Source organism: Typha angustifolia, chromosome 7, assembly GCF_048772165.1.
Source record: "Typha angustifolia cultivar Huaian chromosome 7, ASM4877216v1, whole genome shotgun sequence".
NCBI lineage: Eukaryota > Viridiplantae > Streptophyta > Magnoliopsida > Poales > Typhaceae > Typha > Typha angustifolia.
Genome location: NC_133245.1, coordinates 6,141,807 through 6,213,895, shown reverse-complemented (window position 1 = coordinate 6,213,895; position 72,089 = coordinate 6,141,807). Strand labels below are relative to the sequence as shown.

General features: G+C 36.7%; 5 protein-coding genes across 5 annotated transcripts; 2 read left to right on the top strand and 3 right to left on the bottom strand.

Annotated features, from left to right (window-relative positions):
• Positions 1-6,391: 6,391 nt before the first annotated feature.
• On the top strand, positions 6,392-8,886 carry LOC140763577 (large ribosomal subunit protein uL2). The gene is made up of 2 exons (XM_073101829.1): positions 6,392-6,906; positions 8,346-8,886. The coding sequence occupies exons 1-2, from the start codon at positions 6,467-6,469 to the stop codon at positions 8,689-8,691; spliced, it is 786 nt and encodes a 261-aa protein (XP_072957930.1). The 5' UTR covers positions 6,392-6,466; the 3' UTR covers positions 8,692-8,886.
• Positions 8,887-11,891: 3,005 nt separating this feature from the next.
• LOC140762782 (uncharacterized) lies at positions 11,892-12,639 on the bottom strand. The gene has a single exon (XM_073100728.1). The coding sequence runs from the start codon at positions 12,455-12,457 to the stop codon at positions 12,068-12,070; it is 390 nt and encodes a 129-aa protein (XP_072956829.1). The 5' UTR covers positions 12,458-12,639; the 3' UTR covers positions 11,892-12,067.
• An 11,378-nt stretch (positions 12,640-24,017) lies between these two features.
• Positions 24,018-48,882, top strand: LOC140763957 (tRNA-dihydrouridine(47) synthase [NAD(P)(+)]-like). Its single transcript, XM_073102349.1, has 10 exons — positions 24,018-24,379; positions 26,406-26,522; positions 26,634-26,870; positions 29,343-29,616; positions 29,740-29,993; positions 37,143-37,415; positions 37,517-37,798; positions 38,199-38,319; positions 48,135-48,304; positions 48,392-48,882. The coding sequence occupies exons 1-10, from the start codon at positions 24,107-24,109 to the stop codon at positions 48,488-48,490; spliced, it is 2,100 nt and encodes a 699-aa protein (XP_072958450.1). The 5' UTR covers positions 24,018-24,106; the 3' UTR covers positions 48,491-48,882.
• Positions 48,883-51,693: 2,811 nt separating this feature from the next.
• LOC140761960 (peptidyl-prolyl cis-trans isomerase Pin1-like) lies at positions 51,694-56,351 on the bottom strand. Its single transcript, XM_073099522.1, has 2 exons — positions 56,043-56,351; positions 51,694-52,102 (listed from the first exon to the last, which is right to left on the bottom strand). The coding sequence occupies exons 1-2, from the start codon at positions 56,281-56,283 to the stop codon at positions 51,978-51,980; spliced, it is 366 nt and encodes a 121-aa protein (XP_072955623.1). The 5' UTR covers positions 56,284-56,351; the 3' UTR covers positions 51,694-51,977.
• A 9,230-nt stretch (positions 56,352-65,581) lies between these two features.
• Positions 65,582-71,569, bottom strand: LOC140762913 (AP-2 complex subunit sigma). The gene is made up of 6 exons (XM_073100896.1): positions 71,409-71,569; positions 71,190-71,288; positions 71,026-71,076; positions 68,263-68,436; positions 66,363-66,422; positions 65,582-65,862 (listed from the first exon to the last, which is right to left on the bottom strand). The coding sequence occupies exons 1-6, from the start codon at positions 71,409-71,411 to the stop codon at positions 65,821-65,823; spliced, it is 429 nt and encodes a 142-aa protein (XP_072956997.1). The 5' UTR covers positions 71,412-71,569; the 3' UTR covers positions 65,582-65,820.
• Between the last annotated feature and the right edge of the window lie 520 nt (positions 71,570-72,089).

Genomic DNA, 72,089 nt, shown 5'->3' with positions numbered 1-72,089 from the left:
GTCTCTCAAGTCGTGGCCTACAAGAAATTTTCCATTGTTTGCTACAAATGTGTCGGATAGGTCCCGGCTCTTGATGTACTACAAGATCATAGTGGTTGTGGCATACTAGTGAAAAAGGCTCTACTACAAGTTGGGGTTTCAGCTTGTAGCTTGAGGCAAGTTGTATTGTATTCAAGGATGGTCTTAACATCGATATTGGAACCATAGCATTTCGATCCATAAAACTATGTCGAAAAAAGGGACATTAGGTGTCGCCATTATGGTGATGTTATCTCTAATATTGTCGAAGGAGATCACTGGTTCATTTCAAGTTTTAGCTTGGGGCGAGTTGTATTGTATTCGGCGATGGTCTTAACATCGACGTTAGAACTGTAGCATTTCGATCCATAAAACTATGTCCAAAAGAAGGGGCATCAGGTGTCGCCCTTATGGTGGTATTATCTTTAATATTGTCGAAGGAGATTACTGGTTAGTCGTTGTTGTATAATCGGTAATGAATGTATGTAAGGTTACTGTTGAGATTACCAATGTTACTCATTTCATGTTCTTAATAGGTAAATTCATATGGGTGGGTAACAATAAACATGCATACACTAATGCGCACTCTACCAATCATGTTATCTTAGAAGAACAACGTAGTTATTGTTGATTATCTTTCCTTCCATGTTGCTTCCTCTGCCTTTCCCTCTCAAGTTGTTTCCTCTGCTAGGAATATCAATAAAATAGTAATATTTGATGGCATAACTACACTCCATATTGGAGAAAGCTCTTATCTCAGACATGCACCCTAAGCTGATAGCCTAACTTGATGGATGTTGACGGGCTCGAGGACCTTAACACTCCCTATGTCCCTTCGTCCAACAATTCACCTTTTGAGTCAACTACTCTTACCTCCTCTGAACACTATTCTGTCTCAATTTCCATACCCTCTTACTCTTACTTGCACTCTGTAATTAATATAACATCTCCTTAGTTAGTTACTTCCCCTAATCTACTCCTGGAGGGGAAGGGATATGGAGGGGTTTGCTCATTTACTCTCCTCCCCCCACATCTCTCTATTCTCCCTCCTCACCCCCTAATCCTGATGTTTGGCCAGAACATGATGAAATGGTGGCGCTTGCCACAAAAGTCCTTAATTCGCTCGAGACCGAACATATAATGCGATAATTGAGATCTCAAATTAGCTTAGAGCTAAAGTCTTTCCCTACCTATAACTATTTATTTTAACAAAAGCTTCAAAACCTCTATTTCTTAGTAAAGATGGTTGGAAAGTTTTGAAAGATGGTCATAAATCTCCTTGGTCTATTGACTCCCTTATAGATGAAATGCATAAAAATGTAACTATAAATTTTAACAAGTACAAAATTTTGGTGTATGATATTGGTTTTTGTAATCGTCGAGTTAATATATAAAATCTCCTAATCTACTTTTTAGAGAAAAACATAACATATACAGAAATATATTAGAGTTGCATATAATACCATACTTTTTAACAAAATTGTGGTTTACACCTACGCTTTCATTATTGCAAATCGATCACTATGATTTAATAAATATATGTAAAAGTCACAATATATTGGATTTAAACTAATACCTTGAAAATATTCCATTAGATAGAAATATATTATTGTTAAAGTAACTAAAATGTTATTATTTCTAAAATAACTAAAACACCCTTAGTATAACTTCCTTGAGTGTATTTTCATAATTTTTAGAATACACTTAACTTAAGCTAAAGATTTGATGAAGTTTAACTAATACGAGCGTCACAGGCACCTGCCACCACCCCCCGCGTCCTCTCTTCTCCTTCTTCTTCCCTTTCCCTTGCCGTGCACGCTACCCTGCTCCCACCGCCATTAAACCCCATCTTCCCCTCCTCGATCGCACCATTTCTCCACCTCACTACCTCTCTCCATCTCTTCTCGTGGGTTGCCGACGCCGGAGCCGCCGAGCTTGCCGACCAGCCCCCTTTTCGGTAAGCCCTCCTCCCTTTTCCCTTTTTCTTTCCCCTATTACTTCCCTCCTCAGCCTCGTGCTGTGCCGGCCCCGTTCTGTGTCGCCGCCGTCCCCGTGCTGCCGCCTGCACTGTCGGCCTCGTGCCGCGCCGCCAGCGTCGCAGCCCCTCGGGCTTTTCGCCCTCCCTTCGTCTCCTCCCTCGGAAGAGGAATACCGAGGGAGGGTGGGGGGTTGTTTAACCCCCCATACCCCCCTTTTTGTGGGCCGCGGTCTGACGTAGCCCACTGAGCCCTTGGTGGGCTGCGGTCAGACGCAACCCACTGAGCCCCTTTGGTGGGCTGTGGTTGGACCCCAGCCCACTTCGGCCAAACTTGTGGGCTGCAATCCAATTGCAGCCCACCTTGGCCCCTTGCCTATTGGGTTAGGTTTGAGCCTAATCCAATACCTTTAACCTAACCCCTTTTGGAACCATTTGGACCCTATAATCCCGTTTATCTTTTGCGATTCCTCAATTTAGTATCATGTGAATTTTAGGATAACATAACACTCGCCCTAGGAGACCCTTGACTCATGTAATTGCCAACCATAAATACGCTAATAAGATAATTAATTCTATTAGTTCGCTAATCTTACTTATGGCTTACTTGCGTGAATTAATAGGATTGACACCGCGTGAGGAGGATTTTGGGATTCCGGAGGAGCCGGCTAGCTGACGAGTTTGACCATAATGTGGAGACCCCCAGGCGAGTAGAGTTATACAAATCTAGAATAACATAATTACAGTCATTATACCTGTCATGACACTATAGGAAATGTCGGTATTAATGCATGCAGTTGGTACACCATGTTATATCTTTTGCATATGTAGTTATTTATAACCTGCTCATGATAATATTATGAGAATGTTAATGTAACATCAACATTAGTATGATAATGCTTTACATGTGTCCTGTATGGTATACCATTGCATAGATGTATGATTGCTGTGAATATAGAATGTAATGATCATGATGACTATAACCTGCTTTATACACTCATAAACACTGCACCACTTCCACCTATCATTAGTAGTCGAATTCTGACTAGGCAGTACCCCTACTCACTCAGCCCAAGGTTAATGGTAGAGTGTATCTTATATGACTATACTATTAGCGGCCTACACCTGAGGTCGGGAAGCCTGTGTGGCATTCAGGTAGTTATACTGCATAGTTAGGACTTGATTATGATGATAGAAGAACATGATTGTGAGGTGGGGATATAACTCTAGCGGTACCCGACGACGCAGGGTTAGGGCGTCTGTTGATGAGTCGAGGGCTCCTGATTTTCCCGCCGAGGGCGGTGATAATTTAGAGAGAGTGAGATATGGGCTTACGACCAGAGTCCTGAGTCTGATGGCCACAGACAACCGGTCATATGTAGTGTCGCCATACACGTGTAGGTGACATTACCGCTAGATGTGTATATATCCCCCCTCGATGTATGAGATGATGGATGATTGTTTCTTAAGAGTATTCACCCTGTGTGGTGAATAGCTCGGTGAGCGATGATAAGTATGGTTAATGCTTTGGTAGGCCTGAGATGACTAAACTGTTATTTTATTGCTATGCATAACATGTAAAACCTATGATTGAGATGTGTACGAATAAGAGATTGTATCAAGCTTATTATCTGTGTGAACTTATCATGATACGTTTAGGAACTAGCATGTTCCAGGATAGTGATTAGTAATCTTTATCAATTGCATTGACTTAGTAAATTGTGGTAAGCCATTTAAATAAACATATCGTTATCGTTAGCAAATATAGGCATACATTGGATATACACATGTGATGTCATTATTTTAGATTGTATGGATCCTACTCGTTGGGTTGTAAGCTCACCACTCGTGGCGATATTATTTCAGAGCTAGGGGACGCAGGTGCGGGTAGCGAGGAGTAGCTACTTTTCCTTTTCAGTACGTATGTTAGTTGTATTAAGCCCCTGCGAGGGTGTGATGATGACGTTGTATTTTTGGGCTTTAGCATAGTATTTTGGATGTATATTTGGAAGGCTTGTTTGGCCTGTGGAACTTGTATCCGGACTCTTTTAGTTAAGTTTATTTATGGTGAAATTGTGCTGTTGTGTGCCTTGTGAAATCCTTGTACTGACAAGTCATGTGATGCACCGCGTGGGAGGATGTACCCACGCGGTTTACACGTGTATTTGGAGGTTTGGGTGTTTCATGTAGACTATAATATTATTAAAAGATAGGGTGTTATATATAAATTTCTCCTTCGTCTGATTTCCCTAAACTACATAGAAATCACACAAATCCAAGTTGACTCGACCACGAACCAGTGTAACTTCGTTTTAGTCGACCGAACCCTAGCCCTCATCTTCACCTCCGCCTCCTTCGTGTTCCTCCTCTCCGTCCCCTCGCCCCAACCGCCGCCATGGGACATGTGATCCGAGCCCAGACATGCACCCTAAGCTGATAGCCTAACTTGATGGATGTCGGGCTCGAGGACTCCCTATGTACCTTCGTCCAACAATTCACATTTTGAGTCAACTACTCTTACCTCCTCTCCCAATTTCCATACCCTCTTACTCTTACTTGCCCTCTGTAATTAATATAATATCTCCTTAGTTAGTTACTTCCCCTAATCGAGATGGAGGGGTTTGCTCATTTACTCTCCTCCCCCACATCTCTCTATTCTCCCTCCTCACCCCTTAATCCTAATGTTGGGCCAGAACATGATGAAATGGTGGCGCTTGCCACAAAAGTCCTTAATTCGCTCGAGACCGAACATATAATGCGATAATTGAGATCTCAAATGAGCTTAGAGCTAAAGTCTTTCCCTACCTTTAACTATTTATTTTAACAAAAGCTTCAAAACCTCTATTTCTTAGTAAACATGGTTGGAACGTTTTGAAAGATAGTCATAAACCTCTATTGGTTTTTGTAATCGTCGAGTTAATATATAAAATCTCTTAATCTACTTTTTAGAGAAAAACATAATATATACAAAAATATATTAGAGTTGTATATAATACCATACTTTTTAACAAAATTATGGTTTACACCCTACGCTTTCATTATTGCAAATCGATCACTATGATTTAATAAATATATGTAAAAATCACAATATATTGGATTTAAACTAATACCTTGAAAATATTCCATTAGATAGAAATATATTATTATTAAAGTAACTAAAATGTTATTATTTCTAAAATAACTAAAACACCCTTAGTATAACTTCCTTGAGTGTATTTTCATAATTTTTAGAATACACTTGATTTGATGAAGTTTAACTAATAAATTTAACAACATGGTATTTTTTGCACATATATTCTAAATTAAAGGACTTGATATAAGATGTAGACTATAATATTATTAAAAGATAGGGTGTTATATATAAATTTCTCCTTCGTCTGATTTCCCTAAACGACATAGAAATCACACGAATCCAAGTTTACTCGACCATGAACCAGTGTAACTTCGTTTTAGTCAACCGATTCATCGATCAGATCAGACGGTTCAGATTAAACAACCATTAGCATATACCCTAGTTCCCTCACTTATAGAGGTGGCAAAACTTGAACCCGACACGATAACCCGACTGTTAATCGGGTTTGGGTTTAGATTAATCGGGTTCGAGTCATAAACGGGTCAACTCGCCTAACCCGATCATTAATTGGGTCGTATTCGGGTTTATGCCTCTGACTTGCTTGACCCGTTTAACCCGTTTAAGTAAACGGGTCGGGCGGGTCGGGTGGGTCGGGTGACCCGTTTAACCCGTTTAATTTTAATATTGTATGAATTATTAGGATTGTATTTGTGTAATACATCATTTATATATAATAAATCAGTAAATATTAAATTATATATATAATTTGTATTAAACGGGTTAAACGGGTCGTGTTAACGTGTCGAGTTAACACGACCTGTTTAAGTATACGGGTTAGACGGGTCGTGTTAACTTGACCCGTTTATTAAACGGGTTAGGCGGGTCGGGTGGGTCGGGTGACCCGTTTAACCCGTTTAATTTTAATATTGTATGAATTATTAGGATTGTATTTGTGTAATACATCATTTATATATAATAAATCAGTAAATATTAAATTATATATATAATTTGTATTAAACGGGTTAAACGGGTCGTGTTAACGTGTCGAGTTAACACGACCTGTTTAAGTATACGGGTTAGACGGGTCGTGTTAACTTGACCCGTTTATTAAACGGGTTAGGCGGGTCGTGTCTTATTACCCGTTTATCAATCGGGTCGTGTTCGTGTTTACTAAATGCAACCCGTTTATTAATCGGGTCGTGTTCGTGTCAAGGTAATGTTGACCCGACCCGAATCTGACCCGACCCGAACCCGCTTAACCAGACCCGTTTGCCACCCCTACTCACTCATCCTCACTATAAAAACCCACCCATAACCAGCAAACCCTAGCCCTCATCTTCACCTCCGCCTCCTTCGTGTTCCTCCTCTCCGTCCCCTCTCCCCTCGCCCCAACCGCCGCCATGGGACGGGTGATCCGAGCCCAGCGTAAGGGAGCTGGCTCCGTGTTTCGCTCCCACACCCACCACCGCAAGGGGCCCGCCCGCTTCCGCAGCCTCGACTTCGGCGAGCGCAACGGCTACATCAAGGGTGTCGTCACCGAAATCATTCACGACCCTGGTCGTGGGGCACCACTCGCACGTGTCACCTTCCGCCATCCCTTCCGCTACAAGCACCAGAAAGAGCTCTTCGTCGCCGCCGAGGGGATTTACACCGGGCAATTTTTGTACTGCGGCCGTAAGGCCAACCTCATGGTGGGCAATGTTCTTCCCTTGAGATCGATCCCGGAGGGAGCCGTCGTCTGCAACGTCGAACACCACGTGGGTGATCGCGGCGTGTTTGCGAGGGCGTCTGGGGATTACGCTATCGTTATTAGCCACAACCCGGATAATGGCACCAGCAGGTCGTAGATCTGAACTATCTAATTTTGTCTGATTTAAAGTTGCTTCATTTATGGATTATTTGATTTCTTGCTTCTTATTTTATTGGGTTTTGAGTGGATCTAGGTATTGGTTTGATGGTTGCTATGATTTGTTATGTGGGTAGTGAATGCCTATGGATTTTGTCTCAGGTTGTACGTAGTTATCGTTAATTATCTTTCCTTCCATAAATGATTTAGTGAGAGGGGTCGGTTTAAATGAATGGAATAAGAAGTGGCAACTCAATCATAAGCTTTGCAGTATCCCGTCAAAGGGGCATTTGCAAACTCTAGTATTGATGAATTAGTAATGTGTGCTAAACACAATGGTTGGTCTAAAAGTACAATTTTGATTTCGGATAATAATAATACTGAGTTTAGTACTATTGCTAAGATTGAAGTGTTTTATATTTCGGTGCTGACTAAATTGGAATTTCTAAATTATGAAATTTTACTTTCAAAATTATCAAATTTTATGGCCAAGCTCTGATATAAGAACTAGATTGGCGGGACTATTCCTCCTTATAGGAGACAAAAGTAAACAAAATCGAAAAATGATATAAAATTTACTTTCTAATTATCAAATCTCCAAAATAGAGGAATAAAACCATATGGAGGCTCTCTGTTTTTACATAGTACATTCCCTCCTATAAACCAAGGATTCTTAGATAGGCAGTTAAGTCAGACAGGCTGATTGTTTACACAAATAAGAGCAATGAGTGATAAAAAGAAGACAAGAAGGTGAAGATTCACCATAACAAGGACAAGAACCCCTCAAAAGGTTGACGATTTCCACCTGAAAAAAAACTAGGATATGTAAATCAATCAAACAATTCTTTTTTTCCTTTATTTCTTACCGTAACATCCTTGTTTCCTTTTTTATTTTCTCTTATAGATAACAAGAGAGCTTGTAAATTTTGTTCTCATATATTTGGCTCGGTCATAAATTTTATCTCATCAGGCAGCTTTTTAGGTGCGTCACTATTTTGATACTTATGTGCTTTAAATTTTGCCACATGATCTCTCTGATCATCTAATTGGTTAACTCCTATTTTATCTCTTAGATGCATGATCTTAATATTGATCTTAATATAAATTTTGTTGGATCACTAATTCAAGAGTAGTTGGCAAGATTTGCTTTGTTCCAATCTTGCATTTAGAGGGTTGTTTTGTGAGTTATATATGAGATATCCAGCAAATTTCATTCAGTTTGCTCAATAGTATTATGTAGCAGTTTTAATATAAGGACTCTTTTGCAAAGTATGTCGGGGTCAACAACTTCTTTTTGATAGAGATGTACGCTCTTCACTGAGCATAAGGTTTCTACCACGTCTTTTACTTGTAGGAGTTTAAAATCTATATTTCTTGGATATGTGGACAATCTCATCTTGAGCTTACTGTACTTCTTGCTGATCTGTTTCCAGGATTAAGCTTCCATCTGGTGCTAAGAAGATTGTTCCAAGTGGCTGCCGTGCAATGGTTGGCCAGGTTGCTGGTGGTGGTAGAACTGAGAAACCTCTTCTGAAGGCTGGCAATGCTTACCACAAGTACCGTGTGAAGAGAAACTGTTGGCCAAAGGTTCGGGGTGTTGCTATGAACCCTGTGGAACATCCCCATGGAGGAGGAAACCATCAACACATTGGGCATGCTTCCACTGTTCGTCGCGATGCACCTCCTGGCCAGAAGGTTGGTCTCATTGCTGCGAGGAGGACCGGTCGTCTCAGGGGACAGGCTGCCGCCACTGCTGCCAAAGCAGAGAAGGCCACTTAGACTACTCTCTAGATGTTTCTTTCGTTTTATTTTGGTATTGTTGAGGAGCTCCTTGGTAGGTTAAAGACTTCTTCAACCTTGGAAGAGATTTTATTTGTAATCTTAAGGAGATTATGGAGATTTTGTTTCTCTTGTTGCTCTTGTTTGGATTCTTGCAAAAACTTTCATTTGATATTAAACTGCTTTATTACAATATATTAGTAATGTCTACTTCTATAGTGGTTGCCCTGATACCTAGGTTGAGTTGCCTGACTATCTGATACATTTGGTATTATAGTTTTTGAAAGAGATTTCTATCTGCTTTTGTCTTCAAATTTTAGTTTTCTTGCTCTATTCGTGAATTCGCCACTATTTGATTCTTCTTTGTTTTAACATATATTATCACGTGGTAACTTAACTATGTTTGTTTGTTCGGGGGTGTTATTCTGTTGCTTGTATTGTTAATCTTCAATTAAGATGGATGAAGGGTGAGATTATGAAGGTCTCATTAGAAATCTAACAGGGTTTTGAGATGTCTTGGATTGTTATTTTTCTCATAGGAGAGAACTTTCATAGAGATGTTGGTGTAGTAATTTACTAGAAAATGGTGAAGTTTACGAAGCCTCGAATGATGTAGAGTGCTGTAGCTTTGGATTGGTAGAACCTGAAAGGTTAAATAGATGTACTGATTTAAGGTGAGATTAGCATGGGCTCTTGTCAGACTGCTATTGATAATGAAGTGCTTAACTACAACATTCCAAATAAATATTTAGTAATGTCTCTGATTCGAAAAACGTCGGACATTACTTGGATATCAAAATTATGAACTGCACGGATACAGCTAGAAGAATAAAATAGTTTGAAGATTTTTAATGTCTAATATAGTGTGAAATTTTTTGAGATGAAATAAGTATTAAATTAGCGTCTCATTCCTTTGAAGGAATCCAATTGACCAAATTGTTCTTCCTTTTGGAGAGGTATTTTTTTGAAATGCTTTCCTACTACAAGAATACCAAACAAGAGCGCTTGAATTTCATCTTAGATAGTTGGTATGACTATAACCTCTCTATCGATCTAATTGTTTAAAAAAAACACAATGCCAACCAACTCTAGTAGAGTTGATAGTTAATTATTTGATGATTTGGTGGTTTGATAATACGGTTAACTCGGAGGAACAGCTTGGCATCACAACGGCTTGAAGTAAGTCTAGCTAAAAGCTCGGTGAAGTTTAAGTGACTCTGTATCTAATGAGGGTTAGCCATTTGTCCAGTCTATATCTAACTTTTCAGCTCATAAATAATTTAAAAAATATATAATTATTAATAATATCATTGGAAGTCTTCCTAATTCTATCGAGAATGGTTTCTACTCATTGAAATCTCTTTTATGATGTGCTTATTGGTTACGAGCTTTTAGAAACTTTCTTTAAAATCTACCCCTCTTCTTCTCTCCATCTATACATATATATTTTTGAGTTCTTGGACCAATGGCTAGGCCTTCTCTCTATGTTCTTATTCAAGATATATCTTCCAGTCCTTCGACCAAAAGCTAGGCTTTCCTTTGCCAGTTCATCCTAGTCGAGAATATTGGGAAGATTAGATAATAATTCACATCAATGCTCAAATGTGACTAGTTACATGCTCGCATCCATAACGCACAATAAGGTTTGAACTATGTGTTGTACACTTATGCTTGATTTAGTCGAACTTTGGTTCAAATACAAGATTAAACCTATCTTAGTCATTGTTATTTTTACAAGCTAGATCCAATCAAGCTCAGCTTAAAAATACTATCGATTAAATAGAGTACTGTTTACTTATTTTAAATTGAGTGTATGTTTTATTTCTTTTCTTGCTATGGTTGGGTAAATCCTAAATTAAATTTTGGGATAGCTATCCATCCACCTACCCACAAAACTAAAAGCTCAAAAGTGCCATCTCCTTTGTATGTATAGAAAGAACGAGAGAGTGCCAGATCGTGGTAGAACCTAGAAGACACAAAGAGGATGCAGTAAAAGACAACAGCCCAGATGGCACCACAAGTGCAAGGAGCCTGACATGTAGCGTTTCCATGGCGACTGTCGCAAATTCGGACAAACAGCCCTGCAAATACTATTAGGCATTTAAGACGAAGGCCACTGCGTGAACATCGATAATCATTAGTGGGGATAGGTACCTGGCAAAAATATAACTGAAAAAATTAATAATAAAAGAGCGGCAAATATGTAGATTTTTTTTTAGCAATTCAGAATCTGATCATTGAGATTGACTCTTAAGCTGTACAACTTACGATCATAAATGGAGATGCACATTAGTCTGTGAAGAACATGGTCTGTAATAAATTTCATCAACTTATTCAGAAATATAGATATTACACACGTCTGTCTACAGAGAAGCTAATAGGGTGGTAAATTGAATTGCAAATCATAGTAGATTAAGTTCTACTAAGTTTTTATGAAGAAACTTAGACTATCCTGGATTCTTTTTAATTTTGTGTAAAAATGCCACTGAGACCACATACATGTGTGAAAGCACTCTGGAATTTCTTTTTTGATATTCACACCTAAGTTTCAAGGAATCTTTTAATTACAAGGGAAAAATAAACTAGTAAGGATTAATAAAAAGGGGACAAAGTTGAACCGGCAGAAGTGCTGCCGACGGGGAAAGGCACCAAAATGTCCCTAAATCCGCCAAAACCCCTCAAACCCTCCGCATCGAACTGCTGACCCGCCCCTTTACCGAAGTAATCAAGGAGTAGGGACGGGGCACGAAATCCCCACAGAAGAGAAGAGAGAGGAAAGCTGCAGCCAAGAGCAAGGAAGAAGAAGAGAGAACAAAAGAGAGGAGAGAAACCCTCTGCTAGGGGTTGAGGAGAGGAGTTGGTGGAAAGAACCCCTGGGTTTTTCTTTTCTTTTTTTCCTTCACCCATCACCGCCCAAAGAAAAAGCTACCTGACGAAGAGTTTTTAACTTCAACAAATGTCGACACAAATAACCTTTGACCAGGATTTATCACAATCCAATCAGCAATTGAAGAACACAATTGGAGGACCGAAATGGTGCGTCTTTCTGCCTCTCGCCTTTTATCAACTTCTTGATCTCACCTTCTACTTTTAAGCTATTAGGAGAAGAATTTAATCCTTTCTTTCTTCTCTCCTTTTTCCTCTACAATCTTTAGACCCTACAAAGTGTCCAATACCCATTAATTCTTTTTGCAGATCGATTGCTCAACAGAACTCAAAATTCTTTCATATATAAAGACTTCGTTACATATATAACATGCCGAATTACAACAACAACAACAAAAAAAGGAGAGAGAGAGAGAGAGAAAAAAGGAAACAACAACTGATCATGTCATGTAGAAATATTTACTAATTACCAACTTCTCGATCGAAAGGATCATGGCTTCCACATATCTTGGAAGGTAGGCTGGAAAGAAACCAAGATCAGCAACAACACAATCACCGCGACCACGCCCCACGGTGAGCTCCCCTCCTGCCGCCCCTCGTAGTTAGGCCTCCTCTGCCGATCATTCTGGTAGAATCCGAATAAACCATCGAAGCTCTCGATCGACGAAGTCCATCCGATGACGATGACGAGGAGGACCGGGATGACGAGGAGAGCCCAGTTCATCTGCTCCTCTGCGGTCTCCATGAAGTCCTCAAACGTGAAGAACCATGACAAGCTGAGGAGCAGCAGCACCATGAGCAGTATCAGCAGCACAGGGTATGGTACAGGAGAGAGTGAGAAGGTATCAAACACAGAGGACTGTCTCCTGTCATAAGCCATTGGAGAGTACTACTACAACAACAATTACAGACAGTAGATGTTTATATGCTTGGCTAGCTAGAGCTATATTGTTCTCCTTTTGATTTGTCTTTAATTTGCGTCACAGGGTTGAATCAATACTCAATAGAAAATTATTGAGTGGAAGAAAGAGAGAGCATTGAAGAATGAAGAGTGGTAGGTTTCTGTCTTTCTTCCTGCTTAGTTGCTGAAAGTGAGGTTTAGAGCAGTGGACACTTTCTTCTTCTCGATTGGTTGAGACTCAAAGAGGAGGACCCACACGGAGTAAAATCTGGCAGGTATAAGACAATTGGTTGCCTAAGGAGATTAGACTTTCCATAAAATCTAGGGAAAATTATTAAAAATATCCTACATTTTATTTTTATTATTATACACCATATTTATAATTCAAGATTTTTTATTTTGCCTAAAATAACTCAAAAACATCCGCCGTTTATTTTTTTAACCAGCAATTATCATATAAATGAGTTGAGATAATTACAGAAGCAAAATGACTAAACGGAGAAATTGTCACATTAAAAGAAAAAAAAATATAGAGGTTAAATGATAAATATTTATTTGGTAGGATGTAAATGATAATAAAAGCTAAATAAAATATGTTTTTGATAAAATTTTAGAAAAAATCTAATGGTGGTGATGAACAAAATTATTGGGTGGCCTGTAGTGAGAGTTGGAGCACACATTGTTGTGCTATTGACTTTCTTGGAGCACTTGGAGAGGTCATGCTTTAAGAGCTTGGATAGGGATGGAAAGAAAGCAGCATTCAAGAGTTTTATGGCTAGTACTAGTTTCATTATCATGCTTAATTTACGGATAATTCGAAATCAAATAATCACATTAATTTTTGGAAATATGTAGAATAATTTAAAAGGGTAATATAGTTACCACTATGGAGAAACACAAGGAAATGTCAATTACCTAGTTAGAACTCCAATATAAAACTTACTTCTGTAACCTAATTACAAACTATGAAAGTGGTGCATGACCAATTATTCGAAAGTTAGAGCCATAAGAATTATATATAACCTATAACCTAATAATAAACATGTAAATTATTTGGCGACTTCTAACAATCTCATTATCAGTCAGTATATGGTTTCTTTGGAGATAGATGTTCTCAATATTGGAGAAATAAGTATAAGATTTTTCCGTCAGAATTAGGGTTTCAAAAATTGATATCAGGATCGTGATCGACCGTCCGGAAAAACGATACATATCGGCTGTATATTTTAATTACATAAAATTTTAAATATTATTTAAAAATATTAAGAAATTTTTAAAAATTTAGAAAACTTATAAAAAAATAAAAAATAATAATTACTCAAATATAAAGCCTGAAAAGTAAAAATCTATCTTCCTCCCTTTCTTCTTTCCAGTCTCTCTAAGTTTGATTTTTCAATCAAAATAGCTCCGAACTATATTGATTTCTTGAAGCAAGATCTTTTCTATAGGAATAAGATATTCCCGGTGACGGTTTTGGCTTATCGATGTCAGATTATTCAGATACGAATAAGAAAAAAAAGGACTTATTCTAAGTGAAAGTAATCAGTTTATAATCCTGGATAACCTATGATGTACTCCATAATCATGACTGCTAATAGATGGGGGCCAATAAATTAAGGCTTTATTTTTTCTAGGATTAATATGATGGAAAGCAAGGGGTTTGAGGTAAACCTATGGGACAGCATTATTATTGTTTAAGTTTCTGTGGACCAATGCACCCACAAAATTAAGTTGCAGGAATTCAGCTAGAAATCAGGACTAAGATGTTAGATAGAAATGATTTGTCACAAGACTAGATAAGCCACTAATGGAATATATAGAATAATCTTTGATTGAAACAACCATGACTTATTAAGGAGATGAAACTGATAGATGAAGGCATCAAAAGCAAAGAGCTATCTTCTATCTGAAGGTTTATATGGAGGAAATTAAGAGAAAAGCAATAGATCTGAGTGGTTGGTATACAGTCAAGTAATCAACACTCAATATGTAAATTATTGAGCAGAGGAACATGAAAAATTGATATATGTAAATCAGTTGATACACACATTATGGACTAAATGAGTCCAAGCAAGTAGAGAAATCTGGGAGCAAAGAACTTGGTGGTGTATCATTCAAATAGATCCATTATGCATCTACATACATACATGCATGGATTTGTCTACATGTTACATGTTCAGTATAGTAATGGATTATGCTCCCACTCACACACCCATTAATGAATTTATGCTATGGCCCATATCATCATGCATGACAGACCTGACATGCCCAGCCAGGGTAATTAAGGGCACAAAGTGTATGCTGTTTAGCTTTCTATGTGTGATAGGTCCCATGCATGAGGTCCTTAGTGTATAGTCAATTACTAGACAGACAATCTGCCATACATGAGCAGTCGTTGAATTATATTGAAGATGATTCAACAAATAATCCTATAAACAGGTTAAGAGGTTCCAAGAGAAAGAGAATGGGAGGTGAACAACATCCGTAACTGAGGTTCTTAGTTTACGACGATATATTGATAGCCAACATGCTCTGAGCAGGTTAATAATAGGGTAAATTAGAAATTACTCTTATCTGTTTTGCCTAAAATCATACTACCTCTTAAACTTTCATTTATATTGGTTTGTCAATTTGTGATTTCGACTAATGCAAGCTGTTAATTCTTACAATCAAACTTAACAAAAAAAAAGTATTCATTTTTTTAAAACATATTAAAGACAAAATTTCCACCATAATATATATTCGAATGTCAGAATTGTCCTTCACCTTATATTAAATTACTTACTATATCCTATTCTTCAAATTTAAAACAAAATGCAATTTCAATGTCTTCTATCTTCTCCTATTTAAGATTATAAAAATTAAATCTTAGTTATTATCTAATTATCACAGTGTAACTCCCTTTAAATATATAATCATGGAATAAAATATTTCAATTATCTCAAGAATATAATCAGAAGATTCATATCTATGCAAATAATAAAATTATTGTTACGAACTGACCTGATCTGACCCGCAACGGTTTTGGATTCGGTTAAGCTCATAACTTCCGAAAGGATTACGAACAATCTAACCGACGGATTATTTTGAATTTTGGATATATTGTAGCTCTTGGAAAGAGCTTTCCAACGAATCTAAGATTACAGGATTTGAATAGATTCCAAGATATCGACCAAACAGTGGTCGAAGGTTAATCGAATCCTAGTTTGATAGCCCTCCAAGGGCTAGATAGATGCTAGGTTTACTCCTTAGTGTGAAGGGGGAAAAGTTGTTGTAGAGGGGGTAGAGAGGGGGGGCTAAAAGCTGGAGGAGGCCAACCAAAGACTTGAACGGTGGAAGAAAAGAGGTGGGAGAAGATGCTAATGGCTAGAGACAAGTTGAGAAAGAGATAAAGGCCAAAGCCAATTCAATTATCCAAGATAAACTATAATTAGGGTTTTCTTCACATATTTATAGAGGCTCACCCTAGAGACTCATCAACTAAGTTAAACAACTCTAATAAACCATAACAAACCAATAACCAAGTTAAAACCCTAATAAACTAATAATTTTCGTCATGGTGCATTCGAACGTGCCCGATCGCGTTCGAATACGCAATTTGTGTTCTATATAGTTGCAAATGCGTGCAGGTGTTCAAACAGAACGGGGTCCATGACGTTTGAACGCCCTTCTAGCAAAATGCCTTATTCTCTCAAGCAAACACAAACTAGATAAATAAGCTCATCCTAATGAACGCAATGCCATGAGTGGATCCAATCTGACCGGGTCATTATATTCCATCATGCTTCCGACCATCTTATCCTCATTGTGTCCATGGTGATTCCTAAGCCTTATGTATGTAGTTGCTTTGTCGAGTGTGCATCCTTTTTGGTTTGTCCATGCTCTTCCCGCTATTGGTCCTCCGTGTCGCCCTTTGGATCATCTTCTGCATGAGCATAATGGCAACGGGATGTTTGACGCATTTTATCGCCCGGTGCAAAGCGCTCGTCGCAATAGAAGCATAGGCCCTTCAAGTGCCAATCTTCAATGTCTGCTGGTAGGAGGCATCGACCTCTCAACCTTAGTTGGTCCTTAGGGTCTAGTTCTGTTAGAGGTGGGGTTAGTCTGCTTGGATTTGGCCGAGTCTGTCCCGAATATGGCACACTCAAGGTTGGTGGTCTCGGGTTGCTCACTAGTGTTTGATCCATAGTTGTCAACTCCAATGTGGTCCACTTTGGTTGGTGTATTGCCTTCAACTCTCGTATCTTCTTCTCCATCATTTCTGCCGCTGAGAAGGCCTCTAGCAAGGTGGTAGGATGAGTAACTTTGACTTCTACTTGGATATCACGACGAAGTCCGAAAACAAAAGTGCTTTTGAGAACTGAGTCCGACCACCCGTGGACTCGATTGCTAATTCTTTTGAACTCCTCTCGATAAGCTCTTATAGAGGTTTTTTGGGTTAGCTTTGTCAAGGTGGCTTGGAAATCCTCATAGTCGGAGGGTCCGAAATGCATACAAAGCGCGTTGGTGAACTTCTCCTAAGTGGTGGAGGTGCGCACACGATGTGCTGTTTGAAACCATCTCACCATTACATCTTCAAGGTGGAATGAGGCCAGAAGTACCTTTAGTGATCAGATGTTCTTTGATAAGTGAAGAATTGCTCCACTAGATAAATTCAATCCAACAGGTCACCACTACTAAATTTAGAAAAATTGACTTGAACGGTGCGAGGTTGTAGCATTTGGTCGCGCCCGTTCTCGCATCCTTAGTGAAGCGGCTCTTGTTGCTGGACCCTTGGTTGATGTGGACTCTCCTCCTACTCATCCCAAGGCTCCTCCTCTGGATGTGGGACCATAGGTTCCCTCGAGTGCAAAGGTGGTAAGTCAGTGCAGCGCCCATGCGGTTCGTCTTGCTATTGCCATGGTGCCTCTAGGACCGATCCTCATCGGTTCCCCTCTCTAGGTCAATGGCGATCTTCATGTCTCCGATGACGCTTAGGGGTACACCTTGGAGGATAATGGTTCCTATCCGCAAAGGTGGCCTTGATCTCTAACAACGTTTGCGCTATGAGCGCTAGGGTTTGCGCGAGATTAGGAGAGCCTTCTATTCGTCCTCGTGAACTCTGAGGGGATGAAGATCTTGACGGAGCCTTGTGATCCATCTCCAAGCCTTGATCGCCTACTTGCTTACCCGCCTTCAACCTTGTGGTAGCCATGACGGTCCGAGGAACATTTGCTTTAATACCAATTGTTATGAACTGGCCTGATATGATCTGCAATAGTTTTAGACTCGGTTAAGCTCGTAACTTCCAAAAGGATCTACAAACAATCTAACTAACGGATCCTTTTGAATTTTGGATATATTGTAGCTCTTCAAAAGAGCTTTCCAACGAATCCAAGATCACAGGATTTAAATGGTTAGATCTCAAGATATCAACCAAGCAGTGGTCGAAGGTCAATCGAATCCTAGCTTGATAGCCCTCCAATGGCTAGATGGATGCTAGATTTACTCTTTACTGTGAAAAACGAGAAGTTATTATAGAAGAGGGAGGTTAAAAACTGGAAGAGGCTGAACAAAGACTTGGGCGGTAATAAAAAGAAGGTGGGAGAGGGCGCCAATGGCTAGAGATAAGTTGAGAAAAAAATATAGGCCAAAGCCAATTTAATTATTCAAGATAAACTCCAATTAGGGCTTCCTCAACATATTTATAGAGACTCATCCTAGGGACTCATTAACTAAGTTAAACAACTCTAGCAAATCCTAATAAATCAACAACTAAGTTAAAACCCTAACAAACTAACAATTTTCATCATAGTGCGTTTGAACACGTAATTTGCGTTCTCTATAGTTGCGAATGCGTGTAGGCATTTGAACAGCCCCGTTCGAACATGGTTCATGGTGTTTGAATGCCCCTTGGCAAAAGGTCTTATTCTCTCAAGTAAACAAAAACTAGATAAATATGCTCATCCCAATGAATCCAATGCCGCTAGTGGATCCAATCCGACCGAGTCATATCAATTATTAATATTAGATATATTATGATAATTTATACTTTTCCTTTTAAATTTGGATGAAAAAGTTAATAATTTCATATTAGACTAAATCACAGGGATCAAAGTGATATAAATGAAAGTACAGAGGATTATTGATTTTAGGCACAATCATAAGGAATAATTGAAAATTTTCCCCTAAGAATAATACCAGTCAGTCCTACCATTCATTCTAGAAGGCATTTTATAAGTTGGGAGATAATTATCATTACTTTGAGAGGGTGGTAACAGGTAGAATTGTTGTGGCCTTGCGAGTATGGTTTCTTGTTAGTTCATTGCTTACTTATGATGCAATTCATGCATTAAGCACCAATTATGAGCACGGATGAGTTTTACTTGCTGAATGTTAAGGACACTTTGTTATTATTGATGCCAAGCTAGTCACATTGGTTGTGGGAAAACATCAGAGTATTGAACTATACAGTGAGGTAGTAGGCATATTTATCTAGTTAATTAATTTAGTTATTTTGTGCTTATTATTCTTGTTTAACTAATCATTAATTAGTTAGGCCTACCCACATGTAATCGCTTCCATCCAGCTATCTCTTCTATATCATGTCGACTAACACGGCATAGCTCTCAATATAGTACTACTAATGCAGCACTCTCGTAACTAAGTCCGTTAGTATAGTCCAAATCCCGTAATAGTGGAAGAAACATCAACTGCAGTGCATCTCTAAACTTGTTTGTAAAAATTAAGCTCGCATTGATTACCAAAATGTAAGCCATAGTGCATTATGTAATTATCTGAACATCATAAAATATCTCTCTCAACTAGTGCATGCGTAATGATGAACCACGTCTCGCTATTTGAGGTGGGACAACTCCGTGGAGCTCCTAACATACACCATCCCACCGAATAGTTGTGGTCTTCATTACGACAGATCCATGGATGCATAGACCTAACAGTATAACAACATTTTGTAACGTAAGAGTAACCTCTCCAATCTTCATATGGAATGTGTGTGTCTCTAGTCGCCAATGCTTCACTAATACAGTGATTAACACCCAATTAATATGTATCTCGATAAGTCAATATACATAATAGAATACGATTTGCACTAGGATATCAACTACCCGTGGATTAGGCTCCCACTATCTCATAGTATGCATAAAACGGTGCCTACACACTGAAAGCTCTTGCTCCTAAAAATTAAAATGTGAACTGTAAATTAGAAAATTGAGCCTAAAAATTAAAATTAAAAATAAGATATAATTAACAATACAAACCTCGCCCCTCCATATCACCTCAGATCTGTAGTGTCTTTGCAATCTCAGCACAAATGTATTAATGGGTCATCGTGTGTAGCTATTAGAAGTCTATATAACATAAAGTAGTGTACATAACATAAGTGTTTTATTCAATGTGAAAGGCAAAAAAATTCTATAAGTGTTTTTATGAACATAAAATAATATAATCTAACATTTTATCAATGATCTAGGAAGACCTAATAGTAGTACTTTTATCCTTAAAGCTACGTCAATTATGCTCTTCTCGCCTACAAATACCACATAAGTTTTTTTGGCAGGCTTCTGCTCGTCCATCTTATTACAAAACCTTAACATGTTTGGTCCTCCTTTGCCCACCCGCTTTGTAGCTAGATCAGATAATAAAGTTGGACCTTCATAAGGTGAGCAGTAATCTTTGTCATGAATATGATGAAACTCAAGCTCTCATATACTCACATATGTCTACACTGTATATATATGATCAATAAATGGTCTCCAATCTAATGACAATTTTGCATGTGGCAAGGCAAGTACATGGATATATAGGTATTTATATTGTTGCATTTTACTATATGTGCAAGTCCGAATATTTAGATCAAATGTTTGAGATCGTTCACCTCTTAAGTTGCTCAATTTGACCATGTAGTAGTAATCCCAAAAATACCACGACGATGATTGAATTCATGAACCGTGTACATTCTAGCATTCTTATCGAAATTTGCCATAATAGCAGTGATAAGAGTAAAATCTTGATGGTTGGCTATTGTTTCATCTCCTAATTTCTGTCTAATATAATCTATTGCACAATAAAAAAATATTTTCACCAACACCTTTATTGACAAACCACGTGTACCTTTCATTACTTTATTAAATATTTCTGAAAGATTTGTAGTATTAACACTATATCTATGACCACCATTATGAGCTAAAGACCACTTCTCTAGTAAAATATTATTAAGCCATTTTTTTGCATCTACAATGCATTGAGCTATCCAGCCCATGTGAAAGTTAAACTTTCTAATATGATTTTTGCAAAACAAACATATGAATATAGTTCTTTAAGCCTCAACCTCGTAATTCCTTGTTAAAATTGCTAACTATATGTCGAAGATAAAAACGGTGATAGACTAAAGGCTCACTCCATCCATTTCTTTATCATTGATTGCTGCTATAATTTTGACATGATGATCTAAAATCAGACATATATTTTCCCTCTGAAGTATAACCGTAGAGCACAAACAAGAAACCAACCCCAACTATCAGCATTCTCACTTACGACAATAGCATATATGAGAGGAAACACATCATCATACGCGTCAATGGTGACTTCAATAAATCACCATTTATAGTTTCTATAGAGACGTGTGCCATAAATACTTAACACCAACATACAATGTGCAAATCCTCAATGTAAGGATCAAATGACCAAAACATACGTTTAAATAACTCTATATTTGGTTCAGGTAAATGAATTTTCTTCTACAATACAACTGTACCCGAATTCTTATATTGTAATTCACGTATAAATGATGGCAATTAGTTATAAGAATTGGCCTAACCACCAAATACATCTTTAAATGGACTTTTGTTTTGCCTTTTAAGCTTTTTGATATGAAATTTGAAAGCAATACTTTTTAGAATATGAGTTTGTAGCTGAGCAACATTGACGGTTGAATCGTTACTGACAAACATTTTAATTTCATGTGTAACAAATTTCATATCCAACTGATAGTGATCTTTATTCAAAGAAAGATTGATGCAATTATGTGAACTATTATATTTAATAATTTCTCATATTCTTTGGCTCTTAAGTAACACTACTTGTAAGCTCTACTGACATACATCCTTTTATTGACACTTAACATATAAAATGATAGATTTAGGAGTTTAATTTTGAATGAATGATGTATGCTAATATTATTTCTCTTTAGACATACTTGTATTTCTTTGCTCATAAATAACATCCAAATATGCAAATCACCGCCAAAATATGCCTCGAAGGAGTAGGTAGGCTAGCAAGTGGATTAATAATATCAACACTTTATATTAAATTCTATATTGTGCATTTGTAGCATCGGATCAAAACTATCGATTTGATCGACTACAATTCCCTCAAACTCATCATCAGTTGAATCACTCTCTAACAATGCATCAATATCCTCTTCATCAGATGTTTTAAACAGTTTACTATCCCGTAGTATATTGTTAAACACACCATCATTTTGTTCACTTTTAATAATGCGTGCAACAACTGTATCAATAGATTAATCATCCAAACTTATATGTGATAGTTGGCTACAATATTCATTACTTTTATCAGCAACTTCATTAATTCTAGCGACTCCAAGTGGTTCACTAGGGCCTTTATGGCTTGGTTGAGTAGAGCCTCCATTAATTAGTTGATCGGGTTCTTTATTAGATATCCATGTGACATCAACTAGTGTATTAGTATAGTTGTATAGTGGAGCTTTAATTAGTGTATCAGTATGGTTATTTTCTTCATCGACACTTTGTATAATTGTATAGTGGAGCTTTAATGTAAACTTATTAATTTTATACGTCAATGCTCTATACTCATTTTAGTCGTCTTTGATATTTTTTTTGACAATTAAACATAACTACAATTTCTATCAACTTTTAACAAATTTTTTGGACCCACCTTCGTATTTTATTGTACTATCTTGCAACTGTATAATATTGCCACTCGAAATACATATAATTGTTATAAATATTTAAGATAATTTCTGAAAAAAAATATATACAAGAGTTTATTAGCATCTCTTCTATTTGCCAACTTGGAGTGCAAGAACTTCAAATCATTTTAATGGTTTAGTTACCAAAAAAAATAAAATTGGTATTTGTTTTGATAAGCTATAGATGACATGGTAAGTTTTCCTACTATATTATAAAATTATCTTAGAAAAATTCTCAATTATATAAAATTATAATGCAATGTCTAAATATATTGTAAATGCCAATAGAAATCAGTTAGCTCATGTTACAATTGGTATGCCAATAATAATTGTGTCAGTTGATTATTGAAATTACTATAATATTGTACACTTCAAAATCTACCAAACTAATTACCATAATTGTGTTTAGAACCACAAAATCTGCCAAACTAATTAAATGATATTACCTTGAAATGGATCCCAAGAGAGAGTGAGGAGGGGTCGAGAGCGTTGATGGATCGTCAGAGACAATGAGACTGGGCCATGGGCATTGATGGATCGCTGGAGCGAGTGAGGGAGAGAAAATGGAGAGATGAGGAATATTGACTAAAGACCCCTTAGGGTAAGGGTCGAAGTCACGTGAGATACTAAAGAGTTCAGCATCTCATGTATAAAGCGCTAAATTATTCAATGTTTCATTGCCGACCACTTTAGCGTTTTCCTTAAAATGTTGAACTTTTTAGCATTTCATTATTGTGAAACACTGACTAGTTTAGCATTTCCCATTTAAGATGCTCACTCCTTAAACGTTTATTTTGCAACTGTTTTCACGTGTCAAAAATCAAGTTTTTGGGTTTTAGAAGCTCTGCTAAAAACACTATACTCTTCAGCATTTTATTACTGTGAAACGCTGACTAGTTTAACACTTTCTATTTAAGACGCTCATTTAAGCATTTCATTACTGTGAAACACTGACTAGTTTAGTATTTCCCATTTAAGATGCTCACTTCTTAAACGTTTATTTTGTAACTGTCTTCATGCGTCAAAAATCAAGTTCTCGGGTTTTAGAAGCTCTGCTAAAAACACTATACTCTTCAGCATTTCATTACTATGAAACGCTGACTAGTTTAGCACTTTCTATTTAAGACGCTTATTTAAGCGTTTATTTTGCAATTGCCTTCACATGCTAAAAAAGTTCTTGGGTTTTGGAAACCCAGATAAAAATGCTCAAGTAGTTAGCATTTTACCAAAGCACTCGAACTGGACAGCATTTCTTTAATGCTTGACTCTAATATTTAACCAACTCGTTGATCCGATTAATATAGATAAATGCTTAGCTGTTCAACATTTCCACTAAAGAGAAAAATGCTGAAAAGTTCAATATTTCTCAGTAGAGCTACAAGTAATCTGACACTTGGTTCTAACACTTTTGGTAATAATTTTTCAACGGTTCTAGTTTGGTCAAAAATTCGAAATTCTATAAGAACCTATTTGGTAAAAGAAACTTATAGAGGTTGGTAAAATGATTTTATGTATAATTACATAAGGTAATTGGAAATTAGTTTCATAAAGATAGTTATTTTGGAAAACAATATTGCCGCTAATAGTTTGGTCCCGCGACGGAAAAACCCTACATCCTCTCCTCACGTTCGAGTCTCTTACCTCACTTCTCCCTCCCTCGGACTCGTCCTCCGCCAATGGATGAGGTAATCGATGCCAAGCCGGACGAACCCCATTCGCAGGCTCCTCCCAACTTGCGCCCGACTCCGGAGGAACTTGTGGCTCGTGCTGTGGCGCCCGTGAAGGCCGAGTACCTTCGTCCGCCGCCCGTGAGGTCCAACGAAGACGAGGCAAGGAATGGACACCCCGACGAGGACGACGACACCAAGGAGAAAAAGATCACTCTTTCTTCTTCAAATGTCGTCAAGGAGAAGAAGTCCAAGCGACAGCTCAAAAGAGAACGCAAGCAGGTGAGTGGAAAATATCTGCAATCGCCTGTTCTTAGATACGACTGAGTAATTCGCCTACTTTCTGGTGTTTGAAGCTTCCGTCTTCTTAGGGTTGGTATCTTTTTTGCCTTGGCGGGTAGAACTTGCATATTATTGGTGATCGATGCCTGTTCTCACATAATTACTTGGAAATTGGCCTCCTTTCTGGTGTCAAATGCTGTCTTGTTCCTAAAATTGACATTTTGTTTGGTTTATTCATAGAACTCAAACAATAATTGATGTTCTTAAACCGATGCCTGTTTCTTAAATGCCCACCTGGCAACTGGCCTCTTTTCTGGTGCCTAACGCCGCCATCTTCTTAAAGATGGAATTTTGTTTGGTTTCCTTGGAAGAACGTGGAAGCCATATCCTTTTATTAGTGGGACTACTTGGAGAGCAGAAGAAAAAATATATCCCTAATGCATCTCAAAGTTCATGCGACATAATCGACTTACACTGAGATGATACAAATGCTGATTGGCTCATTAAATACTAATATAGAAAACTAAACTCAAAAAGCTCTCATGCTATTCTATTTTCATGATCTTATCTGTTTAGACAATGTCAGGACTCCTTCAAAACTTCAAATTCTTCCTCAATAACATTTCATGGTTTTGAGGAAATTAAAACGGTTTGACTGTTGACTTGTATTGATGCTGAAGTGATCTTGAAGTGTGGGTGCAACTCAAAAAACCTATTTCTGATTAATTCTTCAACAGGAAATAAACATTCTAATATTGAGTTCTCATTAGCTGCTAAGGATGATGATGTAAGATTGAGTCTTGAGTATTTGGAATACCTTTGAGGATGATGATGCAATATGTATACTGTTCCAGCCTACTACGCTGCAAAATCTGCCAGATCATACTGGTCACTGTTGTTATCTGTTTGCACTGGTATGAGGAGAAGCATTATGGAATGTAGGTGTTTAACTGCTAGCTTGCTTCTTGCAAACTTCTATTATCTATATATTTGGATCTTGAAGTTCTGCATAGGAATTAAGATGCTTGATGTGGCAGGAATTACTAATATGTTCCGTAGAGATGTGTCATCCAATGCTCATTAGAAGATCTTTATAATCATATATGTACACATACACATGTACATCTGGAGGAAATATGGAAAATAATATTTGGTTCACTACAAGCTCCAGTATGTTTTTCTTGCAGCTATTAGATATTGTTCTGCTGCTTGGATTTGAAAAGCTTCTGTATCTGGTATTTAACCATTAAAATGAAGGAACTTTCACTTTCAAGACTCATTTTGGTGACTTTGAATTGCAGCCTACATCTTGTCTTTGTTCACTTCCATTTGTCACTTTTTCTTATCATTGTAGGTAACATGTGGCAAGGTTTAAGTTAGTTTAATAGAAATTTTAGTAGATCTTTTTAAAGTATCATGTCGGAAAAGTGATGAATTTATTTCTTCATAAAAGATTCATAAAACCATAAAATTTTTATTTGAAGCTTTTCTTGAGATGGAGATCTAGGAATAGATTTATGTTTAATTATTAATAGAAAAATACGTCCTTAGATTAGACAGTAAAAGGTATTGGAATATTACTAAAGCCTTTGTAGGTATCCTGAGTGATTTATTTCAACATGTACATATTCTTGAAATTGTTAAAATAGCAGCCATAAGGATATAATCATAAACATGACAACCATAAGGATACCTACAAGGCTTGTGGCCTATACTTTATTGAAAATGTTAAAATGTCAACCATAAGGATATAACCATAAATATGACAACCATATATGCTTACCATATCCCTTTTTGTTGGCTACATTTATCTTCTGCTTCATCCCTGTTCACCCAGTGAATCTGACCATCAAAGAAGAGGGCAATAGATGACAGTCTTCCTTGGCACATCTTTCAGACTGGTTTTGGTTGAGACTTCGGTTGTATCACATCAGTTTTGATGAACTTTTAAGTACAGATGCTAGGTTATTAATTGGATGCTACAAACTGTATATGATGACATCCTAATCCAATATGCAATGTCCAGGAACAAAATTCTGTGGTACATATTTGTACAGAAGTAGCAAGAAGCGGAAATGTGGATTCATGCCCTTATGGTGGTAATTGCCGTTTCAACCATGACTTGAATGCATATTTGGCTCAGGTTTGGTTGTTTATGTCTTTCATTCATATTGCATCTAATTACTGATTATATGATTATTGCACAAGTAAACATCTGTTTTGTAGATCTAAGCCTGAGATTCCATACATGCAGAAACCAGCTGACCTTGAAGGAACTTGTCCATTCATCGCTTTGGAAGAGCCATGTCCTTATGGAGTAACTTGCCGATTTTCAAATACACACAAGAATAACATCCCTTTGGGATCTCATAATATTCCTAGGAAGCGTGATGAGATCAATGTTTTAAAAAAAGATCTTCAGAAGCTTTTGTGGAAGAATAAAGTTAGTTTTCCTAAGGCAGATGCTCAACTCAAAATTCTTGGGCTTAAGGTATGTGGATATTAAGGATCTCACTACTTACATCTTTTCTTGAACTCAAAAGTCATTCTGATGGTGGTTTCAGCAATAAATGAGTCCAATCCAGCAACTTATTTGCTAGATCTCTTTATCTGGAATGTTCTGGCTGTGAATTTTCCATTTTGGTTGTGGCTCGATTTCCTAATATATCTTTGCATTATTCTGGTGGAAATCTAAGTTTAATTTAATGCCTAGCAATCCCATTTTTCACTGATCTACAATAGCAAGCAAAAACTCATTTTAAGGCCAATAGTCATGGTTTGAAGTTTTGCCAAGACTGGACAATTTCAATGGAAATTCATTGCAGAAACTAAGGCAGAAACCATTGATCAGGCCAAAATGCAAGATTATTGATTCTGACCTTTGTTTCAGAACACTATCAGCTAAAACCAATGTTTTAAAAGGTGGTCGACCGCAGGTGCAGGCGGCCACCTTACCGCCTAGAGTCAAGGCAGAAGGTGGGTAGCAAGGCAGTTTAACAATTTTTGCATAAAAAAATTATATATGATCTATTTTTATGTTTTAATATTGATTTACTGTACAGATTACAGAATCAGCAAGATAGTAACTTATTAATACTAACTAGTTAGTAATAAAAAATTAAAAATAGTAAAAAGTAAAATAGTTAATCACCAAACAGTAATTCACATTTCAAATTCCTCCTGTTAATTCACATTTCAAATTCTAATCAGCAACTATTTACTTAATTAGCAACCAATTCCTCCGAGGCTCTGATTATAATGCAAGACAGTGGGAAAAAAAAATTCAGAAATCTTAATTCACAGCCTCATTAGCATTTATCAATTAATTCTTCTAGTTATATTTTGAGATGGGGGAAAAATACCATTGGTGGGAAGAACTGAGAGACATTTTGCTTGCCGCCGCCAATCATTGTCGGTCGTCCACAATAATTGGTTGTCGCTAACAGTCACGTTAGCTTCCATTGTCACTAGTTGCTGATCGTAGCTGCTATAGAAGATGATTGAAATTCGAAAGAGAGGTTTAGGGTTTTGATGGTTTGATTCAAAGAGAGAGAGAAGAGAGTGTTTTACTATTTTTATCTTTATCTATAATGGTTATTGGTTAGTCGGTCGGATTTGATCCATTAAACTGAATCGGATTTGCTTCCAACTCGATAAAATTTATTAAGCGGGTTGAACTGTTAGCTTGCCAAATCACATTTAAGCGCCTAGGTGGCCTCCCAATGTTGTAGGCTACTTTCTACCAACGTCAATCGTGATGGTTGGGCGGCCACCATGGACGCCACTATAAACACTAAACCAATTCTTTTGGCCTATGTTTTTTCATTTATATTTTTAAGGAGAAAAAACAAAACCAACTAAAATAGAAACAAAAAAATTGAACCATGGCTAATAATTTCCACAAATCCTCTTCTCTATTTGTTAAAGGAAATTCAGAAAATTCTCCTTGCTATCGATACTTTCGCTTGATGCGGATCGGCTTGGGGGTACTTGAGCTTTGGTATCAAATTGATGCAATGTGGATAGTTATAATACCAAATGATACAAACCAATGATAGAGGCTGGCTGTAGGTGCAGATGATAATAGAGGTGGAGGTTGATTAATTGATGGAGGTGGCTTGACAAATAATGGTTGTGATGGTGGCTTGTAGATGTGGTAGATGGTTGAAGGCTATGATTGACATACAACTGTAGCAAAGAAAGATGAGAGGGGAGAGATCAGAGGCAAAAGAGATGCTAGGGCTAAGAGATATAAAGAGATAGAAGAAAAAAGTAATATATTCAATCATTCAATGCATGCCTAAGATATAAACTATAAGACCCTATTTATATAGAATAATTAAACCTATCTAAACTGGTCATCAACTCTTTTTTGAATTGTAACTCTATTTCGTGAGTCTGAATCTAAAGAAAGTCCGAATAGAAAATGTGTAGATCATGACATCATGATCTAATCCATTTGGTTTCATATTATTCATACATTGTATGAATATTTTATGATTATTCTACCAAAACAGTGCAGATTGTAATTTACTGCAATTTAGGGATTTACACTAATTTTTAATTCAGACTCAATTCTGATTTGGATCGTATCTTTTCATTTTATCATTGATGAAATAGGGTTTTTGGGCTAGAAGGAAATCATAAAGCTTGAAGCTTGTTGGGTCGGGCTTGTGTTTAGAATTTACCTTAAAATCTATTGGGGCTGAACAGATCCAGCATGGCCTGGAATATTTGTAAGCCAGGGTCATGGTCGGGCTTAAGATCCAAAATACTGGGAATTCAGACCTAAGGTTGGCTAGGCCAGGCCTGGATCATGCAGATCTCTTCAGTTGCTAATCTGCCAGACTCTTAGATAATTAAATTACATCTCTGCATCATTTCTGTTACAGTTCTTTTGAAATTAGCTGTATGAGTTGCTTCTCTTTTCTTTTCATTTTTCTTGAACAGTATTCTTCTGCAGGGTCCTAACAGAACGAAGGAAAAATCAGAAGTTGACCATGTGGAAATCCATCAAGATAATCTAGATGGATCATATGATCTTCACGGAAATGAGAAAGATAAGATGCTCTGCAGCATGGTTGAGAAACTAGAATGTGCTCCAACGGTGTGTGTAGAACAGGATTGTTCAGATGATGCCTCTGTTATGAATGGCTCATCTTTAATTGATGAGTCAAGACCTTTGAAGAAGACAAAGAGTCAAGTTGATGAAAATCAGGAAATTGATATTAGTAGCGGTTAGTTTTTAATTAAAATTGCTCTTATTTAGTGAAAGTTTATCAGATTTGGTTCGAATGCTTGAGATTCAAAGTTTCTTATTTTGACAACACTTTCTGACTCAGTAAATGTTTTATGGACAGGTGCATCTTGCACTGAAATAGATTTGAGAGATACTAATGAGCCAAATAAGCCATCACCTGATGGATTGAGTTCATGCAAAGTTGACCTAATTGTGAAGCCACATCCACGTGAAAGAAAGCTTATTGATTTCAGAGAGAAGTTATATCTTGCTCCATTGACGACTGTCGGCAATCTTCCTTTCAGAAGGGTCTGCAAAATTTTAGGTGCTGATATTACTTGCGGAGAGATGGCTATGTGTACAAATCTCTTACAGGTTTGTCCACTGAGATGTTCATTTTCCTTACTATTTTTCATGAAATATATGTATATTACAGAAAATGTGAATATTTTAAAAGCACATCTTCCTTCAAACCATAATTAATTGAAGTACAAACAAAAATTCATGTTGTCATTTGAATGAATGTAGGAGTATCCTATGCATGAATAATTATATCTCTCCCTAAGTAATTTAATCAAGAATGTAACTAGACTTGGATGGCTTCAGATACGTCTCTCGTGAATGAAGAATATATGGTCCTTTGCTGTACAATACAAAATTCATAGTGGAGGAAAGGGAAGGTTCTTTACCGGAAGAAGTGTTTAAAAACCAGGAAATTGGTGAAATACTGCCCTTAGAAGATCTATGAAGCGTAGTTTTGGATATAGGATATGGATATATTGATACGTCAAATATCAAAAATTAGAAATATGTTACACTAAAGATACACTAGGAGTATATACAAATATATGTATGTGTATATATATATACATATATAAAGGGTTAAATAGATTATACCCTTTTTTAATCCTTTGAAATCTTTTTGTATCACTGTACCTCCTTGCATTTTTGACCAAGTTAATCGTTAGATTTTCCATCTTACTTTAATGGGCCTTGTTAAATCACTCTACCCCTTTGAACTTTTATTTTGTATCAGCAAGTCACCTTAAATTTTCTCTCCGAGTACATGTTTATTTAATAGAAATTGAGTTATTTAAGTGATTTTGTCATTTCTGTTCACAATGTTCATATTTGGAGTTTAGTCAAAAGTATATTGAAGTGTAATTATTACTCTGCCCTTGTTATCTCCTCCAATATATCATATAATCATGGGTTATCTTTATCATTTAATAATCTATTATCTATTTATTTGATCTATGGATAAAGGGATCTTTATCAAAAACATAATTTAAATTAATTATCTATGTATTTTCTGCTTTTCTTCTTAAATTTTTCTTTTTTAATCTCATATTGTAATAATAGAAAACTAACTTATCTAATCTTTTATGAATAGGTTGTGTGTTTTGGTGTGGATTAAAGAAAAGAATCTATCTTCTTTCATACTGTGGTAAAAATAGTTCGACTTAAATAGACTACTATTTAGTTTGAGTGTTATGAGATATAGTTGCAATAATTTTAGTATTACTGAATTGTTCAGCTTTCAATCTATATTTCTCTATTTAAAATAAAAAATGTATTATATATATACTTAGTAAGAAACTTATTATATTGAAAGCTAAAATTTGAAACAAATAATAATAAAATTATTTAATTGAATTATAACTTCTTTATCGCAGAGAATATGTTTATAAATGTTGGGCTCAAGCCTATTGATTATCTTTCTAACTCCCAACAAGACTTTAGTATCATTATTAATATTTGTAGAGAATTGAAATATTGGATTAAGTAAAAAGTTTAAAATTTGTAAGCATTCAAATTTATAAATATTCATAAATAAAAGTAAATTAGTAATTTAGTAAATTAATAGCATGTTTACTAGCAGCGTGTATATCTCTATGTAATTGTTTGTTCTATTTGAAATCAATTATTTTGCATTACTTTTTATAACTTTTGCCTATATTTTTTTGTTATGTCCATTGCCTCGTATAAAAAACTCATCTCATACTTGCCATCACTGCCTACAAGTCGTAATACCTTAACAAAAGGCTCAAATACTACAGTAACAATTGTAATACTATTCCAAAATATATTTCCAAGAGCCATATTTTTCATATTTTCATCTAAATTTTTTTTTTAGATTTTATATTCATAATTTTTATAGACTACTTCTGTGATGTAAACATTCGTATAATATTATTTTTGTAGTGCATGATACTCTTCAATGCTTCAGTGGCAGATCTTGTCAGGCTGCATTTGATGATCTCCCTACCACTAATTATCTGCTTAAGTAAATTAAAAATATAATCATAGTTGTATATAAAATTTGTCAATCTCTAGTCTTCATCTACGACCATGTCAATTTTGGACTCTTTGGTGATATTCTTTAACATGAGGTCAATACAATGTGCATTACATAATATTTAATATAAATGAGGTTTTCTTATTATAAATAATATAAGTAATTTTTTAGTAGCCTTATAGTTAGCCCCATTATCAGTAACTAGTTAGACTACTAATTTTTCATCTACTTTTCTTACCACCTTAGCTATCAACTGACAAATATAATTGTTGTAATCGCCCACGAGAAAGTAGATCTCAATCCACGTCACGATACTGGACAGAACTTTCAAAGGCACTAGGGATCGATCTAACCATTGAAATGATTTGAAATTCAAATATGTTATTTCTTTGAAAGTTAGGAACCAACGCAATCGGAATCTCGTCGATCGGGCAGATAAATCAAAAGATATGAGAGAATAATAATTAAAGATCAGGAGATGGACATGGATGATGGAAGTTGGTGATATGGTTAGGGTTAGGATTATGGAAGATGATAATGGCTGTGGTGGATGGAATGATATCTTGAATAAAATGAGGGGGAAGAAGAGAATTTTTAGGTATGGCTAGTCGCTGGAGTGAGGAGGAAGAAGTGACGAAAGATTAGCCTCGGCAATAGAAGGAAGCTTGAGGTGGATATCGAAGGGGAGGAAGGAGGGAGAAGGTTGACTCAAGCTTAGATGCATAACAAAAGCTCCAATAATCAATAATCCCAAGGTGGCTACTTTTTCACATATTTGGGGGCTGGCCAATCGTCTAAAAACCTTAAAGAAACTCTAATATGAAACAACTTAACTGACGGGTGTTTGAACGTCCTTTAACCATGTTCAAATGGCCAAAAACAGTATTCTGTATATGCGAACATTGTGCAAGCGTTTGAACGCACCCGCCAGAAGTTGTCTTATTTATATCCGAAACAAAAATAGAAAATGATTCAATTCGAAGCGGGTTAGTCATGTTCAATCTGTATTTTGATCAAGAACTACAACAACAATCTGTATTTTTAAAATGAGCAGTAGCATTTACAAACTTCAGAAATATTATTCTCATGCCTGAGTACACCAAGAAATTAATTATATTTTTTATATTTTGTATAGTCCATCCATCAAGATTAGTGTACAACCAAATATATCTCAATGTAAGTATGAAACTTATCTATTTATAACTTAAGATATTTAGTAGCAATATCATTTAAACTAAGAGACGGAACACCAGACTTTACTAATTATAGCATTTACTATAATGTGACAATAAGAACTATCAGCTATATTAAAAGAAATATGGTTGTAGAAATTTTTTTTAAAAATAGCCCTACCAATGTGTTTTGCATTTTTATTTCCTTTAAAAGCTGTTTTTATAGAAGTCTATGTACGACCTCGTTTCTCTGAATATATGTATCCATTGGTTAAATATTTATAGACTCCATTGTAACACCAGAAGTTTTAGGGGTAGAATTGCTGTTTGCATATTCTCTTTCTCCTTATATATGAATCATTGACCCTATTTATTGTGTAGATTATTTATTTTTCTTTTTGCCTATTAAATGAGCCAAATATGTTTTATAACTTCCACAACTATTTGAGTGCAAATTGCAATATTTATTTCCTTTCTATACCAGTTGCATTTAACACATTTTTTATCTTTACAATAGTACTGTAATGTTGCCACCTGATGTCTGTATCTAGTGACTTGTCTTTTGGAGCTATTTCAGTTTTCACTACAAGTAAACATAAACAAAAATAAAAATAATTTAAATATTTAGAAAATAAAACTCTCTCTCAATTTTTTTTGATCTTTTTGCTTCTCTATTTATTCTCTGCCCCCACCCTCCCCTCTCTTTCCCCTCCATCTCTCTCAAAAAAAAGTTCTAAATTTTTTAATTTTTTTTCTCCATTTCTTCTCTCTCCCTTCCCTCGTTCTCTCGTCTTCTCTTTCCCTCTTAATACCACATCCTCTCTCTCTCTCTCTCTCTCTCTCTTAGTAGCTGCTTGGCAGCAACATAAAGAAGTTGAAGCAGCTCCTGCAATAACAGGAAGAGAGAGAGGGAGAAAGGAAGGGAGAGAGAAGGAATGACAGAGAAGAAAGAAAAACTATAAAGGGCAAAAAAAACTCTGGACGGGGAACATTGCCGAAGGTCTACTCGATCGTAGGTGGTGGAACTGTGAGAAAGAAGAGAAAAGATAATAGAGATAGTGTGAGAAGGCTGGAATTGATGTCCCCTGGATTAGATTTGGGTTGGATCTAACCCATCCTATCCCGCTCGAATCCGACCCATCCTAGCTCCATTTCAGGCGGGATTGGTCGATACAGCCGATCCTGCCCGAAACATATCGGCTGCTACCCTAGTCGAAACCAGCTGAAATGGGGGAATATTGGTAAAATGTATATAACGTATATATAAATGTATATGTAATTATGTATAGGTATATATATACAAATATGTATATATACATATTTAAGCACATCATTATCAGAAGAGCTAGTCATTTATTGCTAATTGTTAGATACTCTTATTCAAGGTTCCTAGTTTTAACTAATCCGCATCCTACATTGAAACAAGCTTATAGATCGGTTTTGGTGGGGTATCGATTGGATTAATTGATACCCAATCTGGATCGGACGCATTTTGGCCAAATTTGCCAAAACAACACCGTCTGATAAAAAAAACTCGGATACTAGTCACCTCATCTCTTGAAAAAACCATACTGAAGCCTTTCAATGATTCGTCAAATTAGAAGTCTGACAAACTCCTACTACAAATCCAGCAACACTGTCTTTGACAAACCTCAAGTAATTTTGTTTTCTCTCTTTTTATTTTTTTGGTTTTTCCATTTCTTTTCTCCCTGGATTCTCCCCACGTCATCTTTTTCTCTGGCAATCTCCCCACCTCTTTCTTTCTCCAGCAACGTCCCCACCTCTCTTCTTTTCACTCTCCCTCTTTTCTTTCCTCTCTGTTCAACAAGAGAGAGAGAGAGAACAATTTTATTCTTTTAGACTTTGGACACTTAGAGAGAGCACATGAGAGAGATTGTAGGAGAGCGTTTGTAACAGAGAGATAGAGAGAGTTAGTGGGAGAGAGATAGAGAGTGAGTTTTTTTTTCTAATTTTTAGATTACTGAGCAATTCATATATTCATTTTTCTCTATTTTTTTAAAAATTCCAAGAACTTTCTTTTTTTAAATAATTTTTTAAATTTTAATGTATTTAAAAGATATTTTGATATGAAAATCCAATATTGATATCCAATAGATATCATTGTTTTGGGCGGCCGATCTCGACATTTGGAACTTGCTTACATTAATACCAAAGAACAGTGATCTATAAATTGTGCGTTGATTATGCTTTTATGGCATGAAATCCTAAAACGATTTCCTCTAGATTTGAGTTCATAGATCATGCATATTAATAATATCTAGGGTTAACTTTGTTTCATATATAACCTTGAGCTAATAGATTACCTCTCTAATTTGACTTTTCTTCATTCTTGAACCCTCAAAAGTATCTAAGTATCCTTTTTTTTTTCAAAATTATATGTGAAGGAAGTATGTGACACTTATCCATAAAGTATTTGACTATTATCATATCTGATAGAGTCATTGTATTGAAAGGCGGTCCGGGATGGTAGTAGTCATCCCACCATGTAGCACCTAGGAGGAAGGCGGGCGACAGAACGGTCTGGCATTTTTAATATATAAAATAAATAAATATGCAGTTATATACTAATATAGTGTATTTATAAAAAAATTATACTACTCCAAAATACTAAATAGCATGATTAAGAATATGAAACAATCAACTACCTAGCATAACAGATTAAGTGTAATTCAACAATCAAGAGTTCAAGATAGTGAAATGTAAACCTTGATTTTTTAGGAATCTTAATTTACAAATTACTTAGCAATTATTTCACAAACCAATTAGCAATTATTTCTCCTATTAGTTCCTCTAGCATAACAATAATTCAAAAATCAAGACGGTGAAAAAAATTTAAAATAACTAGTCCGCCAATGGGAAGGAGTAGGAGAGAGTGAAAGTGTGAGGCGAAATATCATACCATTGTCTATAATTGTCTACTGCTTGCCGCCGCTTTCCATAGTCGTTTGCTGTGGTTCACACTCCACAATCGCTCAGGAGAGGATGATCGTGAGAGAAAAAAAGACTAAGGGGCGATCAAGAGAAGGCGGCAAGAGAGAGAGAGGAGATGGGTTTAGGGCTTGTCAAGCGATAGAGGAGATCGAGAGAGGAGAGTGAAGAGTTATTTTTTTATCATAACAGTTAATTACCAAGGTCTTTTTTTAATATAACAGTTAGTTATCAACTTATCTCCCTCTGACCTGAGAAGAAGATCCTATCCGATCTACTTATTAAATTGGCTGGCTGAGCTGCCTGCTCACCAAAGTGGGCCGCCCGGCCCGCCTAGCAGTTTAGCGCTTAGGCAGGAGCCCATCTTGTTACAATGCATTTCAGCTAAGTGGGGCGGCCGGCGGCCATTGCATCGCACCGACATGGCGGGTGCCGAAACTACCATTGAAGACACTGGATAGGGTACCCCACAAGATATGGCGAGAGTTTTGAAATATCCGTGATTCTTAGTGAAGGATCTTCTTTCCTTAGCTGGTGCTTTTATATGCATAATCTTGAAGTCTAGTGGCCATGCTTATAGCTGTACAATTCTCTACTTAGATTTCCTGTATGTTCAAGCAGCTTCAGAGTGATAAATATTTTGCTCTGTTCATTGCTGAAGAAGGGTTTCCTGGAAATATTTAGCTTTACTGATCTGAAACTTCAATATTTTGATTAAAATTTTCTTGCTAAATAAGATAAAAAGACATCCCACTGCACAAGGCTCCCACTTACATAGGGTCTGAAGAGGGCGGATTTATGTAGCTTTCATTTCTGCTACTTGATACATACCTCAATGTAGTGCAACTATGATCAGTTGGGAATTGGGATTAGCCCATTCTCTTAAGTTATATCTGCTCAAATAATTGAACTCGATGAAAAGATAGGAACTTATCCTTGTGCATGTGGTATAGATTGAATTTTAATCTATGGCTATTGTTTGTAACTTTGTATAGCCATTTTAATTTGTTTGCAGAATCCATATAAATTTAGACAAAATTTTCTGATTAATTATTTTTGAAATGCAATTTCCCTTTTTAAGTGCAAGTTCTTTCTTTGCTAAAGGGGCAAGCTTCAGAATGGGCATTGCTGAGGCGACATTCATCAGAGGATATATTTGGAGTGCAAATATGTGGGGCTTATCCTGACACTGTAGCTCGTACAGTTGAGCTTGTGAGCAGTGAATGTTCAGTTGACTTTATTGATATCAATATGGGGTGCCCGATTGATATAGTTGTCAACAGGGGTGCAGGGTCTTCTTTGCTTACAAAACCAATGAGGATGAAGAGTATTATTCAAGCAGCATCTTGTACAACTGACAAACCTTTAACAGTTAAGGTAGAATGCCATTTGTGACTATATTTGTCGGAGCACTCCATATAAAATGAATTAAAATGGGATGTTATGATCATTTTGATCTCTATTTGTTTTTATTCTAGGTGCGGACAGGTTATTTTGAAGGAAGAAACCGTATTGATTCTCTGGTTTCAGACATTGGTGATTGGGGAGCCAGTGCACTGACAATACATGGTAGATCACGCCAGCAACGCTATAGCAAACTGGCTGATTGGGATTATATCTACCAGTGTGCACGGAAGGCCCCTGAGAATTTGCATGTTTTAGGAAATGGTGATATATTTTCATACTCTGACTGGAACAGGCAATTTGCCAACTGCACTGAGCTATCTAGTTGCATGATTGCTCGAGGTGCTTTGATTAAGGTTTGTTTGTTTTTTTTCCTTTTCCCCTTCTGATGATTAGCATATACTTAAAAGGACTTGATCAGGCTACCAATAGTTGTGAACACCTTCACCAAGGATGTCTTGGTGAATTCACCGAGTCAGAGATGAAAGCTGATGCCCTTGTTAAATGGCACTTGTTCTTGTGTGTTACAAGAACTTCACTGCAACTTTGCAGATATGTATCTATATGCTTTCCTTAGTGCCATCAGCAATTTTGCGGATTTTGTAGCTACATGCTTTTTGTAGTGCCATCATGGACTGAGTTCTACTCCAGCACTTTTTTCAGCTCAAACCACTTTCTCTGATTAGAGTTTTGCTGTGTTTCAAAAATCTGCATTATATTTGATTATTTTTCTGATTAAGAATTTACTCTTCACAGCCATGGATATTTACTGAAATAAAGGAACAAAGACATTGGGACATTACTTCTGGCGAGAGGCTTAATATTCTGAGAGATTTTGTTCATTTTGGTCTAGAGCATTGGGGCTGTGATACAAAAGGTAGGTAGTGCACCCCATTATACTGGTTCAGCATTAAATCTTTCTCTTTTTACCCGGAATGCTGTACTACTTGCTTCTGAACTTTGGTTGCATAGAAGATGGACTCCAGTTTTGCCAGTAATTTGTAATGAATAATTAAACTCTAAGCTTGGTTAGTACAGTACCTTTTTCTTAGAAGATAAAACACAACTGGAGAACCTTCTTCATCATGTAATCAATTATCCTTGATACTTTACTGTATGTGAAATATGTCAAGAAACAGTAGTCTGGAGCCGCCCAGAATGAGGAAGTGAAACCAATTAAATATCAGTCCAATCGAAAATAAATCTATCATTTACGCTTTGACACTAATGCATGAAAACAAGCCAGATCTCTGATGAAATGCCTTAGGGGACAAACAAATGTAAAGAGATCTGTTAGGTTTGGAGTCTCTTATAACTACTCAGTATGTTAATATCTCCTGCTTGTCAGGAACAATTTGATTTTTCTATTATGGAGATTATAATTTTTTGCGTACCAATATGCAGCAGTATTATATGAATGATTAAATTGGACATAGAAGAAGCCTCCTTGTTAAAGGTAAGCAAGTATAGGGTTAGCAATATATGTTATTTGATCTTTATAAGAACAGTGTCTGGTTTACAAATTACTAAAGGTTATGGAGATTCAGAACTCTGTAGAGCTTTATAACTGTATATCTTTAAAGGGAAAAGGTCTCTACATTCGCCTTGGCTTTATACTAATTACATGAGTACATGACTACTCTTAGTTCTGTGCTGCCAACAGATACAAAATAACTGAGAAGCTACTCAGATCCTTTTAATGTTACATCTCCTTAGCATTTAGTCTATTTAAGTTTTGACATCTAATAAACAGTGGTCTTTTTAGCTGCCTCTGTTGGTGTGCGCGTGAACTGAGTTGTTGGGAAGAGTCTAATTAGTGACTGACACTCTTTAATGTTAACGTATCTTGACTAATATTTACTTAATTTGTGCCTGGACTGTGGACAACCTTTATAGCCAAGAAGAGTACATATTACTTTATCCTTTTCCCCATTGAGTTGAACTAAATTGGTTTTGCGTCCTTCAGAAAATATTGGAAATTTGATTAGCTATGATGAGATGCAGCCCTATCTGCACTAAAATTAGAACTTCGGTTAGTAACTTTTTGAAAAATAAAAGGCTAACAAACTGTCCCACTTTCTTTGGGCTAAGTGGATGAATTGGTGGTAAATACTTTTCATTTTTGGCTATTTTCTTTTCCATCTTAAGATAGTTAACATCTTTGTATGACCAATCCTCAATATGCAGTAGAAGTGTTTCTCGAGTTGACTATAAAGCCCTTCTAGTTGAACATGACCATTTTCAGATGGCATGATAACTTGTACTGATCCTACTTTGAATTTTCAGCATCTTTGGATTCAGCGCATACTCTTTGCATCCCCTTTCTAATTTTCCACTCAGGTTTTGTCACGACCCAAAATAGGAATCATGACCGACCATGCATCTCAATATGCTTGAGATGCACGAAGCCTTAATAATACTCTCTACGTATACGATGACAAAATAAATAAATAAAATGAGAATGTGCTTGTTTAAAATTTTATTACTAATTGCAATCAAAATAAAAACAATGTTAATGTTTTTGAGTCTCTAAACTAAATAAAAATAAAAAACTTCTAATCTAAAGTACAAAATCTAAAATAGCGTAAAGGTAAATAGGTGAATCCTAAGTGGAGGTGGAATCCGGGTACATCTCGCTCAGTCGCCCCGCTGACTATTACCTGGAATAAATAAATAAATACAAAAAAAAATAATAGAACCCATGAGCCAACAGCTATAGCTCAGTGAGTGGAATCCACTCGAAAACCAAATAAATTTTAAATCATGTTAATGCTGAATAAATTAAACTAAAAGCAACAATATCCATCACAATATGCAATAGGCATGCTCTCTAAATAATAACAATGATAATAATAGAGAGATGTCACAACTTGTAACCTTGCACATTTTCAACATATTAACATCTTTTTGATATTTATACTGTCATATGTCTCAATGGGTCTAAACCCTGTGGATCTACATCATCTAGAAGTCATCTCGAGATGACGCTCGGGACTTTTCTTCATAGCTGATCCGGTTAGGGTCATCAGAGGGTATCACCCTGTGATCAACACACTCTGTCTTTTCCTCTAACCGTTGAGAGAAGTTAGAGTCACCTAGGAATTTTTTTTCATTTTTCTTAGGACTGTTCCCTAACCCCGCCAGAGTCACCTAAGAAAGTCACCGCAGTGATCTAATTTAGGACTTTCCTCTGGACTTCCAGATAGACTTGATTCACCACGAAAAATCGCAAACGATTTATACCGGGACTGTTCTCTAAGTCGTATCAATACTAGTCTCATTTTTCTTTTCACAAATTTCAATATTAGTACGAAGTATGGTGATGCACTGAATATAATAATTAAATGCACACAGAAAATAAAACAATTAAATTTTCGCACGTACGGATGAAATAAATAGATTTGTACACAGAAATTGCAACAATTTAATTTTTACACATAAGGGTGAAATAAATAATTTGCACACAGAAAATTTACATGTTCTGACAAAAAATACGAAATACAATAAAATAAACATGTGAGTGAACCCACTCACCTGAGTCTAGGCAAGACAACCGAAACCTCAAATCTCTAGTTTACGTACTAGAATTCACCACCTTAAATAATAAATAATATTCAAATTTTTAATTTGAATAATAACAATATTTTTAAAATTTAAAAACCAAAAAGAACTAAAATGGGTTTAAAATTACCCATTGGATTGGACTGGGCTACTGCTGGCCCAGCCCATTCAAAAAAATTTTAAATTAATCGGGTTGGGCCGAGGCCCAGCCCAAAACTAGGTGGACTGGGCTACGGGCTAACCTAGCCCACCAAACTTAAGTAGTTCGATTCGGGTTTGTGGATCTGAAATCCAAACCCGAACCGAACCCGACTTAAAAGGAAAAAGGGGGTTGGCTCGGGTTTCACCCGAGCCCAGCCAACCCCTTCTTCCCTTTCGCGGCCGACGCGAGAAGGTGACTGAGGGAGAGGGTGATCGCCGACGACCCCATCACGACCACCCTTCAACCTCTCCTCTCCCTCTCTCTCTCTTACTCTTTCTCTGACGTCCTCACGAGGTGGAGGAGAACTCATCACCGACAGTCGACGCGGAAGCCAACGTCGATCGGAGCCACGAGGGCCCTGTAGAAGACATCTCCGACACCAGGCTTGGAGCACGAATCCTCCGGTGACGATGCGGTTGCGACTCGAAACCGCCGGCCGGTCAGATTTGCCGACGAGGCTAAATTCCGCGAATTATGTATATCTGATTTACCTATTTAAATTTAAATTAAACTAGAGGGATGAGAGAGGGCTCACCGGGGAGGAGTGTGGTGGTTCCAATTTCCTCCGGCGGTGCTCCGGCGATCCGATCCCACAGCGACGACTCCGACGGTGAGGAAGAAGCGAAAAAAGGGAGGAAGGAGAGAGAGAAGAGGGCTGGGGGGGTTGAGGAGAGAGAGGATTAGGGTTAATTTATAGATTAGAAGAGGATTAAATCTAATCCGATTCGGAATAGATGAAATCCCTTCTTTTCCGCGCTTCCCTGCGTACCGGAGAAGGGGAGGGGAGGGGCTGCATGTGCACCCTCCTCTCTCAACCCAAATATATATATATATATATATATTTTTTTTGTTCTAACAACTATTCCCAACAAAAAGAAATTTCGTCCTCGAAATTAAAATGAGCGTAAGGAAAAGATAAAAATAATACCGTAATAGACGCTATGAAGATTAAGGAAATAGCTTTGAATGCTTTTCCCTCATTTCATCTTCACGCTCTCAAGTTGCTTCCTCTGGCTTGTGGTTTTGCCATAAAATCTTCACGAAGGAGATTACCCTATTTCGAAGAGTTTTTTGTTGAGTCTCTAGAATTTCCACAGGTTGCTCTTCATAAGATAAGTTTTCTCGGATTTCCAAAGGCTCGAAATCGATCACATGGTCTGCACTAGGCACATACTTTCGCAACATAGATACATGAAAGACATTATGCACTTTAGATAACCTAGGTGGCAAAGCTATTTGATAGGCCACCTCTCCAATGCGCTCTAACACCTCAAAAGGTCCAATAAAGCGAGGACTCAACTTGCCTTTCTTACCAAACCTGATCAATCCTTTCCAAGATGACATCTTTAGGAAAACCATGTCACCCACTTGAAACTCAAGATTTCTTCTCCGATTATCAGCATACCTCTTTTGACGGCTATGAGCTGCAAGAAGCTTTTCTTTAATTTTGACGATTTTCTGAGTGGCATCTTGTACTATATCAGGTCCCAATAACTGTCTTTCACCAACCTCAAACCAACAAAGTGGAGATCTACATTTCCTACCATACAACGCCTCGTAAGGTGCTAACCCCAAACTCGAATGATAGCTATTATTATATGAGAACTCCATGAGTGGAAGATGATCATCCCAATTTTCTTTCCATTCCAAAGAACATGCTCGCAACATATCCTCAAGGGTTTGAATAGTCCTCTCAAATGGTCCATCAGTTTGCAGGTGATAAGCTGAACTGAATCTCAATCGTGTGCCCATAGCTGAATGAAGGCTCCACCAGAATTTAGAAACAAAACGAGGATCTCGATCAGATACGATAGACAAGGGTGCGCCATGGAGTCGAATAATCTCTCTATCGAGTGGAAGACCAGGTAGATCTTTAGGAAAAACATCTGAAAATTCATTTACCACTTGAAGTTCATGAATCTCCTGCTCTACACGCTCCACGCCCACTACCGATGCCAAAAAGCCCGGGCATCCTTTCTTCATTAATCGATTTGCTTGGAGTGCTGAGATAATACTGGTCGTAGGAATCTTTCGCTCACCCTGGAAGAAAAATTCTGGCTTCTCCGGGATAGAAAATGTGACCCTTTTCATTCTACAATCCACTATAGCATGATGTGCAGATAACCAATCCATACCCAGTATAACATCAAAATCATGCATGTCTAAACAAATAAGGTCTACTGGAAGTTTCTGACTGTCTATCTCTACTAAACAAGATCTGCAGATAAGATTTAAAAGTACGGTCCTCCCTATGGGTGTAGTCACTACTAAATATGATTCCATAATCTTAGGTGCAATAGATAATAAGGAGAGAAAATCAGGTGAACCAAAATAATGAGAGGCTCCAGAGTCAAAAAGAACTTTAGCTGGTATGGAAGAAATAGATAATGTACCTTGCACCACGGATGGTGAGTGCTCAGCTTCTTCCTAGGTCAAGGTATAAATTCTAACTTTATTCTCTAGCCTCGCTCCTGGGTTTCCGCTACTTGCTTGAGGCCTATTGTTCGCTGTGCCAGACTGGGACGGTCGATACTGTTGATCCTGCTTAGAAGTCGGACGCCATCCCCCACGTGGTGCTCTGCAATCTCTCGCTAAGTGGCCGGGTCTCCCACAGTTGTAGCAGCTTCGTGGTGCTCCATTGCACCCAACACTAGACAAATATGAGCGTCCACATCTCGTACAATTTTTAGGCTGACTCTGTTTGGGACCTCCTCTAGAAGGGTTTGGTCCACTCCCGACCCTCAAGGGCTGTCCAGACGATTGACCACCTCTGTTTTGCTCCTGGTACCTCCTCGGCTTCTTCTATGGATGTTGCTGTTCTCGTTCTTGGCGAAGCTCCCTAATGTTTCTTTCGGCAAGGAGTGCCTTAGACACCATTTCTGGAAGTGTCTGACACTGGAATAGTGATATCCTATCTCTGATGGCTGGCCGCAACTTACCCTCGAAGAAGCTAACTTTCTCTTCCTCGCTCGCTGCTATATGTGGAACAAATCACAACAGTTCGGTGAACCTCGCCTCAAAATCCACCACTGACATGCCTCCTTGTCTCAGCTCAAAGAACTCATCATGCTTCTTCTTCTTTAATGCCTGAGGATAGTATTTCTCAAAGAAAATCCTTTTAAAGTTTCCCCAAGTCAACTCCTTCTCTCATCCAATGTACTGGCGCTCAATCATCTGCCACCAATGCTCTGCCCGATCCTCAAACATATAGGTCGTCAAAGCAACCTTTTGATCCTCTGAACAATCCAATACTCGCAATATCTTCTCGATTCGCAGCTGCCATACCTCCGCTTCAATCAGATCAGTGATCCCTCTAAAGGCAGGCGGAGATGCCTTTAAAGTTTTTTCAAACACTATACCCCTATCTAGACTAAAGGACCTTGACTCTGATGGGGCCGGAGTCGGCGATGACTGTCCTCCAACGGCCTGAAGAAGGGTCTGTAGCACTGATACCACGGTATGAGTAGTAGGAACTGGGGCAGGAGTGGGGATCTGGGCAGGTGTAGGAGCAGTTTCCGATCCCAAACCAGGAATAGCAGTAGGTGCAAGAGCTGGCGCTTGAGCAGGAGCCGGCTTTTGCTCCCTACCCCGGTCAGGAGATAAACTCTGGGCCGCAGCTCTTTGACGACGACGACGCGTATACATATTGTCCCTTCAAGATTTATAATGAGATAAGAATAATTTTACTGAATATAACAAAAATTTCATAACGAACCTGAGTTGATGCCTCCGGACCTCCACACAACTCTAAAGGTGATTTAGGATAACACAAATTTAGGCTCTGATACCAACATTGTCACGACCCAAAATAGGAATCATGACCGGCCATACATCTCAATATGTTTGAGATGCACGAAGCCTTAATAATACTCTCTACGTATACGATGACAAAATAAATAAATAAAATGAGAATGTGTTTATTTAAAATTTTATTACTAATTGCAATCAAAATAAAAACAATGTTAATGTTTTTGAGTCTCTAAACTAAATAAAAATAAAAAACTTCTAATCTAAAGTACAAAATCTAAAATAGCGTAAAGGTAAATAGGTGAATCCTAAGTGGAGGTGGAATCCGGGTACATCTCGTTCAGTCGCCCCGCTGGCTATTACCTGGAATAAATAAACAAATACAAAAAAAAAAATAATAGAACCCATGAGCCAACAGCTATAGCTCAGTGAGTGGAATCCACTCGAAAACCAAATAAATTTTAAATCATGTTAATGCTGAATAAATTAAACTAAAAGCAACAATATTCATCACAATATGCAATAGGCATGCTCTCTAAATAATAACAATGATAATAATAGAGAGATGTCACAACTTGTAACCTTGCACATTTTCAACATATTAACATCTTTTTGATATTTATACTGTCATATGTCTCAATGAGTCTAAACCATGTGGATCTACATCAACTAGAAGTCATCTCGAGATGACGCTCGGGACTTTTCTTCATAGCTGATCCGGTTAGGATCATCAGAGGGTATCACTCTGTGATCAACATACTCTGTCTTTTCCTCTAACCGTTGAGAGAAGTTAGAGTCACCTAGGAATTTTTTTTCATTTTTCTTAGGATTGTTCCCTAACCCCGCCAGAGTCACCTAAGAAAGTCACCGCAGTGATCTAATTTAGGACTTTCCTCTGGACTTCCAGATAGACTTGAGTCACCACGGAAAATCGCAAACGATTTATACCGGGACTGTTCTCTAAGTCGTATCAATACTAGTCTCATTTTTCTTTTCACAAATTTCAATATTAGTACGAAGTATGGTGATGCACTGAATATAATAATTAAATGCACACAGAAAATAAAACAATTAAATTTTCGCACGTACGGATGAAATAAATAGATTTGCACACAGAAATTGCAACAATTTAATTTTTACACATAAGGATGAAATAAATAATTTGCACACAGAAAATTTACATGTTCTGACAAAAAATACGAAATACAATAAAATAAATATGTGAGTGAACCCCACTCACCTGAGTCTAGGCAAGACAACCGAAACCTCAAATCTCTAGCTCACGTAGTAGAATTCACCACCTTAAATAATAAATAATATTCAAATTTTTAATTTGAATAATAACAATATTTTTAAAATTTAAAAACCAAAAAGAACTAAAATGGGTTTAAAATTACCCATTGGATTGGGCTGGGCTACTACTGGCCCAACCCATTCAAAAAAATTTTAAATTAATCGGGTTGGGCGGAGGCCCAGTCCAAAACTAGGTGGACTGGGCTACGGGCTAACCTAGCCCACCAAACTTAAGTAGTTCGGTTCGGGTTTGTGGATCCAAAATCCAAACCCGAACCGAACCCGACTTAAAAGGAAAAAGGGGTTGGCTCGGGTTTCACCCGAACCCAGCCAACCCCTTCTTTCCTCTCGCAGCCGACGCGAGAAGGTGACTGAGGGAGAGGGTGACCGCCGGCGACCCCTCACCGGCGACCCCATCACGACCACCCTTCAACCTCTCCTCTCCCTCTCTCTCTCTTACTCTTTCTCTGTCGTCCTCACGAAGTGGAGAACTCATCACTCACAGTCGACGCGAAAGCCAACGCCGATCGGAGCCACGAGGGCCCCGTAGAAGACATCTCCGACACCAGGCTTGAAGCACGAAGCCTCCGGTGATGATGCGGTTGCGACTCGAAGCCGCCGGCCAGCCAGATTTGCCGACGAGGCCGAATTCCGTGAATTAGGTATTTCTGATTTACCTATTTAAATTTAAATTAAACTAGAGGGATGAGAGAGGGCTCACCGGAGAGGAGTGTGGTGGTTCCAATTTCCTCCGGCGGTGCTCTGGCGATCCGATCCCACAGCGACGACTCCGACGGTGAGGAAGAAGCGAAAGAAGGGAGAAAGGTGAGAGAGAAGAGGGCTGGGGGGCTGAGGAGAGAGAGGATTAGGGTTAATTTATAGATTAGAAGAGGATTAAATCTAATTCGATTCGGATTAGATGAAATCCCTTCTTTTCCGCGCTTCGCTGCGTACCGGAGAGGGAGAGGGAAGGGGCTGCACGTGCAGAGCACGTGCACCCTCCTCTCTCAACCCAAATATATATATATATATATATATATATATATATATATATATATATATATATATATATATATATATATATATATATTTTGGTTCTAACAGGTTTAGTCAGTATAATTGACAAAAATCATGTGAACATGGCTTCATGATAAGTAGAAGCATAAACTGATTCAATAACCTCGAATGCTTTTGGGTTGGCAATTGACATAGAAAGTTTAAATTTGTATCACAAGATCATGTATGGTTGCCGATGGTGTGCCTGAATTAGTCATTTACACTGGTATTCCTATTGCTTTTTGTATGTGCAATAAATTAGGTTATCTCCTAATGTCATTTTTCAAAGATCTAGCGAAATCAATTATTCCGCTATGTTGCATATGATGCTTCGACGGGCCATTACTGCAGTTGTTCATAATACGTATTCTGCCATGCAGAAATTACCTTCATTCACTAATTAATCTTCTTTCCACCATGTTTTTAGAACATTCTGTGGTATATGAGCCATCATTAGATTAAAATGAAGGAAGAAAGTTATAGTCATGGTCCAAATGCAAAGAACAAAACTTCATATCTTAACTATTTGGTTTACTTGATCCTTTTTATCATCATCTATGGTGTCTCAAGGAATTACCTGACCAGATTATTACTATTTCTTAGTTATGCTGGTATTCTCACCTTTATTAATTAAATAAAATTAATAAACTTTTCATCCATTTTGTTTAAACTGCTCCTTTTTATCTCTACCAAATTGTGTGGCACTCCCACTTCTAATGATTACTCGCACTTAAACTATTATATTCAATAGTTGAAAGTTTGAAACTTTGAATTGATGCCTCTTCTGGTTTGGTAAGGAGATAAGTATAAGCAATTATATGCTCACTTCTCAGGTGTGGAGACAACACGTCATTTCTTGTTGGAATGGCTAAGTTACACATACCGGTACATACCAGTAGGCCTACTGGATGTTGTTCCCCAACGCTTAAATTGGAGACCACCTAGCTACTTTGGTCGGAATGATCTTGAGACCCTACTGGCCTCTGATTCAGCTGCCGACTGGGTAAATCTTCTAGTTCTTATCTTGTGTACAGTCTTTTATTATGTTATTAAAAGTGAATCTTGACTTAGTTCCATTTATTTATCACAGATTAGGATCTCTGAGATGTTGCTTGGCAAGGTTCCAGAAGGCTTTAATTTTGCGCCAAAACATAAATCCAATGCATACGACCGTGCAGAAAACGGCTGATTAGGGTTATTACCTTGTGTGATGGCAGTTCTGTGCATTTTTCTCTGAGCCAGCTTGCCATCAGGCCTTCATAGGCTCTCAGGGTGTTTGGCTGGAATGAAGCAGCACAACTTCCAAGTGCCTCTTAGTTACTTCCATTCTTCTACATTTCTGCAGAACAAGGAAAATTTTGATAATTAACAGAAGCTCTAATGTATTTTGGATTGCAATTGTATGATTACAGGATTGTTATTGGCATTCTATATGCCGAAAGGTTTATTATTTCTTCCCTGGACGTCGGAATCACTATGCCGCTGATCGCAGCCCAATGATGTAATTTTTGACAAGGAGTTAGCAGCTAATTTAGTTGTTAAATGACTGGATGAATAAATTGATTTATTTGTTTTTCCTTCTACCATGTATTGCCATTTCTTGGAGTAAAATCTTGAAGTACTGTTACTAAGTAGAAAATTTCAAGGCCATATAAACAGAGTATCATACCTTACAATGTGCTCGCTGCCTAAAGATAATGTTATGTACCTTCAGTTTTGCCAATCCAAAGATATATATGGGGTTATGTTTAACACGAATTAAATGCAAAGCAACGAATGATTGTGACTATACATGGGTTAAATAATTCTGCATTTTTTATCTGTCTTTGAGGAATTCCTTAATTTAATACTTATTCAAAATGAGCCTTCGTTTTACCGATTTGCTTTTATACTTAAAAAGCCAAAATAGGCCGCCATTATAGTCTAATAGTTGAGTTCTTCTGGTCCAGTAGTTTAATTTTAGCTCGTTTTAATATTGGGGTTGATATTTAATTGACCTTTTTATTAGAGCACTATAAATATAGAGAGAAGGGGTTAGACTCTTTTGTGATTTTTCATTGGAGTGCTATATATATTAGGAAGGGCTAAACCCACTGGGGGTGGCCAAGATTAAGTAGACTTGATAACTCGATATAGTAATTTGACTTTTAAATGAATTTGGATTTAGTCTAATAGGGTTGGGGATATAAACATGAATTAATTTGTTTATAACTCGACTTACTGATCCGTTTATAACACAAAAAGATACTCATTTATAATTCAAAAAAATATATATAACTCATTTATAATCCGAATAACTTGTATAACTTGTGCTACTCGATAACCTGTGTAATAAACATATCCTATTTATATCTAGAAATTCTAATCTATTTAATAAATCGGTTATATTTGTGTTGGTATTATCATAACTCGATCGGATTAAAGTTGAATTGAATCAATCTTTATTCAAGCTGAAATAAGGTCTAATATAACGGTGAAAATATAAGAACTAATATAATGATATTATGAGCCTTTCAATCTTTATTCATATTAGTCATACATATTTTATGTTATATAATATTAAATACTATATTATTAATTTTGAGCTTTATTGAGCTGAGCTTGATTGAAACAACTCATGATCAAGCTCGACTCGAAATTAGTTTCAAACATATTATGTAGATCAAGCTTGAACCAACTCATCTTCAATTCAAGCTTGATCGAGCTTTAGCAACCGAAGCTCTTAGCCAGCTTGGTTATTTTGGCAGCCCTAGAGGCTTATGTGAGATGCGGGAATCTCTCGTAGTAGCCGAGCTTTGTCATGGCGATCGAATTCACCATGTTAGAAAAGCCTTAAACATTAGAGGCTTGCTATCGAATTGTCTAAATTTTGGTCTCGGATAGGATAATCCTTGGGGAATTCCACTAGGTCATGAAAAGTAGGATCTTTTGTATGTTCTCTAGGAGCCATCTACTTCACGGTGGATGCAATCATCCATTTGTCACTTGAGAGGTATGTCGAACTAGAAAAGAGGTAGCTAGCAGCACTTGTTCTTCGAAAGTATATTCTTTAGCTTGAATTGTGGCCCTATGAATTATGCTGATTAATTAAAGACTGAATCGATTTTACCTTCAACGTTCAACAACTTGGGTTTGAGTATTTCTTAGTTCATTTTGCACCGCATTTGTGGTTGTATCATGAATGAGAGTCATTGAATCCTCTCGTCCTTTCGTTTTCACTTCAGATAAAGGATTATGAGGTAAGAGTATTAGGTAATATTTGATTCCGAGTGTCTGGTTCATCAATTTCTACTAGTGCTGATGACATAGCAAGGGAAACATATTGTGGTCTTAACCTTTTCATGATTGCCAAATGACTCGCTCTTCTATTGGATGCCTTGTGGGCTTAAGACCCAATTCTTGTATGTCTCCTTATATGGTATCCCTTGTTCAAGAGGTAGAACTTCTTTGTTGGCAACAATGGCAGAGTTGAAAGGTTCTCTGAACACTTTTTGGCCTTGTTTGTTTGAGTTCAAAGAACCCTTGAATTAGTTCAAGGACCCTTAATCTGGTTCAGTAATTAAACATCTGTTTACCTTTTTTATATTTAACCAAGTTCACTCTAATAAGACCAACTAATCAAGTTTGAGGCTTAGCTTCAAACCAAACATAGTCTAGCTTTTGAGATAATCCGGATGCCAATTCAGTAACGAGTCTTCAATGTTACGTGATTCAATTCTCAACATCCAGCACTTCCGATCAATGATCGATTTCTTTGAGGTATTTATCCTCTTCATTCTCATCTATAGGACTTTTGATGCTCATCCTCTTAGGTGTTCTAATTTGATGAAGGCAGTTGCAGCTCATCTTTGTTGTGCTTTAAGTTTAAAGTGCTTGAATGGAATAAGCCTAGTCGTTTTGATAATAAGGAGAACCAGAAGAATGATGAGGGACTCCAGTCCTAGGAATGCAGTACTATTGCCCTTATAAGGCTTGCAATCAAAAGACCTATTACCTTATACTTGGATATTGAAATACATGCATGAATTGTGCGACTTAAGTAAGCCATAGCAGACAAAGTACCTGGCCGGCGATACCGTGCTCATGCCGTAACTTTGCATATACTAAGATTACCAGGCCATCATCAGACAACAGAAATTATACAACAATTCAGCACAAACCGGTCCTGAATTCAGAAGAAGAATCCTCACCTCAGCAAGCAAACCTCCTTCTGACCTACAGGATAGGCAGCAGATTCTCTATTCTGGTTTCAGGACTTTGTGTAGTTTCCTATATCTAAGGACTTCATTCATACCATAGCCAACCAAGCTAAGTAGATTGGATATCTTCCAATTTTATATAGGCTAAAAGAATTAATGCACTATCAGCCAATAGATTTAGTAACAGTGTCCCTCGGCAATAACAAGAGATGACACTAATAAGTCTGGTTGCAAGTAAGATTATATCAGATACCATTTTGGAAATGATAGGTCTGATAAGTAGTCGATGTTTACCCACAAACATAATCTCAAACTAAGCATCAGTTATGATCTAGTAGTACAAGTTTATTTGGGCCAAGACAGTCATAATAATGGCACGGCTTGCATAAATGAACAATGAGATTACATAATTAAGGCAATAGGTTCATGAACGAACGTCTAGCTCATGCACTGTCCAGCTCCCAGGATAATATGCAACTAACCCGTTCGCAGGATGATGTGGACTCCGCTGTCTGTGTCCACGATATCACTTATATCACCAATTTTGAGGGCAAAGGCCACTTCTTCAAAGGGCTTCTGCATCTGCCCCCGTCCAAAACAACCTGCAGCAGTTTACACAGTGCGTGGATCAGAACAGTCATACTAAAGCATGCCTTGTACAACTAAAGAAAAGGAGAAAGGAAAAGAGAAAAGCATGCATGGCTAACAACAATCATGTGGCCAGACAAGTTATATATCAATTAATTCACAAGGACACAGAATAAATACAAGAGAATCATCTCTCAAAATAACAAATTCATGAAATTCCTAGAACAAAATGCTGCAGCAAATATTTGCCTTGCAACAGCGCTACCATGTAATGCCATCTTATTACTTGGTGAATCTAGGAAGTTGATTGCAGTTCAGTTAAATTAAAGATTGCACTTCAAGTTGATCTATCAAATTCTCTTAAAACCTGTGATTCTAAGAAAAATACATAATTTTGAACAACTTTGTGAACCTCTAGTCTGCTGCAAGATAAAATTCCTACTAATTTGAATTGGCACAGACTAAGGTATCTTTACATTTTATGTACCATAACATTCAGAAAACCATCTCATGTTCATTGCTAGGCCTCTTTAACAGTCCATATGAGATGTTTGGAAATATTTGGATCAATTAATCCTTCTATTTCTCTTGAAATCATTCTTTAAATGATGACAACTGATTCTCCAATCCATAAATCATTAAGCTAAGAAAGCTTCAATTACACATGTATTCCTGTTGTCGGGTTATATTTCTTCAGTAGCTTGTTGAAAAAAATGTACCGATAGAAATTATGAAGATTTCATAATGTTGACAAAAGGGACATATGGTGGACCATAACCACTGAACCGATGATAGTGTAAGTCCTGATCAGTATAATAAGTAATTACATTCTTCCAAAATTCCCGTTAGGAGAGAAGAGTTTACAAGACAGCGTGCAATAGACAAATTAGCGCAAGAGAAATATCTCCAATTAAAGCCCCAAACTATGGTGCAACTGAATATTTGAAATTGTCGTTGTTGTGTGGGTAAGATATGCCATTAATTCATAGTTAATAGTCATGAATAGTAATAGAGTTACAAGAACCAAGTACAAGTAGAAGAAACTAGCATATTACTATGAAAGTGACAGAACTTGGAAAAATGGCAAAACAAAGAGTAAACTTCTAATTGCCTATGCTACAACACAAATTTTAAGAGTTGAAGATAAATAAAGATATTTACAATCTTGTGGTTATGAAATTAACCTCACTGTAGCTTACATAATGGTTACAAACCAATGTATGATTTCGAACAAATGCCTTTATCCAACAAGTTAAAATTATATGCATGAAATTTTTTAACAAATATATTTCCAACAAATCTTGAACAAATATCTAGAATCTGCTGCCAAGCACAATATTCTTGAGACTCCTACATAGAAGTCATATATGCATTCAACCATGTAAGCCATTTCATTTTACTTATAGGCTCTTACGAGAAGTTCACACCCTATAATTGGCAAGTAAGCCGAGGAATTAAAAGATATGCCATAAAGAAATGTCACAAATTGATGGTACTCTGCTACGATATGTTCATGACCATCACAAAATCACATAGCCTACATATCGAAGAAACGAAGTGCATCCACTTTCTTCGCAAAGTTCCATAAATGATGTGCAGTGCATTCTTCGCACTGCAAGAGAATGATAGTATGCCTGCTTCTCTTATAACAGCATACCATAGGATGATTGAGGTTCTTATAAAATGAACAATTTGTATCTAAATATTTCCTAGCGTCTAACAACGACTTGCTACAACAAACTTAGCGTGCAATTGGACGATCCTTTTAATTATAAATTTCCTCTCCAAAAATAATCAAATTCTTTTGAACTCTCACATTCTCTTTTCTGATAAATATGCTGAAACCACTGAGCTTTTGGGTTGAACTTAAATTCATACAATTAAATTCCTGTATTGCTTCTGCATCTTAAATGCATCATTAGATGAGTAGGATGTTGGATTTTTTCTGGATGTTTCAAAAAATATGTTTATATTAGAAGCTTTACAATGCACTAGCACATTCTAATATGCTCTTCAAATAACTAAAACTTTGCAATACATGCAATAACCCTTCAGAGATGGAATACATGCAAATGAAGAACCATGGAAGAGTTCAAGTTACGCAAAAAAAAAAAAAATAAATAAAGGAAATGACTAGTTCAACTCTATTGACCATCCTAACACTGCATTGTAAAGTAGCTACAGTGGTTTCGTTAGATGCATATAGTCTAGCCAACAGCTTTAATCTACATACTCCTAGTTCTAGGATAGGGACGGCAATCAGATCAGATCATGTTGGGTTGATCAGATTAGGTCTAGTCAAATTAAAGTGAACAAGAACACGACTTATTTAATAAACAGTTTGGAGTATTACATACAAACATGACATGTTTATTAAACGAGTTAGATTAAATGGGTTACATGGGTTATTTAGGTTAATATGAGTTTTTTAGATTATAAACAGATTTATTTGATTTATAAATGACTTATTCGGGTGATACACAAATCAAATAGGTTGAAGTCATAAATATAATTTGGCCCCATTTAACAATCAAATTAGATTAGATCAAGTCACTTATGACCTAAACTCAATTATAATCAACACAAACTCATTTTAAGTCGTTGGTTATCCGGTTAGGTAAAGAAGTGACCCCCTTAGTGTAGGGTCGTCAGCATTACCTATTTATTGATAGGCAATTATGAAAAGAACCAAACATACAATTATGGGTGACCAACCACTCCTGTTTATTTATAGGCAAGTTGAGACCAATTGGGCTAGCTGCTCAAATCAGAAGACGGTCTTCTAAGTTGTGAGAAGCCTAGTTTGGAAGCAAATCTAGTACTTCACTAATTGGGATTGCAGTCCATTTAAATTGGATTATTATTAAGACCCATTAGCAACCATAACAAGCATAAAGATACTGACATAAAACCCTCTTATCGTATTTAGTATTTATTTCCTCTCCTCAAACTTCCCTCTATGTCATACAAAGCTCAGCATCTTTCTCCTTTCTCTGTGATAAGAGATTCAGACCTAATCTTTCTTCCTAAAGCCAACTATCTCCTGGAAGTTTTTATCCATTGCACCAAATGCATTTCTTCCCTCTATCCCCTACGTTGTGTGCTGGTTTTTCCTCTTCTCTGTTGTTGCAATCCACTCTCCTCTACTTCCTCTTTTCTCTCTCTTCTTTTCCCTCTATTAAATATCTTTCTCAGTTAACACTGCTGCTTTTAGATCTCAAGAGAAGTTCAAGACACTATTTAGGATCCAATCATTCAGCAACAAAGAGGATGAAGCATAATCCTAGATCTCTTAAAACTGATTGTATCTTCAGTTCATAGAAGAAAATACTTTCAATGGTTAGTTCGAATCTTCAGCACCTATAGACATGTGTTTGGACAGACTAGCAACTTTCTTACAGCAGCTTGCGAAAAAATATCCCCATGGGCTCCGTATTTGGTTCAGTTATCTAAAAAGGATTTGTGCATAAAAAATAAAATAAAAGAGGGGAACAAAAGGAAAAAAAAACTCCATTACCGATCTGTGAACCATCATCAGCTTAATTTCTAACCACTATACCATTATCAATCACGTGTCTACACTGTAATCTATTTGACTAAAACGATGTAACAAATGAAACACAAAATTCCTCATTCTTATCGATCATTATATACTAACCCATTTGCCTCCTACATCATGGATCATGTTCATCCATAAATTACTTATTATAATATATCACATAAGGACTAGGAGAAACCTCAAGCCATACTATCCAGCAAAGGCAAAAACGAAAATTTTGTCATTTGAACTACGGGCCTCATCTCTATCGGGGAAAGAGCCGATCCTTGCAACCAGCAATGAATGAGAACACATATTATGCTAACACTCATCAAGCCCTAAATATAGAATCCGATCTGACGACACAAAATCCTAGCCCTGGCGATGCAGGATGTGGTTGGGGGGAAAGGAGCTACCTAGGTCACCACCACGCTTCGCGGAGGAGCAGTCAGAGTGGCTGGCGGCGACGTCGTCGAAGCGGGCATGGCCGGTGAGGATGTCACTGCGGAAGGCGCGGAGGCGGCCAACGGCGGAGTCCCTCGTGGTGGCGGAGATGGCGCGCCCCTCCGGATCCTTCCACGACGACTTCCGCCGCGAACCCTCGTGCTTGATCAGGATGTGGGATGCACGAACCTGCTCCTGCCCCATTGAAGACATTGCTCGACTCGAGTAGGGTTCTCTACTCCCTCTCTGTTTGGGTTTATACAGAGAGAATACAGAGGGAGAACGAAAGGAACAAATTTAAAAAGATAAAAAAAAAAATGGTTTTCGCCTTTGGGTTTGGGATTCAATTTCCGTTTCCGTTTCGACTTTCTACCGTACAAAAGAAAAAGCCGAATTTGTACATAACACGTTGCCTTTTAGCTAAATTTATATTTATACCCTATAATTTAAGGAATATGTGCAGAAAATATTATGAGTTAGATTTCAATTAACATCGTGAGAATATTCCGTTAATTAAAATTATTTTATTTCTAAAATGTCCTTAGGTTGATCGTTGACCCCGAGGTTAACCTACGGGAGGAGAATAGGGCCATGACCCTCGCCCACGTCCTCGACCCTCACCCCTCGTCGGCGTCTCGAGCCTCGCCGGCATCCCTGAGGTTGACACCCAATCCCGGTGGAGCTGCCATCAAGGGACCCTCGCCCCTCATCGGCATCCTCGAGCCTCGCCTGCGTCCTCGAGGTTGACCCTCGATCCCAGCAACATAACCGAAGAGATCTTATGCTTGATGGGGCACCCAGCATCCTCAACAGGGGATATTGCGCTCGTGTAGAACCCGGTGTCCAACACCTCATGGATGTCAAATCCCCGCAAGGGAGGTTAGGATGATGATAATGGAGGAGGAAATGAGGAGATAGAAGAGAGGAGGGAGGAGAGAAAGAGGTGGGAGGAGGGAGGAGGGAGGAGGGAGGAGGGAGGAGTGTTAGGTGGGGATGATGAGGAGGGCGGAGGGTTAAGTTTAGTTGGTAATTTATTTTGTGTTCCATTTAAATTTCAGAAAAGTTATATATAGCATAGCACCATGTTATGCATTTAATATAATTGCATCTTATGTTTCTTTTATCTATCCCTAGTGAACCTTATATTTTAAAGTTATTCAACAAAGTACACCTTGATATTAATTTGTCTAACAAAGACTTACCATATTCCGGTTTCAAAGTTGTAAGAATGCCCTCAACTTAATAGAATTATACATAACAGAATCTTCTCTTAGATGGTCTAAGTTATCATAATCATTATATTATTTTATCTTATTAAGATATAATTAGATAAAGATCTATTTTAATACAGACATTATCTTTCAGTTTAGATTAAGATTAAGATTGAATCCTTTCATGGAGTAGGCATTTATTTATTTATTTATAAGCTCTCTATCAAACTAGATATTTGAGGGATTATAAGACTGGATTCTGGTATCAGGTAAGTACATCTAATCCTTATTTGTTCTTCATTGATGTGAGCATGATCCATTGTGGTTAATAGAAAATTTACGATCTTAGTTTAGTTCATCAATTGGTATCAAAGCCAACAAACCTAAAGCTCTTGTTGCACCTTTCATCCTATATCAATCTCTCTGTTCTTTCTCTAGAAATATGCCCAAGTTTTTTGTTCTATAACATTGTTTCATCAGTGGTATATTTCTATTTATTTACCCCACACAAGTGGGGTTAATAAAGACTAAGAACAAACATGATCCAAATTTAATCAAATATAAGTCATCCATATATTTTTCAAAGCCAATAATACAATTTTGATAGGCAAAAGGTAATTGTTCCATTATCAAAATGAAAACTAAAACCACATGCATCAAGATTTGAAACTGACAGAAAATTCCTTCTAACATTAGGAACAAAAATTATGTTTAAAACTTTCATTCTCCATTACCAAGTCTTCTACTGTTTTGAAATCCCTGCATAGTGTTTAAAATATGAACAGTTGCTCCAATGTTAAACCACTATGTATTGGATGGAACATCAACTAAACTAGATTCAAAGCACACTAATTAAAAACCACTATATGATTTTGATTGTTGATTTGCAAGCTATTTTCTACGTTTTTTCTTTATATGCTCAACCTTCTTATAAGAAAAGACATGCAGTGGTAGAGTGTTTCACAGACTTTTTATCGCATGTTTTAGAATTCACATGATTGAACTTGTTCAACTTCCCAAAAATATTTGATCCTTTCCTTGTAGATTATTCTTTCTTTTAAGTATTTACTATAGCCAATTGGGTAATCTCTATTTTGTTACATTTTTTGTCTTTCCTCTTCCTTACACATTGCGAACATTACTGATTGGATGCATTGATGTGTGTACCAGCATAGCATTGATAGTTGATGATTCCTTCTGTAAAGATTTGGTTTTGAGGCATTGATAGTTGATGATTCTGTCTGTAGAGATTTGATTTTATTATATGGTGTTTAGAGTTATTTTTATATTTTATATTTGTTTATGGTGTTTTTACTTATTGTCATTGTAAGATCTATATATATACTATTATTTTCACTTTTGATATTAATGAAGAATTTTAAAATTTTCTCTACCAGTGATATTTGGTGCAAAATAGTTGTCTAAGAGTGAAGGTGTGAAACATTATTCATCTTTCTTTTTATTGCATCTTTCATCCACCATCTTCTCTACACTACATTTAATCCATAGTTGTACTCAATTTCGTAGAAAATATCCTATTATATGGACATCCCGCTATTGGTTTTCTACACTACTCTACATCTAATTTTTATTCAGTTAATCGCACCAAGAACTCTGAAACGTCACAAACTTCACCATGCTACGAGATCAGCAAGTTTTGATTTGTACAAGGAGATCATGTTACAAATCAGCTTGATTCGATCCATAACGATTCTGGACCGATTTGAGAATGTGACTTTCAAAATAAATTTTGGAGGATCTAGACATTTAATCTTACTGAATTTTGGATATGTTGTCGCCCTTGAAGAGAGCTTTCCGATGAATCCAAGATCTCAAGGTTTGAATGGCTAGATCTTGAGTTATCAGCTGAATAGTGACCAAAGGTTAAATAAACCCTAGCTTGTTAGCCCTTCAATAGCTAGATAGATACTAGGAGAATTCTTTTGAAGCGAAAGGGAAGAAGTTACTACAGAAGAGAGGGATTAGGAGTTAGAGGAGGCCAACTAAGGGTGGTGAAAGAAAGGAAGTGGGAGAGGGTGCTAATGGCTAGAGCAAGAAGGAGGGAGATAGGATAACAATATTGATCTAGTTATCACATAAACTCCAATTAAGGTTTCCTTCACATATTTATAAAGGCTCACCCTTTTGATCCAAACAACCAAATTAAAATCCTAAAAGCCCAACAGTTCTTATCGCGGTGCGTTCAAATATGTCCGATCGCGTTTGAACGCGCCAATACCATTCTCTGTTGGGGTGAAAACGGGTCGGATTATGTCATACCCGACCCACTACTTGATCCGGATTGGATTGGATACGGATAGAAAATTCCTATTTGATTCAGATCCGGATACGAATACGGATAGCCATTTACAAAAATATTCGGATCTAGATACGGATGCGGATATGGGTATAGTTAATTTTATAGGATACGGATTCAAATAACAGATATCCGTTTATCCGCTTATATAAATACCCAACTAAACCCTACCCTCTCTATCTTTCATCTCCCATCTCTCCCAAATCTCCTAATCCACAAATGTCGTGGCCGCCTCCATCTAAAATCCCTCGTCATCGTCATCGGCCACGGACGCCACCAACTCTCCGGTCGCGGCGTCACTAACCTCGCCTCCTCCAGTCCTCCCTCCTCGAGATCGGCAACACTTAGCTCCAAATTGATTTTGCTCTAATCTCTATTGTGCATCCATGCAGTTTCAGAAAATAAAGGAGGCTATAGCAACACATAACACTGCTAATTGTAGCATCGGTCAGCCTGTAGGAATCGGCGATCTTAACCTTCTGTAAAACTCAAACCCATGGGAGAAGCCTGCAGATGCCAGTTCTAGATAGTTATTTCCCCTTTATTTTCTAAATATGGGCCGTTCTTTTTACTCTTCCGTTTTCTCTGCAGATTGTTATAAGCAGTTCAAATGAACATTTTCCTTAGGTAGGAGCAAATGCCCAGGTCTCTTGTAACATCTCTCTTACACTTAGCCCGGACGGTGGAAGAGCCAGGGGAGGCCGGGTCATTTGACAGAAATGGAAGGTCCGAGCAGCTCATTCATTCTTGGAAAAAGAGGGAGGGGCATCACAAAAGGTTTGTATTAGAATTCTTTTATTATCACTGTATGAAGTGTGTGTGTGTGTGTGTGTTTATTTGTATGTCCATTACTGTGTGAATGTCTGGAAATGAATTCTGATGAAGAGCACATAACTCTCTAATTGTGGCTACTCATTTACAAATGGAGAGCAGGAATACATCTAAAATGTTAAACTACTAGCATATCTTGTTTTCTACCGGTAACTATTGCAGGAGTTAAGATGTCAATTATAGAGCAGTATCTCATTCAAATCCCTCAATTAGTATATAGAGTGATGTTATGTTCCCAAACACTGCTCCAAATTTTTTACAAATAGAATTACATCTAATACTGTCTGTAGAATGTTTGCAGCATGTTTTTGAGCAATACTAAGTTGGAAGGTCATAATTTATTTAAAATTTGATATTTATCCGTTTAAGATTAAAAAATTTATTTTAAAACTACTCGATTCGTATCCGAAAACTATCCGATTCGTATCCAAAAGTTATCGGTATCTATTTTCTTAGGATATGGTTTTAATTTTTGCTATCCGTCAAATATCTATATCCGAATAAAAAATATAGATATGGGTTGAGCAATATCTGATTCATATCCAATTCTTTTCACCCATAGTTCTATGTCTTTGCAAACGCGTGTAGGCGTTCGAACAGACATGTTCGAACGGGCCCATGGCTGTTCGAACATGCTCCCGTTCTCTACTTTTGTGAACGTGTGCATGCGTTCGCATGGCTCGTTCGAACGCCGGTCCCTAGCATTCGAACGCTCTCCGACAAAAAACCTTATTTTCTCAAGCAAAATCAAACTAAATAAATATGCTAATCTCAATGAACCCAATATCATGAGTGGATCCAATTTAACCAAGTCGTATCAGATTACCATCATCTACGAAAGAGAGGAATCCATCATCACCACAAAACAACCAAGGGAGATTCAACGATCATCAAAAGTAAGTTGTCCATGCATTATTTTATACATAATCACCAACAGTGTGATTAATCTGCTTCTTCCTAGTTAAAAAAACAAAAACGTCCAAAAATAATTGAATTTCAAAATTTTGAAATTGGAATGTTGCAACTTATCCTCCTTTGATATCTTAACAATACCTATTTTTCCTAATCCTTCCACTAAAATCCCTAATTATCCAAAACTATCCTAATCTCTCGGTAATATCAAACTCCCCATTTTCCTCCTGTTTCATATCCCCAAATTTTGAATCCCTATCCCCAAATCCACTTAAACTCAAATCTCAAATGAAAAAAACCAAACCTAATCCAACTAAACCAGAACCTATCAAAATTCATTAGTTGCATCCAAACCTGGCCCGTTAGCCAAATATCTTAAGTCATATTCAAATCACACCCAAACTTGACCGATTAGCATTAGTACTTTATCATCTTCAACCTCTACCTAAAACCCAATTGAAACCAAACCCTTGGCCCACCCCCACTCAATTCCACCATTCCCTCACCAAAATTATATCCATGCTGACACTTTCCATCGATAATGCAGCTACTAGCACCTCAACCTCCTACCATCTACTCTAAGCTCCTCGACAACCATCATGGAGTCCCCTCTACCCCTTCTCTATCTGTGTTCTCGCTAGCCATACTATCATCTCTCCATGCAATTAGCCATATGGTCGACATCATCTCAGATAACTATATCATATCCTTTGCTTTGCCAATCTTCCCTAATAGATCCTTCATGCAATTGATTGTTGCTATGATGTCGTAAACTCCTTTATCGTTACACACCATCATCGCTCATCATCGACACCACTTTGACAACTTCTCGGCAACCCCACTACCACCAGTGCTGCTATGGACGCCGCTTGCAACCTCTACCCACTTGTCTTTCTAGCCTCCCGCTATCATTGACTCTACAACAAATGCTACTCTACCAACCTCCACCGGTGCTGCTACTACCACCGTCCATTGCTCCTATTAGTACAGCTGCTACTTACCGATCCTGAAAGAAGCAAGCAAAAAGAAATAAGGATGTGAACCGGGTCAGATCGGATCACATTAAAGGGAGATTGGGCTCAATGGATCAAGTCTAGTTATCTTATTTATTTTTCTTATGCAGTTTAGTTAGAGTTTATTTAATTAGCTAAGTTTGGTTTAGTTAACTTCTGCAGATATTCATCAGTCAACCAAATATTATGAAACCACTTGGAGAAGGTCGAAGACATCTTGATATACAACTTTTGTATTCAAGGTTTCTCCATATCCGGATTCTATTTGTGGCAGAATAAAGAAACAATCCGAAAAGGATAAGGAAAACTGCTTTAGCTAAGTCATGTTAATCTCTTATATAAGTCACTAAAGCATGTTTAATTAAGTCATTTAAGCTACTAAAGTAAGTTTAATTAAGTCATATAAATTAGTAAGACAAGTTCAATTAAGTTATGTAAGCTACTAAGGCAAATTTAGTTAAGTCATATAAGCCTCTAAGACAAGTCCTAGTTTGAGTCGTATAAGCCTTTAGGGCTAGTCCAAGTAGGACTCATTGTACTCCATCTCTATATATAGAAGTGTAGGATTTCTTTATTAATCATCCAAGCATTGAGAATTAATTGAGTTTAGTTATTTTTTTATTATTGTATTTATCGTAGCCCTTAGATCGTCTTTACTTTTTTTTTAGACGTAGATCATATTTGTAGAACCTCCAAAGCTTTCAAACCCTAGCCACCACCTTTCTCTAGCAGCCACTCTACCCTACGGTCATCAACCACCACCCTTGGCCATCCGCCACCGTCCGACAATCACTACATCGTCAAATATTTACCGTTATGCCCTATTCTAACCTATCTCTATTGTTCTATTTTTACATTTTCATCCTAACATCTGATTTAGGTGAAAATAAAGTCATTAAAACCCTAACTCATGAGGCTACTACTATCTAAATTTTTATAATTTTTTTATGTTTGGATTAGTCCATAACGAATAAATATTTAAGTACAAAAAAAGATAGGGGAAAAGAACAGGCTGAGTCAGAGATCAAACATTGTCTTTAGAGAGTCGAATAAGCTTTTCCATAGTAACAGATATTTAAAGGTTATCCTCGTCTAGTTTCGTCTCTAAATTATTATCAATTCCTACTGTCCACAAATCTGTAAGGGTGAGACTACCTAAACTACTTTGTAGGCTCTCAATCTTGATATTGAAAAAAGAACAGTGTTGAGTAGCACACAAATAATACGTTGATTTTTAACAAGAAATTTAAAGGGCTTTGCATTAACTAAACAAAACATTTTCTGCAAAACTATTTCGTCCTCACATTAGTCCTCGAATCTCCTAATTAGAAAGTTTAAATTTAATCAATTTATTCTAATCTGAATTTTTTGCACCTACATAGCATATCTCATTAATTATGTCAAAATAACTGCATTTAGTTGATATTTTGTGGATATTTACATCTTATTAGGCTAGATTTTTTTTTTTGTTTAAGTTTTAGTGACTATGAAAAATAAATAAACTTATTTATTACATGTTAGTGTATGCCAACACGTAGAGATAAAGCCTATCTTTTAAGTAAATCTAGTGAATTTAGTGACTCTAATAGTAGCAATATGGATCCGAGCTTAACAAAAAACTCAACGATATTATTGATCAGCTAGGAATCTTAACTCAACAAAAAAGAGCTACTTAGGACACCTAGTCAAATATTAACATATAATTAACAAGCGATTACATAGGATAGAATGACTCAGCGATTAGGCTTCTCTTCAAAATGATTATCCTTTTGATCTGAAAGTGATTACCAAAACACTAAATAAATGTATAATTCTTTTTGTAGCTATCCTCTTCCAACTAACTTTTAGCCCCTAAAATGTCGAATTTAAATATCCTATCTTTCAATGTATTATATTATATTTCTAAGCTGTCATCTTCTAACAAATTTTAATCGTTGAATTTGAATATCTTCGTGAGGGATGAAATTGTAAAGGAGTAGCTTTCTACCGCATTTAAAATAATATTAACTAGATCTTATATTGAAAATATATGGCCAAAACAGTTAACAAAAGCTAATTACATCAATTATTTAACAAATTATATTATTTTCAACCAATTACATTAGTTTTTTAAGTTGTCATCTTACAACAAATTTTTTAACCCAACAAAGAACGAATCTAAAGATACTTGTGAGAGATGTTGTAGAAGATTGGATAATATTTTCATTATATCCAAAATAATACCGATTGAAGTTCATATGAAAAAACATATTACATGGTCAAAACAGTAAACAAAAGCATATTACATTATTTTATAATTGATTACCCTCATTATTAATATATGGCACTGTCATTTTGTAATGAACTTATGAGGATTGGATAAAATTTCCAATACATTCAAAATAATATCAATTGAAGTTAATACGAAAAAGATATAACTAAAATAGTGAATAAAAACATATTATTTAGTAACAAATTACATCAATTATCAATATATTGCCTTTTTAAGTTGTCATTTCCAAAGAATTTGAAGGTTCCGAAAAAATAAAACCTTATAAGAGATAAAGTTGGAGAAATCTCATAAATATTTTACAAAATGCATTTAATAAAGTTAGAGAGAATTGAATAATTTCTCAATGTATCTAAAATAATATTGAGCGCAATTCATATGATAACAATATGACCAAAATACCAAATAAATATATTTTTTAAAATGTCGTAATCCATTGTAATTAAAAAAAAATGTACATCTGATTGCTAGGTTTACGAGCTTTGTGAAGTTCCTTAGATAGAAGAATAATAACATTAATCCATTGAATTTCAAAAGATACTATTTTCTTTGAAAAACGTATTGTATAAAAGCAAAACTTTCTCTCCCCTACGTGAAAATAAAGCAAGAGCAATTTGATCTAAAAAAACAGTAAAATTGGATGATTTTACAATAAAAACTTGAAACCAAAAAATATTATAATATTAAACTTATCTTAGGTTTATCTGACAAAACGCTCGGCTATAGTTATAAAAAGATTGACATTTACTCTTATCTATTGCAAGATATATTGGGTTTGGGTAAACCCCAATAATGTTTGAACTCCAGTCGGAGAAAAAATAAATGTTTGCTCTTCTGACTTAATTGATATTGCAATCTAAAAGTACTAAAAGAATCTGTTTGTCTTGAGAGCAAGAAAGGCATTATCCATCAGCTGCAGAACAGCAGAATAGAGCGAGTTTAAGATCGAGTACAGGCGAACAACTAAAGCAAGATTCTCTTTCTCATTTCTCAAAATAATAACCAAAAAAGGATCCTCCGACGAAATACCAATCTTTAAGGAAAAAAGGCACACAACAAACTATTTATAGTCCATCTTTCTCCTCTTTTGATACATGATATGTCTGCTTCTGAGATGGGAAGAAAGAAATCAATGATGGGAGTTACTAAGAATGTGAGGTTCGGGTATCCAACCATCTGCTGTGCCCAAAGGATATTTCATTCTTGCTTTTCTAATTCCCCCATTCTTTCAATGATTGCCTGCAAAGATGCAAAGAAGAAAATTACAGTTTGGCGAAACTGAAGCAACATGACACAAATACAACGCCAGTATCTTAAAATTCAGACAGACAAATTAATTGGATAGAAGCATAACGGAAAAATGGAAATCACAAATTCCTAAATCAAACAAAATATCTTAACAGGATAAAGCATCATTTGGTTCTTCAACTTTTGCTGTATCTCCGATATGCAGAAGCCCCTACATAAGTTGTCATCTTTCTCCCTCATAAGCACTATTCTATGTATAGATGAACAACAACAACAATTTTTGTTGTCGATCATTTTTACATGAAGATTTTTTCATTGAACTCTTTCCATTTCAAGTGGATTCTACACAAGAAGAACCACATTTGTTGCTTGCTGGTGAAAACATAGGTTATCATCATAGCAATAAGCCATATGTACACAGTTGGCAAATAAAGACAATTAAATAAGAAAATCCAAAGGAAACGTGAACTCAAATTGATTACAGCTCTCACCTTCTTGCTTGTCTCTTGTAGCTCTCCAGCAAGAATAAACTCATCCAGTATAAGGTATACCTGCATGAGGCAGAAGCATATAGTAAGTGGACATTATGTAGTAATCAACAAGTATAAACAATTTTCACAATATTCATCACAGAGATATTCCTAAACTGTAAGTAATTCTAAACAATCAGATACTTGGTATGTTACATTATCTACCTATTCACAAATCCAAAATCAATGCAATATACTACGCTGAAAATATTGCAGTACAAATATGCGAGAGTAAGTCTTCTTAGCATACATGTGTCATCACGTCTGCACCGGATAGCATGACCAATGTCATGCAATTATAACTTGATAAGTATGAAATCAATGCAAGAGGGGAAAAGTTGAATCATTCCATCTCTCTTGCAAGTAGGGATAACCATTTACTGTAGGTTAGTCATGTCATATGTTGCAGTTCAATAAAACAGAGAGGTATAATAGTTTTTTCCACTCTCCTAGTCTTTCTAGGTCAAACATAAACCAATTAAAAACAATGGTCATATCCCTCACAAGTCATAAGTGAAGCTACCAGATAATATCTAATTGGATAATATCAACATGTCTTATCTATTTAAGATGGCTCTTGCCTACAGGAGGTAGGAGGTTGTTTCCAAGACTTGGAACCCATGACATCTTTGATTGCAAGGGGCCACATCAAGGAAAAAAAGAAGAGACTCGAGGAACTTAGAGAGATAAAAAGCAGCTAAAATATTAGCTGAGTAATTTCTTAGATTAACTTAAACTTCAGTATAATGAAGGTAAAGCAATGCTTGGCTCAAAAGGAGATGGTGCAAAAAAAGATAAGTTATGAAGTGAACTAGCAAAGCACTGCAAGAATTATGACTTAAAAGGCAGAGTATTGATTGAAGAGAGAGAATTGTATGGGAGATGAGTTCAAATTGTTAGGCCCAAGAAAGAATAGAAAGGAAAAGTTATACAGCTAAGTTCTCAAGAGGGAGAAGCTAGAGAAGATACTAAGAGAGTATTTGCTAGATTAGGCGTAGTAGACTTTAGCAAGGTGAAGTACTCAACCATGATTGCCTTGAGCTGAGATGAACACAAGCTTTGTATTTTATATATCCCATTGGAAATGAGAGATGCTTCAATTGAAACGTTATCTTGAAGAAGTATTTAGCTGGGAAGTTTGAGAGATGACCATGTACTAAGAATACAAGTAAATGAAAACTTGGGTTTCTGAGTGCTCAGCAATATCAACACAAGAGGTAAAAATTAAAAGAGCAATCCAACATTCGATAGGCTTGGTTATTGAGAGATACAAGCAAGGGCCAAGGGCACCTGTGAGAATAAAGGGAACTGTAGGGATGTTTGTATGTGAGAAGAGAGAGAGAGAGATCACTGCTCGTAATACTTGGGCAACATATCAAAATGGTAATCCTAGTGCCTGAGCCTCTTGCACATTATTGAAAAGGTTGTTTTCATGACTTCACCTATGACTTCTTGGATGCAAGGGAAAAGGATCACAACCTATGAATTGACGCTCTCAATACTTGGGTTACATTTGCTGATCTTAGAACAAGCATCAAGTTTAAACAATGACCAATGAAATTTATATGCATATACAAGCTAACTAACGGTTATCTCAAGTTCTATCATCCAGACCTACTTAAAATTCATTTAGAGCCCATAATGGAGATGGAGTTTCTCTTGTAGTAGTATAGTTGAAGTTGAGATGCTGGTTACATACAGTTTAAAAACTAAAAAGGATGTTGTGAAATTGAAAATGACAGCAACAAAAAGGATAAGTCCAAGATATTTGAGTATATTAGAAGTATACATGACAATTTGAAAAGGCAGTAAAATAAAGCTAAGATGACATTATATAAATTGCGCACGAACAAGTCAATACCTTGTGGAAATTAAAGACCAAATCAAGTTCACACACGTTGCTGAAGAAGTGGTCTAATATCTCAACAAATAAATGGATGCATTCCAAGTAAGCCAGTTCGTTATCAGTGATATCAACACACATTGAAAAAAATAGTCCAGCATATCTCCTGTAAATGATTTTGTGTGTACGGAACTGCAAGACAAAATCCACATTCAGTAAAGAAAAGAAACAAAGATGAAAACAATATATAGACCATCATTTCCAGCATAAAAAACATTTCTGCTCTTTTAAATGAAAAATAACTTTTAGATTAATAACCTGCATGAAAGCTGTCACAAAAACATCAAATTGTATATTGATATCTAAGATATTGACAGAGTTCATAATCATGAAAGAACTCTATCCAAAACAAGGTTTCAAAAGTCTGTAGGTTTTCAAAGACAGGCAAATTAGGGATTATGTAGTGCCTAAGCACTAGACGGACGACCAGAATTCAAGATAGTTAAAAAATAAACAAATAAAAGAAAATTAATAAGTTAAAATTAAAGCCTACAAATATAAAATAATATATTAGACTAATGTATTTAAGAACTATAGTAAGCTATTAGAATTCACTTATTAATCAACCTGTACAATAATATTGATTTTCAAAGTCAATCTATATATTAAAATATGATACAGCATGCTAAGACGATCATCTAGGATGTTAAAAACAATGGTCCAAGATAAGCTAATTATGATACTATCCTATCATCTATAACCATTTTAAGTCAAGGATGAGGCAACACAGGTAATTCTGTAAAGAAATGGCCGCCTTGGTTGCCTAGGCACCCACTTTAGGCAAAGCTAAGTGAGGAGGCTAGGACTGCCTAGATGGTGCCTAGGTATCCGCCCTAACCGTTTTACATATCATTTTTCTATTAAGGATCAAGTCATCAAACTTCAAATTAGTCGATGTTTAAAGAAATATAGTTGTGTAGGCTGCCTTGCGGATTCGCCATAGCTGTCTAAAAAATGTTTTTGACTGAGATGGTCATCTTAGCAGATCGCAACCTCCCAGGGTGGGCTAAATGGCAGTGCTACTTTAAACCCAACCAAATATAAGTTAACTAACTAACTTATTTTCTCGATTTCTACTCTGTAAAATTTAAGTAAAAGAAAATTAATTACTTTTGCTATTAAGGGCAATCCATATATGGCTCTTTTTATTGTTATTTTTATTTTTAGATAGTAAAATTCTTTTGAATTTGTAATTAAGATATAATCTTATCTTAATAGTGGTAACAAGGTGGGAAATTCTTGCATACGGGGCTATAAATTACTACAAGATGCACTGGGTATTTCTATAGTTGTTCTTTTTTCTTCTAACTGAGATGCAAAAGAGAAACTAGTTTATTCACAGTTTGAATTTCAAAAGAACTTTTAAAATGCCATTTGCAAATGTTTTTTAAAATTTTATGCAATATGTTGATTATATCTAGCATGTATTGAATGCTAATAATTTGTCTAATTTGTCCTTTCTATTTGACTATATATTAGATAGATAAGTTAGGAAAAGAATATTTGTAAGTTTTATTTGAGATCTGCCTTGGGCTTAGACCACCCACCATGATGCCTAGACGAGCCATGAAATCGCTTGGCTGCTACTTACCTACCACATGCTTTTTAAAACATTGAAACTGATAGTAGATGTTCCTAATTTGATGAATGCTAATGGCTATCTTTCAGTTTGTATGCTTAAATTTAGACTTATAATGCATTCTTGGGTTATCAATTTTAAGTCGCCTTGAGTTCTCTAAGCCTGCCTAACCACCCGCCTAGTGCCAAGGCTGTAAAAGAATTCTATCCACCCATCTACTCCTATTAGTCTTTGAAACCACAAGTCAAAAACTAGGTGAAAAGTCGAATCTAACGAGATAGAGGTCATGTGCTTTCCAAGTATAATATTCCAAGCATCGTTACTACAACAAAGCCTTCTAGCTCACACTTAAGCTATCCATTGCAGTTGAATTGAGGAAAGAAATCCAAGAGAATGATAAGTATCATATTGTAAACCCATTTTTAATAGATTCAATGTACTTCAATTCATTGATTCTGAATTATAAAATAAATTACTCCATTAATCAATCTAACCCTAGATGGTCCTCTATCTTAATATAGAACATTGTCTCTAGTGTCTAATATTACATCACAATCATAACTTTTCAAGATTCAAAACACTAATGTTTCCTATGTTCTTCATGTGTCAGACGAATGAAATGCCAAGAATAATGCTAAAACTATATCATAAGAGAACTGATATATTGATATAGCTATCCAATAATTACTTGGTATCAGAATTACGAATCTTCAATTTTTCAATCTTACCTACTAAAGGCTACTCTAATTCTAAGGAAAGAGTTTCCTAAAACTCAGTAGACTATACTTACTTGGATCTCCCTCTCCTAAATCCATGTTTTCGGATTATTAATCCTATCTGATCTTAGTAAATCTCTCACGCAGTTCAAAAATATCTAAAAAGAAGCTTACACAATAGAGGTTCCGCATTGTTGTCTTCCTATCAACTTAGTCAAAATAGTTTCCTCATACTTCTCTTGCTCCTACTCATTCAAACCTATTTCTAGGCTCCCAATGAAATCACAACTAATTGTCTTTTTCCCCATAAATTTCCCGAATTCCTCACATGTGAGGTACCGTACATAAGAAATCATCAGCCCCCTCCTCCAATGTCGGTGAAACAAGAACCGGTAAAAGAAGGGTTCAGAGAATAAAGTCTCCTACCTCAACAAAGTTGGTGAATTTGGGATCCCTGTTGACCACCAGCCGATGCACCTGCAGATCAAAAACAAAGTTCAGCATCAAATCCAAATCTCCCAGGAACCCAAAATCACAAGTACAAGGAATTGAAGCCCTCCAAGAAGAGAAGAGGAGAAGCCCGGACCAACCTCGTATTCGACCTTGTGCTTCTCGGAGTCCTCAAGAGGGACGTAGTACTTCGCCAGCCGGGTCTTCCCCTGCCGATTCTGCAGCAGAATGAACCGGATCTGCCCAAAACCATACCAATTCGATCTAAATTTCCGCAGAGATTTCAACAAACAACCGAGAAATGGATCGAAAATAAAAATAAATAACAACAAAACAAAAACAAGAAAATCCACGGTTACCATCGTGGGAGATGGGAAAATGGAGAAGGTTGAGAAACGACGAGGTGCGATGATCACAGCCTTTCTCCACTGCTCGGTTAAAATGGAAATATTTATCTTTTCTTGGTTAAGAACCAGAAGACAGCGATTATTGTGGGCTGGACCTGGACTCTGGACTCTGGACTCTGGACTCTGGAGGTTGTTTTACTTTTCCAATAGCTGAGATCAAGCGTAAGAAATGGGTAACGGATATGGATGCGGATCCGATTCTGGCAGTTCACACATACCCGAATCCACTTTCGTTTGAGAGTGCCATTGGTTGAATATGAACGCACGAGGCTACGATGGAAGAGCCTTTTTTTTTTTTGCATAGATTGAGAGTGCCATTGTAAATATTTCTTCAGGATAGCACTTCATCGAATACAAAAATGACATTGGATGCATAGATTCAAATTTCATATATCTGAGCTCTTTCTCCACCTTAAATGAGTTCTCAACATAAGAAGAGATAAGCACAGTGAAGATGACAGTATAGAGAGACGTGAGTCTAAGTAGACTTCTTCTAAACTCTCTTTATTTTAGTAACGAGACATGAGAACCATAAGGAATGTGAGGAGAGAGGCCACTTAGAGAGCAAGAGTGACAAGGGAGGAGACGACGAGGATTCTAATGGGGGGATGTTCCCCCATAGATGATGGGGTG

What these genes read in the sequence shown, in the direction of transcription:
- LOC140763577 (XM_073101829.1), top strand. Translation starts at nt 6,467, where the DNA reads ATGGGACGGGTGATCCGAGCCCAGCGTAAGGGAGCTGGCTCCGTGTTT. An exon ending in CCGGATAATGGCACCAGCAG is followed by an intron (nt 6,907 to 8,345) that starts GTCGTAGATCTG and finishes ATCTGTTTCCAG; the next exon opens with GATTAAGCTTCCATCTGGTG.
- LOC140762913 (XM_073100896.1), bottom strand. An exon ending in AGCACAAGGTCGAATACGAG is followed by an intron (nt 71,077 to 71,189) that starts GTTGGTCCGGGC and finishes TTTGATCTGCAG; the next exon opens with GTGCATCGGCTGGTGGTCAA. An exon ending in AATTCACCAACTTTGTTGAG is followed by an intron (nt 68,437 to 71,025) that starts GTAGGAGACTTT and finishes TTTGTCTTGCAG; the next exon opens with TTCCGTACACACAAAATCAT.
- LOC140762782 (XM_073100728.1), bottom strand. Translation starts at nt 12,457, where the DNA reads ATGGCTTATGACAGGAGACAGTCCTCTGTGTTTGATACCTTCTCACTC.
- LOC140761960 (XM_073099522.1), bottom strand. Translation starts at nt 56,283, where the DNA reads ATGTCTTCAATGGGGCAGGAGCAGGTTCGTGCATCCCACATCCTGATC. An exon ending in GAAGCGTGGTGGTGACCTAG is followed by an intron (nt 52,103 to 56,042) that starts GTAGCTCCTTTC and finishes AAACTGCTGCAG; the next exon opens with GTTGTTTTGGACGGGGGCAG.
- LOC140763957 (XM_073102349.1), top strand. Translation starts at nt 24,107, where the DNA reads ATGGATGAGGTAATCGATGCCAAGCCGGACGAACCCCATTCGCAGGCT. An exon ending in TGAATGCATATTTGGCTCAG is followed by an intron (nt 26,523 to 26,633) that starts GTTTGGTTGTTT and finishes CCATACATGCAG; the next exon opens with AAACCAGCTGACCTTGAAGG. An exon ending in TGTGTACAAATCTCTTACAG is followed by an intron (nt 29,994 to 37,142) that starts GTTTGTCCACTG and finishes TCTTTGCTAAAG; the next exon opens with GGGCAAGCTTCAGAATGGGC.